This window comes from Passer montanus, unplaced genomic scaffold, assembly GCF_014805655.1.
Source record: "Passer montanus isolate IOZ18808 unplaced genomic scaffold, ASM1480565v1 scaffold105, whole genome shotgun sequence".
Classification (NCBI taxonomy): Eukaryota; Metazoa; Chordata; class Aves; order Passeriformes; family Passeridae; genus Passer; species Passer montanus.
Window position 1 is genome coordinate 1,157,391 of NW_024357059.1, and position 72,089 is coordinate 1,229,479.

The 72,089-nt window shown below is 36.0% G+C and overlaps 1 protein-coding gene across 1 annotated transcript; it reads left to right on the top strand.

Moving 5' to 3' along the window:
- Positions 1-29,422: 29,422 nt before the first annotated feature.
- ALDH1A1 (aldehyde dehydrogenase 1 family member A1) lies at positions 29,423-60,341 on the top strand. The gene is made up of 14 exons (XM_039719446.1): positions 29,423-29,526; positions 29,826-29,940; positions 37,058-37,162; positions 40,948-41,088; positions 43,810-43,939; positions 45,023-45,084; positions 47,096-47,224; positions 49,914-50,027; positions 51,634-51,736; positions 52,284-52,468; positions 53,954-54,118; positions 55,938-56,095; positions 57,615-57,689; positions 59,743-60,341. Exons 2-14 carry the CDS (start codon positions 29,851-29,853, stop codon positions 59,813-59,815), a joined length of 1,530 nt encoding a protein of 509 aa, XP_039575380.1. The 5' UTR covers positions 29,423-29,526; positions 29,826-29,850; the 3' UTR covers positions 59,816-60,341.
- Positions 60,342-72,089: the final 11,748 nt, after the last annotated feature.

Genomic DNA, 72,089 nt, shown 5'->3' on the forward strand with positions numbered 1-72,089 from the left:
AATATGCTTTGTACTGTAGCTGGGGAGAACTGCCCTACCTGGAGGCTCTGGCAGAAAGCACCCCAGGGAACACTCAAGGTTGACTTCTAGGCTTTTGGAATTGGGCATACAGACGATCTGAAGTCCTCTATATTCAAACTGAAAAGGAGGTACCAGCAGCTTATGAAAGTGTCTGAGCCACTTCAGAGGTGATGGGTACTGAGGCACAACTCCTCCTGGCACCCTGGTTATCCATGTTGAATTGGATGTTCAAAGGGAGCATCTCCTCCAGACATTATGCAACAGATGCTACATGGAGTAAGTAGGTCACACTGACAACATAACGAGCTTGCACAGGAAACTCCAGCTCTCCTGGAATCTTAGAAGTATATCATGGACTGGCCAGAAGGCAAAGATTTTGGAATGTCACCAGAGAAGCATGCCGAAGGGGCCCCACTGTATAATAAATTACCTGAAAGTGAGAAGCAATATGCCTTTTATACTGATGGATCCTGCCATCTTGTGGGGAAGTATTGGAGATGGAAAGCAGCTGTGTGTAGGAGTCCTCTATGACAAGTCACAGAAACTGCTGAGGAGAAGGTGAATTGAGTCAGTTTGCATAGGTGAAACCAATCCAGCTGACCTCAGACATTGCTGAACGAGAGAAAGGGACAATAAATACTTTCTACTGATTCATGGATGGTGGTAAACACCCTGTGGGGGTGGCTGCAGAAAAGGAAGCAGAATAACTGGTAGCATAGTAGTAAATCTGTCTGGGCTGCTGCATTGTGGCAAGACATCGCTGCCAGTTGGAGAACATGGCTGTGAAGGTAGATTGCAGAGATGCTCATGTAACCAAGGGTCAGGCCACAGAAGAACATTGGAACAACCAGCAGGAGCATCAGACTGCTAGGATTGAAGTGGCTCGGCTGGATTTGGACTGACAAATGAGTGTGAGTTATTCCAGCCTGGTGGGTCCACGACACCTTTGGACATCAAGGAGGAGATCCAACAGGGGTGATACAGGGGTGAACCTAACCATGGATACTATCTCTCAGTTATCCATGATCATGAAATGTGCTGCTGTCAAGCAGGGCTGAGTGGGTAAATCCTCTTTGGTATGGAGGACAATGGCTGAAACGTAAGTATAGGAAGGCCTGGCAGACTATGTCACCCCTAAACCCATGTCGGCAAGCACTATGTGCTTGTGGTGATGGAAGCAAGCACTGGATGGCTGGAAACATACCCTGTGTCCCATGCCACCACCCAGAACAGTCTCCTAGGCTTTGAAAAGCAAGTCTTATGGCAACATGGTACTCCAGAAAGAATTAAACCAGAAAATGAAACTAGTTTCTGAAACCAGCTCATAGACATTTAGGCCAAAGAATATGGTATTGAGTGAGTACATCACCTTCCCTGTCATGGACCAGCCTCTGGAAAGATCAAATTATGTAATAGACTGTTAAAGACTACGCTGAGAGCAATGTCTGAGAATTCAAACATTGGGATACAATGTTGTATCCTTTCAAACATTTGGATACACAAGCAGCAAAGACCACATAGTCCATCAACACCAGAGGCTCTGCCAATCAGGCTGGCCTGGCCCAATCAAAATTTTCATGGACTGTGGAAAGAGATAAAAAGTACACATTAAAAACATGCTGGGGAAAACTATCTGCATTATTCCTGCCTCAGGCAAAGGCAAACCCATCTGTGGGACGGTGCTTTTGCTCGAGCACTGGGGCGCAGCTTTGTGAGTAATACAGGAAAATGGAGAAGTCCAGGGTGTGCTCCAAGGCAATTTGATTTTGGGTGAGAATAGCCAATGAATTAAACTTAATTGTGTTAATAACTACATCACTGTGTATTACCATTTCTCTGATGACTACATGTGCATCACCTCCCTGAGCACATCATGGTATCACTCTTAACCACAAGCCTTCTCAAGGTCTGAGCCTGGAGGTCTGAGCCTGACTCCCTTCTGATCATAGCAATGACGAATAAACTCAAATCAACTTTGATAAAGTTAGTTTTCAGCTCTTAGAGGGGTTTTAGAGATGGAATCCATGGAGAAATTTCAGTACTCCAGAAAACTAAAAGTCAGAACTCCAGTCAGGATTATATTTTTCTTTTGCCCTACTAAAAGAACAACAAAAGAAAAGTCGTTATTAAGCCAGTGTAGTGCTGTGGGAAGAGTTCTCTATCAGGGATTTAATCTCAGGCTAAATTCCAGCCCCTGAATTAGAAAAGTAACTCTAATACTTCCAAGGTCAGGGCATACTTCTTCCTGTGTATTCAAACAGCCCCATGTCAACTGTGACTCTTTTAGTCCTTACTCCGCATCTTTAAATATTACTATACTACTGAGAATGAAAGCTGGAAGTGTTAGTAAGTGATTTCTACTTAATTCTGCAGTCATCTTGATAAAAGAGGCACAGTATGCTCTATCACCCAGCCTTCATTGAGATCTGCTCTAACACATCCTCTGTGGATGCATTCCAAGTTGTTTTCCTCTAACTAGATAAAAAATATCTAGTCATATTGCAATTATTCCTCACTTCAGTGCAATATAGATCACTGAAATTAATAATTTCTTGCTCTTACATTCTGCTTACACTGAGCCACTGTGAAAGAAAGTATAGAAATTCCTTATAGCCCTTCTTAGTGTCATTCCTAGACAGCAGAAATCATCCAGCAGTCATTTTTTCCCCCGCTTTGAAATCATCCATCCAAAGTCACCGATCACTCCATTTTGGCAATATTCACAGAACAGACCTGAAGGCTGCATGGCTGCGCATTAAATAGTAGTAGATACTTAACTTTGCCTTTTGAATACAGATTGTCTGAAATCTCTGGCAATGTCTTCAAAAGCCTGTGTTGCAGGAGTCTTAGTTTTTATTGACTTCTACGTATCTCATTATCTTAGTTTCTTATTTACTTTGCTCTGCCACAGATCTCATCAAAGGTTTCTGATTTTCTGCAGTGTTAGACTTTTTGTTACTGAATCCACCACTATGCTTAGTAAAATGGGTAATACAGTGTTGTTATTAATTTATATTCAATTTTTAATTTTAAATTATTCGATAATAGTATTATCAGGTAATTTAAGACAAATAAAATATAAACATACTTTAAAGCTTTATACTGAGTTTGAGTCTGGAAATGTAACTCCTTGTGAGCAGAATTTAGCGTAAAACTCTATAGTTGCTATCTGTATAACAAAAAGCAGACACAGAACATGGTCCAGAAAAACTACTAAATCACTAACAGTCTATGAACAGGAAATTGTTTTATGAGATGAATAAGAAACTTCCAGAACTGATGAAATAAAACCTTGGCAGATAATGAACAAAGTTAATTCTTATTTATATTTCACCTGAGCTTAAATTGCAGTTAAATTCATCACAAAACCACTACATTAGTATCACTTCATTCATCTATTGTTGATGTAAAGGTCTGGCTGACAGCATGATTCCCAGATATCATTGCTAAATATAGGCAGTGTTTAAGTTACATATCAACACAAAGAAGTAGTTTTATAGTTTGTGATGTGGTTGTAGAGGCTTGAAAAGGACTCTAGACATTTCTCATACAGATGTGATAAAGACAAGCCCTGTAAACGGTTATGAATAACAAAATAAACCTGTTCAGATGACATTTCAATGTAAAACTGACAGTAAAATTGACAGTTTACAGAAAAGATAGAAAGCATTTTCAGTAGCTGCCACCTAGTTATTTCTGTTCTGAACTTCTAGAAAAGAGGTCCAACAGCTCAGAAATACTTTAATGTTCCTAAAAGGGTTGAGCAAATTGAAGTTAATGAAAATTCTGCAATCAAGCTTCTTTTTCTGGAGCATGATTGATCTGCTGCCCATGAATTCAGAATCCAGACTGAATGCAGAGTGAATCCAGACTTTTTATTGGTTCTCCCTTCAATGCCTCTTTCATGGTTTCTCCTGCCATGGCTCCATGCAAAAGATCTCATCATAATGAAAACCTGGCAGTTTAAAACAGAATTAATAGAATTTCTCAGATGAAAAACTGTTGCTACTATGGAACAAAAAAACAAATAATGGTTATCTTGTCTTGGATTGAGAAGTCACTTCAAATACCTTCTCAAAAATGTTGTTGCTAACTATTAAACATAAAACTGAACTGCAAGATATTTCTCAAACAACAGCAGAAAACCCCCCAAATAACTGATTATTAAATCTCAGGAATCTGCAACAGTTTTGCCAATGTAGCTTGAAAGATACAACCAGAACTGCTTTCCTTACCAGAAAGCCTAACAACTTAATTTTGATTACACGTACTATAAATGTAAATCATTTCACTGTTAGTCATAATTTGCTAAGTATGGATGGAAATTAAATGAGAATTGAGCCCTAAATTGCTATGTTTTCCATTATTCCAAAAGAGATTGTATACAAAGAATGCCTTAACAAATCCTAACCACATGCACAACATTTAAAATATTGAAAGTACATTATGAAAAGTAATGAATTGGCAGAACAAGACTATTTGCCGCTGCAGCCTTTTGAGCAACTTGAGTTACCTCAGGTTTAAGGGATTTCAGCTGTGAAAGTTAGATTTTGAAATCAACAGATTCTTATCAATGGAAATAGCAAACGAGTAAGAAGGGAAAGGCATGTATTTTTACAAAATATTTCATAGTAGTCTGTAGGTAATTTTATTAATTGTATTAATTTAATTAACTGTATTAATTTAATTAACTGTATTAATTTATCAGGTTGTCAGGAACAAAATTGTTTCTATAAAATATAGGCTGCAAGGTAATTCACTTCAACAATTCATTTATCTATATGGCAGTTTACTATTGCCACTTGAAAGAGAACATGATGCAAGAAGTGATGAGGATTAAGCATGTATACCAAAATTCTTCCACTCATGCATTAACAAATTAATATAATGAAATGTATATCATACTTAAAGTACTATTTTTTCAATTATGAAGAAAATCATGTTAAAATTCTAATAATAAAGCAATCATGTCAGCTGAGTACACGGTGTTAAAATATCTTTGGGACTCAGTCAATATTAAATCAGTACACCAGTCTCCTGAGAACAGCAAAACTTCTTTGACTACAAAAGTTATTTTAATATAAAAAATAGCTGACTTTAGTAGTCACACTCAAGTAACATTTTACTGAGAAAGCAGCCATCTTTGAAAAAATATAAAATGCAGGAAAGCATGAGTTCATAAAGTAATAAAACTCCACCTAAAAGAATGACTAAAGAATCAGCTAAATTAAATTCCTTTGATCAGTAAAATCTCTTCTTCAAATTTATTGCAGGTGGTCATCCACAGAAGGAAACATTTCATTCAGACACATTGCTGAAAAGACAAACAAGAATAAAAAGGCAGCTCTAGGAAAAAAAAATTTAAAAAGTAGGGGGGCATGCTTGTATGAAGAAATGATAAATAAAGCTTCTTGTGAAAAGATCTTTACACAGCTTGGTTAGCTCCATTCAACTAAACTTACCATGACAAGGTGCAAATCCATCTCCTCACAGTTAACTATTCATAACATACAATAAAAATGTCAGAAACAACAAACTCCAAGATTGTAAGGTTTCTTTAAAACTGTAATTAACACAAACATTTCCCGGATGAAGGACAGATTGCTCTCCTGAGAGATTCTGGTCATCCCATTCTGGAAATCCTAGTTCATCACTTGTGGCAGAGCCAGCCTGTTGGTTCTCACACTACCACAATCTGAATAGTGATGGGGTCTGGGAACTTTGTTCTCTCTTCCATCAATATCTGACACTTCATAAAGCTCCAGCATTTTCCTGACCTTTACAACTACAAGACCACAAATTGTAAGAAGTAACACAATGACTAAAGCATTTCCCATAAAATTGTCTGCTGTACTAATTTTCCAGCAGCTGTCAAAGACTCATCCATTGCATTTGGTTTGGAGTAAAGTTCTCTAACTGATTTTTTTTACAAAAACATGACCATGAGTTTTGGAGACAGGTGTTTGTTGCTTGGCAAAATTTTAGCAGTGTGGTCCCTAGAATTTTCCTGGACAACTGATTCTCAGAGCCAGATATAGAAGGTTTCTATAGCAAATTGAATATTAAAGCATTTTTGTCTTACTGTGAAAATCTGAATTACAGTTAACGTGCAGCATGTGTTAAATACCTGTACTATTTCTCAGGCATTTGCTGCTTACTTTAATTTCCAATAGATATCAAGTTAAATGAAACTGTACTTTGTACACTGCATGAATGTGACACACCGAGGTGTATCAGACATATAGTTCACTTCAAGAGGCTGTTTTGTCCTGAAAAAAGTTCAGTAAAAGTAGTAGAAAAAGTAGTATTATTAGACAATTTTTGCATTTCCTCTGAACTAACATGCATTGTCTTTCTCTGGTGGACATACCAGTGCCTGAAATTTAACCCATGATAAGTGATCCAGGTGAAGATTCAGTCATGCCAGACATGATTTAGGGGATGGACTTGTCTGAATTCTCTAAGCTCCTGTTAGCTTGACTTGGCAACTGTTAGGACATTCTACAGCAGAACAAAGACAAAATCTGATGGACAAGAGCCAAAACCCCCTTATCCTCTACTGATCTGCAAGTGATTGAATGAAAAAATGATGACTAATATGGCAATTTCTCCATATTATAACATGTGGCTTCCCCTCTGAAGAGTGCATTACTATCTACCAAAAGATATTCAGCTTTTGTGCGCACAATGTTTCACCATATTTATGCTCCTCAGGAATCCACACTAGAGCTAGTGGAGACACAATAGGTTTTGAAATATTTGCCAGTGGTTGAAACACATCCAAACACTAAAAAACCACAGCTGAAATGTAAGTCACCTCTGGTTGTACAGATCTGACATTGTTTCACTGCTGAAGTAGTTTAGCAGTGATGTGACTAAATTCAGTGAGTTGTGCTGATGTAAATTTGGTGTGACATTAGCTTCAGGCAAAAGTCTACATTGAGTGTTGATTATTATTTTAGACCATTCAGTAACCCAAGGCCAGAAAAAGAAAGATGTAGAAAGGGTTTATACAAAATAAACAGATTAAAATTTCGTGCAAATGCTGCATCATTCAGGTAATTGCTGCATGTATGAGCAACTATGATACTCACAGTCCAGTCAGCTGCTGACACAATTTAAGCAGGATGTACAGAATTGCTAAGAGTGGATGCTAAGGCTGCTGACTGTTCTTGCGTGTTCCCATCTGTCTGGGCACTAATGTCCGTGCTTGACAACCTCATGTCACAAATTATGTTAGCAAAAGAGCAGGTTTTTATATAAGTTTGATAAAGTGCCATTTTAACAGAGCTCAGTGGTAAGGTTCACTCTATCACTTACGGATGAATCCTACATAAGGAAGTCAGACTACAATCAATGTAGAGTGATTTATGTAGAGACTGTAAGAGGGTTAAAGTACAAAGAATGTGGATACAAGAAGTTAAGGGTTCAGAAGGGTTCAAAAAGTTCAAAAGGGTATAGTAGCATTTAATCATTGACTAATTTATCATCTACACACTTATTCAAAAAGATATGCTACAATTATAACAGTGGCTTAATTCAAATTCAGCATAACATTCATGCCATAACCAACTCTCACACATGTGCACAGGCAAAGAGTTGTCTACATCTACACCTGTATGTTTAAAGGAACCCATCAAAAATTACCCTTGAGTTCAGTCAAATGCTCACATCAAACCCCCTAGCTTCTCTTAATGAGCTCTGTGCACCTCGAGGAGCATGTGTGTGTTGGGGCAGTATCAGCTGAGGCCTCACAATCAGCGACAGTCTTTTAAGTATTGTCCACTGGAGAGCTGGCAGGCTCCAAGAGCCATCCCACTGGGATGGAGGTACTGGCACACGTGTCATGCCTCAGGAGAGTTCAGAGGGCTGCTTCCAGAGGGGAGCTTGGACTGCTGGTCATGGGGTTGTGAGCCAATTTGCTTTAGTTATGTCGTTTTCCATTCTGGACAAAACTCAAGCTGGTAACTACTGGACTTTTTCCCACACAGTCCAGTAAAGATGGTACCATTCCATCCAGGCTACAATATATTTTTTCAAAAGATCTCGTAACATTGGTATCATTTCACTTGGGTTACAATAAAATAGGAGTATCAGGAAACTAACTTTGCTAAAGGAACTGCTTTAGGAAGTTCCTACTAGCACCCTCTGATAGAACACAAAATAGCAGAATAGAATACCTTGTGATCCAATAATTATTACAAAATTGAAGATTTCATGCTATCTTTATTTTTTAAAAAAAGCATAGATTTGTTATCTGCATGGCCTCAGCATTTGTAAATCACGACATTGAAGAGGGTATACTTCACATACTGATTCTTTTTCATGTTCTCTGAAGTCTCAGAGAGGTGCATACTGATACACACTCACTGAGCTCCAGCCTGTACAATTTGCAGAACACTTTTCCTGGTAAAATGTGGAATTCAATGTGCATGTGGTTGATGATAAATCCACATATCTATGGGATATTTTTTACCATGCAGTAAGGTATGTTGAAGGCATTTTCCTATTACAATGGGGGTTTATAGATTTCCAGATAAACTTTTAATATGATTTAGTTTTTTTAAAGCAAAATTTTTTTTCTGAAGTTATTTGCTCAAGAAGTTTACGATAACTATAATGCAGAAAACATTAATTGCTTGACTTTGCACATCTCCTCAAAACAAATGTTGATTGAATAACTTGAAGATAATTACAGAAATTAAAAAATAATTGTTTGATATGAATGAGAGAAATGAAAAATTCCATATTATTCAGTGGAACTTAATTTTTAATGAAAAACTGCTGTAGGTGCGTAATAAATTAACATTTTAATCTGGTGTAACTTCATTGATTCCAACACTTATCAGCAACCTGAATGTAGTTTTTCATTACTTACACTGTAAGTAATGAAAATGTAAGAGGGTTTATACACTGGTGTAGTCTAGTGAGACAGGAGTGTCTGCACTAGCTTTGTGTAAATATGTAGTGTGATGTGTGTATGCAACAAGTTTAATAGCAGTTCTCTACAGAGCTTTGCCTATTTGTTCTAGGACTTCAGCAAAATTGTCCTCACTTTTCCCTTTTCTCCTGTTTTTCTCATGAATGTAATTTTTCAGCTGGCACAAAATATTCATCTGGATATGCAAAAGTCTCTTTGAAAAAGGGGGAAAAGTATGTTGCATATAAATAAAACCTTACAAAGGGAAGGCCTTGTAAAGTCATGGCCCAGGCCTGCTATTTCAGCTAAGCAGAAAAGGCCTATGGGAAAGTGACTCTGCTGAATTAGAAGTAGAAAAACAAGTTATATAACCATCACCTGTTCATATCAAGGTTCATGGTGGTTGGTTGAATAATGTTTGTCATCATTTAAAAATATGTAATTGATAAAGGGCTGACTGCTTAAAAAGGCCTCGCTTTAACAGTTAAGCAGCTCTCCTTTGCATCTGCCTGAGGACTCTATGTCTCCACAAACCCTCACTCATCTCACAATTGTGCAATGTACAAAACCCATTTCAGAAAAATAAGGTAATTTGCAACTTTGTAGATGCGTCTTTCTCATTTACCTATGTGTGCACACAAGTGTGCTATACAGAATGATCTGCCAATTAAATCTGGCAAAAACACAGATCAACTATTTTGTTTTCTTTGTGTGTTCTTAATAGGTATTTGGAACCAGAGATTTCTAACCTGTGTATTTTTAGAGCAAAAAGAGACAGGATGGTGTCATGTGTGCAGAAATGTTATGTTCTAAATAATCATGACTAAAAATGGTAAAAGAGTTGCCTTTTTGGCATCCTGCACTAAGTGGTTTTGTGCTTTGTGCTGACTACAATCAGACTAAAAAAAAGACTGTATCTTAACCATAATATGGCTTCTGTAAAATACCACTCCCAAGTGTGAGATTACATGATGAAATGCAGCAGCCTAAACCTATCCAGTGTCACAATTTATTCTTCTACTTTTGAAATGCCATTGTGAGATGGAAGTCACAGAAGCACAGAAGGGATTCCACTGAGTAGGAATGGTCCTACAACGATCACCAACTCCTGGCCCTGCACAGAATGCTCCAAGAGTCATACTACGAGCCTGAGAGCATCATCCAAATGATTCTTGCACTCTGTCACGCTTGGTGCTGTGAGCATTTCCCTGGGGAGCCAGTCCCAGTGCCCAACCACCCCCTGGGTAAAGAACCTTTTTTTTTTTAGTATCCAACCTAAACCTCAGGTCCTGTCAGTGGTCACCAAACAGAAGAGATCATGAGACATGGCTGGCCCTCTTGGATGCCAGGGCACTGCCAGCTCACAAGAAACTTTCCTGCTGACCAGGACCCCCAGGCTCTTTCTGCAGCACTGCTCTCCAGCATCTCATTCCCCAGTTTGTTTAACACATCCAGGGTTGTCCCATCCCAGGTACTGAATCTGGCACCTTCCCTTGTTGTACTTCATATGATTGGTGACTGTCCAGCTCTCTAATTGTGAGGTCTCTCTGCAGGGCCTCTTTGCCTTTGAGGGACTCAACAGCTCATCCCAATTTTGTATCATCTATGAACTTGCTCAGTATCCCTCTCACTCCTGATTTCAAGTCATTTATGGAGATATTGAAGAGCACAGAGCCAAGAATGGAGCCCTGTGGAACTCCACTGGTGACAGGTCACCAGTCTGATGTCACCCCATTCACTATCACCCTCATGCCTGACCTGTGAGCCAGTTGCTCACCCATGCCATAATGTGTTTATCCAGCTGTGTGCTGCACATTTTGTCCAGAAGGACACTGGGAGAGACACTATTGAAAGCTTTTCTGAAATCTAGAAAGAGTGCATCCACTAACTTCCCTTGATCAGCTGGGTGGGTTACCTTGCCATAAAAGGATCACAGTTTGATAAGCAGGACTTTCCTCTTATGAAGCCGTGCTGGCTGTGACCAATGACTATGTTGTGTTTTAGTTGTTTTCCAGTACCTTCCAGAATAATGTTCTCCATAACTTCATTTAGCACAGTTAGTGAGACTAAAAGACCTGTAGCTTCCAGCGTTATTTTTTTTGCTGGTTTTGAAAAATAGGATGACATTAGCCAGCTTCCAGTCAACTGGGCTCTCTTTGGGTCAAATCTACCTTACTCAAAACAAAAGTATTGGCTATGCATTACTATTGGCTTTGCATTACTAAGATAAATAAACTGTAGTATATATGGGGTTTTTTCTATTTAGTATTCATTCACAGAATATTCTGAGTTGGAAGGGACCCACAAGGATCATCTCAGCATTGTTAGCACCATGCTCTAACTGAGTTAATCTGTTCTCTCACAATTTCCTTTTTTTCCCCAGGAAATTACAATAGCAGAGAATGCAAAACACAATTGTTCTACACCTACACATGTATTCCTTCACATCTCTGTTGGTTAGCTTTTAAACCTACTAGCAGTAGGTCTTGGTGGGAACTGTTTAAAGGTAACCAGAATTTTCCTTCCATTACTTTTAATTTTGAAACTACAATTCACAGTCTCTTTTTTTTTTTTTCTTTCTTTGTTAAACAGCTAGTGTTAGATGCAGGTTGAAATAGAACATCTCTCATCATGCTGCACCAGCTTCTCCTGAAAGATTTCAAGCGGGATATATTTGTAGGTAAGTAAATTCTATGGCCCATGTGGACCTGGACATATACCAAAAAAATATTCCCACAGCTACACTAGCTATGACATATATTCTTATGATTATTGTGGCCATACTTGTTCACCAATGCAGTATGTTAAATTCTATGGATGTCCAAGGTCACTTAGTGATTGCAAAGACACAGGTGCTCATACATCTGTGGCACAGATATCAGGATCTTATATTATTTGCCTATGTTGCAGAATACATTACGAAAGCTATTTTTTTGTACCTCTCTTATGCAGGACATATTCTGCTCCAAAGGAAAAGAAACAGAAACTGGGGGGGAGGGGGGGGGGGAACAACAAAAAAAAAAACCCACCAAAACCCAAAAAGTCAGGGAAAAAAAACCTATCTTGTTAATGAGATGAAAATGTTGGAATTTTAAAAGTTACTTTTCCCTATGTGAAAATAATATGCCAAAATTTTCCTTGGGGAAAAAAAATCAATCTAAGAAAACGTTTGTGCAAAGTTCTGTCCTCCACTGGCTGCATTTGTAATTGAATTTGCATTTGTGCTCAGTCTAAAACAAGGTGCTGTAGGTCCCCTTTCCCATCCTCCCCACCCAGCTCCTTTTCCTCGAGCCCAAGCCCAGGCTGTGTCCCAGCACCCTGCACTCACGCCATCACTCCCCTCCTGTACTGAGGATGTCCAGGGTGGTTAGGATTTGTCAGGTCACACCTCAGCCTGTCAGGATTTGGCGGCGTGTCCTTTGCCCTGCTGCAGCCCATTGCTTCATTTCATCTGCACAGAGCCTGGCAACAGCCTGGCCTCCTTACATGCAAACAACCACGGCCAGCCAAAAGGAGCTGGCTATTTTCATCCTGCTTACCTGTCATCATGGTTTTTGCTAAACTGTTCAGTGCTATTACTAACCCCAGTCTGGGCCGTGGTAAAGAAGCACACATGCCTGTGCACATGTGTGTGCAGGCGCATGCAGGCATAGGGCCCAGCAAAAGCTTCTGGCTCTGGGCTGAGAGTGGTGGGGACTAAGCTACATCCCCAGCCCTTGCCTCTCCCTCTCCTTTGTGCCTTTCCTCTCCCCGCAGCTCACTGCCTGCTTAAACTTTTCCTCACTCAGCTCCACGCTGCTTTCAGCCTCTCTCACTTCTTTCCCAGTTTTTCCCTAATTTTGTTAAAGCGAAAGGTTGACTCATTCTATGTCTTCCACTCCCTTGGTCTGACAACCTGTTTTCTTCATGGCAGTTCTTTCTTTTAACCTGATCACCAACAACTCCCCTCACCAGCCTGCCCCTCCTCTCTGTCATGATCTGGCCTCCCATTCTACCTCTCCTCTCACATTGCTTTCTGTCCCTCTTCTCTCCTGCCCAGCCTGAATCAATGGAACAAGGACATCCATGGAAGAGGTGAGATCTCACTTCAGACAGTCCCACAGCCTCAGCTGCAACCACAGCAAACACACTCCGGAAGTCCTCTGCCTCCTGCAGGCTCCCATCCAAACCTCGGCTACTGGAGAAAGGCGACCTCAGGCACAGAAACGTGGCAGCTTTGGCCAGAGTCTTCTTTTGGACCTGGGGCAAAAAATATACCCTTCTAAACATGATGTTTCACACAGTATATGCACACCTGAAAATTGACTTTTATTTGCTTTATCTTCAAACTGACTTAATTAGGGGCTGTGCTATCAAGTCAAACAACTAACTTACTGGTAATAGGGGAGTCAGAGCAGAACCAGGACAGCAGTGAGTGGTGAAGTAGTTTCTGAAAAGAAGCAATAATCTAACATTAGTGCGATATTGTATTGCTTATGTTTCTTTGGTGTTTTTGCAAGACATCTTTGCCTCTCAGAAATAAAAGGCAAATAAAAGGCAAATCTGTTCTCAGGCAATTTGTCTCCCCTACTTTTCAGCATTAATGGTATTTGCATCTCCTTCACCTTCTTTTTCTTTTACTTTCTCTATCCCTTTCAAGTTGTAATTCAATCTCTTCCAACACATGATCTCTTTTCTTTTTTTGGCACTCCCTCCACCCACTCTCTCATTAGTTTGAGTTAATTAGGAATAGTAGGCAGCCCTCAATCTGTTATGTGTTAAAACAGAATAATCCAAAACAGAGGCACAGACACAACTACGTGATTTCATTGTCTAAGGGAGACAGAAAACCAGTGGGGATTCTCTTATCTAGACTAACATCTTCCCAATGGTTAACCTAACTGGCTTTAAAATGTTCCGCAATTGCAGATCTGGGAAAACAATCTTTCCCTGTTTCCTTTTCTTTTTTTTTTCTTTTCTTTTTTTTTTTTTTTTTTTTTTTTTTTTTCATTTCTCACAATGCGAGAATGAGTGAATTGGATTGACATGGAGGTGATAGAGGAAGAGAAATAGTCTACATGTCAAAATGACAATTTATATTACATGGTTAACAGAATGAGTGGTACGTGCAATGGCTGTGGGTATTTTCATCTGCTGTGTTGTACAATAAGGTCCTTTTTTTTCCCCGAAGTGTATCATCAAGATCACTCCCAATTCAATGTCGACTGTTTGCTTGAAGGATCTCTTTCTAACAGTAATATCATTTGATAAATGTCTAACTGAAACAAGTATCTAAGTATTCACTTGTTTCTATTAGTGAACTGTGTATATATAAAGGTCATGCCTGGTATTTTTCCTGTAGTGCTGATCACAGACCTTAGGGCAGAGTGTGCTGTGGAAGTGAATTATAACACATCTACGAAATCAAGTCCTGATTCTGAAGGTAAGGCCTTACATTTTTTGACTGACTACATACAGTGTTCTTTGGATAAAATGCCTGCTTAGGAAACACAGGTATAGCTGTGCAACTAATACAAAAATTTATGCCTGCATTAAACATAAATGTGAGTGCTTTTGAGTGTTTATGAGGCTGTTTATATATGTATATTTAAATGCATAAATATGTAAAGTTTTAATTTTCAAAGACTGTTGTGTAAGTTTCATGAACTGTAGACAGCCACATTTATAATAATTGTTAAATTAAATTTCTAATTTGGTATGCATGTGTCTGCATGCGTATGAAGTTGTGCGGCAGTAATTTGTGCCAATAGTTTACCCGTTAATTAGCAATGATAATGCAATAAAGCTTTAAAGTTACACAACTTTCAATGATCTTTTTTGAAATCTGATATCCAGGATATAGAATGAAAAATCTATTGGAAAAAAGGAAACAGAGACATTGTAAGTACTACCATCAAATGTCATTATCTGTGTTAAGAAAAAATAATTTTCTTTCTGCCAAAAACATCTCTTTATGACAGAGAAGACATCAGACTAATGAGACAAAAAAGGAATGCTTAATGAATTACAAAATATAATGTTGATTATCAGAACATACCAGAGTGCTACAGCACTGGAGAAGATAATATCCCCTCAAAAAGACATCCTTGGAGGTTTTACTGGGTTGTAGGGGGCAAGAAGTTTCTGGCTGGATGTAGACAGCATGAGATCAAACATCTCCATACGGAGATCCAAGAAGTTGCAAATTTAGATCCAAGAAGTAGCAAGTTGCAAGAAGTTAAGGAGATTTTTACAATTTATTATTAATATGCTCTTTGTTTAATTATTGCCCTAGCTATTGGTACAGTTGTGTGAAAACTGCATTAAATCCAGCAAGGAGATAGATTTGGCCTTTATGCTGTTCCTCCGTTTGATTTTTTCTTTCTATAGTAATGTAAAAAATGTGATTGTTTTGGGTCTACTTTACACCACAGAGGAAAAATTGGTTTATTTTACCAATAGAATTAAAAGAATTTACATTAACACCTCCATTTCAGTACAGGCAGTTAATACTATTTAACTTTTACAATCCTTATGTGTTTTAGATTACAACTCTTATGTAACAGTGGCATAAGAAACAGGCATAAACATGTACTTTAATGAACATTCAGGACTTTAAAAATCTCTATGCTGGATGACATTAATAATTTTATGCAGTGATTACATTAATAACTTTATGAAGTACTGTCATCTGAAACTATATCACTTCCAGTGCTACACAGAAGACATAAAACTTGTATGAACTCATATAAATCCATTTATTAGTCAGAAAGAAAATATTAGGAGGGAAAAGAAAAACTAAGTTAATCTAAAATCTATCAAAAAGGTATCCAGAAAGTAAAAAGTTTTAGAAAGGGTGGAAACAATTTCCACTTTATCACACATACAATAAACATACCAGTAATTCTTCAAGAGTAAAGATTTTTCAAGAGTAAAGGTCTCTTCACATGCTCAGATTAGAACCATGGTTTCTATCATCTCTTGTAGCTTTCCTCACATCAAACCACTAGGCTTGCCCCTGAAATTGTCCCATGCCTAAAACAGCATGATTTTCTGTACAATGCACATAAACTCCTGTCTTCCATCAACATATAAACTGGTATGGCAAGAGTAGGAGGAAGATAGTGCTGTGGTGTAAGTTTGCATTTTAGTATGTAATAAACCAGGGTGGGCATTTGTCACAAGCTGAGAGGAATGACTAGAAGATTGTTACGTAACACAAAGCAGAATCTGCAGTCCTGAGCGTTCTCAATTCACTGCTCTCTCTGAAGACCTGTTCAGACACAGCTTCAACAGCAAGCTCAGCTTGAGCCATGCTCAGTATGACACTTTGTGAAAGCTTCAGAATGCAGGGTATGATAACAAACAGCTGCAGAACCAAGCAAAAAGTAACTCCTGTGCACAGGTAACGCAGAGGTGTCTGTGTCCTGTAGGTATTAGTAGCACATAGCGATTCGTACAAAAACATAAAGCCAACTGTTTTATAAATTATCCTTTAAGAAACACTGCTCCTAGTGGATCAACAACTTTGATACTAAAAACTGCTCTAAATCAGTTAGGCATGATGGTAGTTTATCTTGTGCAGCTAATGCTTATGCTTGCATTGCAGTTGATTTAGACTTACTCGTGAGACACATAGAGGTAGATTCACAGAAAAAAATATACTTATAGGATGCAGTGGTATTTTGACACTTGAAACAATGACATTTTTGTTTTTGATAAAGTGCTTAAATACACCTCAGAATTTAGTGCTTAAATACACCTCAGACTAAGTATTATTTTAAAATTCATAGCTTATATGTTTAGACAAATTGCGAAAAAACACATAAAAGCAGATATTTCTAGCTAAACAAAGAAGAAATCCAGAAAAACAGAAGCTTATAATGTTTGAGCTGAAGCAATAGAATTTGTGAACTCAAATCATTTGTTTAGGATATATAGAAAAATGCTAACTATGATGAGCCAGATTCATCTTGAGCACAGGTGCATGCAGAATATTAAGGAAATTGGTAATTTCCTCAGGAGCCAGAGGTTCAGTAGGAAATTTTGATGATTAATAAGCATTAATCTGTTAATAGGAATGCTGGAAAAAGATTTAGTGATAGTGAGTACAGCTTACTGTATACAGAAAAGTTTGCATCTTCATATAGCTGCATAAAAATCTATAAAAAATCTTTTTCATCTTTTATCCAGAGATATTTGAATGCTTTTATACTTTAATAATGGAGATAGATAACTGAAATTGTTGGGATTAAGTGCGCATATTCTTACTGTAGTGGAGTTCAGTATCCAAATAGCCTTTCAGTTTTTGAACCCTGACCATCCCTTTCTACAAACACTTCATTTTTAAACCACTACATGGCATTACACAGACTGCAGGCTTCTGCAAGCGTTCACCATCAAACAAAGCACTTTCTATCATTAATATTCATTCTCAATTCTCCATATTGGCTGGACAGCTACAGGCAGAAACCTGTTTGACAAAACATCTTTACATGAGACTCAGGTCAGTATCTTTTCTTAGTTACTAATGTATTACTTCAGCCTTAATTTGAGTCAATGAATTTAATTGATTTTCTTTTAAAAATTCCATTAGCATTAATATTTATTCCCAAATTAAAGCAAAATTAGTAGTAAATGCAATTTAGAGCCCTGAGAAGTAATACCTTTTTAGATCAAAGGAAGCAGCTTTTCCTATTTTATGGTCAGGTCTGGAGAAAAATGGAAAAGAAATCAGACAACTTTTATTTGGATGTATTTGTGAAGTTATGACATTTTTGTGTGTTTGAAATTTTAAAACTTTTTTGAAAACAAATTGCCATGACTAATTTTAAGAAATATTCTTTGTGGTATTTTTATAAACTGAACAATGAAATATTGTACAAAAGATAGCCTTCAGAATATGTTGTCAGTGTATATTAGTTAACTAATTCCGTACTTCAGTTCATTATGGAATTAGGGATTGGATAGGAAAAACGGCGATGGATTTGAAATGCCTTATTGAAACTTTACCCTTATTCACTCTTACAGTTGTCACAGACGTATCATGGCAAGAGAGCTAATTTTTTATCCTCATAAAAAACAGTGTATTTGATGTTGTCTTGTTTTTAAATGCTTTATTTTACAACTGTAGCTACACTAAAACAAGACAGACTTTATAGGCCAATAGAATAAAGTGTTCCTATTAGTTTCCTTTACATGCTATCACAAAGAGAAAAGATAGGAAAAATAAATCATGATAAAAATATTGTCAAAGCAACTTTTCCACTTTGTCTTTCAGAACATTTTAAACTGATTGTCTTTCCATCCAAAAACTGCTGTCTATGATTAAATAGTTGTGATTGTATTAAGTGAACTGAAAATGCAATTCCTTGAGCACTGAACATTTCTGAACTGTGAGTACTAAAAATATTGATAAATTTACTTCCATCCTGTGACAATTTAACAGTACTTTTTGACTTTATATGAACTTACATGACTTTTCTAGCTAGATAAACATGCTCCAGTTTTAAAATTTTTCTGGCTCTTCATTGCAAACTACAGCACTTGAATCTCATGTAATTTCTCCTCAGTGAACATCTATTCTGTAGTTTTTCTCAGAACACTTCTGAGTAGTGCTTTCAGAAAAACTACTGGGTAGAAATTTTCTTCTCTTGTCACAGAGGTATGACAGTATTATTTTCCATCATTAAGTGTCCTTGGCAATGAAGGACACTTTGAAAAAGAGTCTATAGAGAGGTTTGAGTTTCTAAGAACTTACAATCTTGGAAAATATTAGACAGCTGTTACACTGATACTACATAATTATTGCAAGTTTGTAATTTATTTTTTTTTTATTTCTCACAATAAATCAGCTATGGGATTTTGCTGAAAGAGTTGCTATTGATGAAAAAATAAAAAAGGAAAGGTAATCTTGTGAAAAACAGACAAGAAAGGGTAAGGATTCATAGACAGTAGACTCCAAACTGATACTACAGTTTCATCAGCACAGTTACCTGTGAGAGAAGAACAAAATAGAACATATTCTAGTGTACCTAGTATGTAGTTGTCAGCTTTACTGCTTACACTTCTTGTGTACTGTAGTGATTTAAAAGAAGACACAGGGAAAGCAGGTTTATCAAGGAATGGTGAATAAAAAGTAAGGTAAGAAGGTAAGAAGTTTCAGTGTTAGAGAAGAGATTGAGTGTCCTTGTATGCCCCCAGCTACTGTGATTAACTGACTAGAGCACAGTGGAAGACAAGTTGTTCTGCCAAAAAAAAACTTGGATTCTGCCTGGAAAAGTGGAACTGCAGCTCGAGCTCTAGCTTCCAGCAGTTGAAAACTGGACAATTGCTTTGGGAACATTTCTCTTCAAAAGGCACATCACAGAGATATGGATGTTTATCCATTGCAAGGAGACATAAATTGTATGCTTGTGCTCTCACTAAGGTAGCAAAAGGAGGATTTAGCCATCATTAATCTAAAATAGGAAAATATTCAGAGTGCAAACTACAAAACAAAAGTTTCCTATTGAGATCTTTCCTAACGAGTTTGCTTACATTCACTCAGGTTGTTTAAGTAGATTGATGCATCCAATTCTCTCTTATTTTAATTCATATTTTAGTCCACAGTAGCTAAATCTTCAACTCATCAAAACTTTATTTCGATCAGTGTTCTAAGCTTTAGCTTGCATGCAGTTTGGCAATCTCTTTTTCCCCTACTGCTTCTTCCTTCAATCTCTCTTGTTTTTTACCTCCTGTTTAAGTAAAACTTTTCCTACTTACCTATGCCAAATTAATATAAAGTTTCCAGGGAAATTTTGAGAAAATATCAGAATTTTACTTAGTTTTGATATGACATTTTAAATCTTTCTTGACAATGATAAAAGGAGTAATAAAGGAGTAGTTTTATGCAAACCTTATCCTGAGCAAAACAACTGTGAATTTATGTTGGTTATGAAAGATTAAATACTGTCTTCCACTGCCTGCAAAATTTCTGTGTCAGTGGAGTCTGGCAAGATAAGCAAACAAGAAAGACAAGTAATAGTTTAAGTTTTCTAACCATATTTATAACTTCAGCTATATGCTCGTTTTTCATTAAAAATCTGTAAGGCATAAATAGTAACTCTGCTTTTGACCACTGTCTCCTGCACTTCATTTATTTTTACCTCTGCTTTCTCCAGCATGATGTGCTGATCATCCAAGTAAATTTCAGTTTATTGCTATCATTATCACCCCAGAGTATAACTATCATCCAGGAAATTCATAATTCAAAGAACTTTTTCAGTACTTAGTATAATTATTGTGCATAAACCCTAGAATTTTCACTACAAAAGCAATATGCCAGAGAATGTGTATTTGGCAGGCTTCAGCAACATATTGAAAATGCACAAAAATTTTATCAACATAATTATTTATCTCAGGAATAAGAAACCTTGACGTTCTGGGTTCTCATAAGTTTCCTTACACAAATTAAAAGAAACAAAGACATTTTCAATTTTTCTACTGTCTTGTAATTTGTACAGTTAAATTAACATACAAATAATTATAACTTCATTTTAAAAATACATATAGAACTCCTCAGAGGTTTACTTTAAAGGCTTGAACCTGTATTTTTTCTTGGGACACTCTGGCAGCAGGTGATCTTACACAAAAATCATCTAAAAAAGAGGTTTACTTATGTTCTTAATTACATCAATTACCAGGACTGCATCCACAGATGATCTGAGCATTAGTGTAATGTTACAAAATATCAAACAACAGGAAAAGAACTGTGCAGCTGTAGGGTTTCATGTGTTTTTGGAAAGAGAAGCAGAAAACATGGCATAATTCTTGAACAAAAAATCCCCCGATGTTACTCTTGTTTTGTTACAAACTCTGTAACAATCAGAAAATATTTGTATTTTTTCCCTCAGAATAACAATAAGTTATTTAAATACTCTAACATTTTATTGGACTACAATGTTACTATTTCAATTATTCTTACTCCTTTGAGAAGGAATTTTACTTCTTTTTAGAAGTGAAATGTATTTATTGAATCAGTCCCAAAAAGTGAATCTTGTTCTATCTATCTGCAGTAAAAAACAAATACACACAAGGGTGGCACATCCACAAAATATACTTCTAATTTGAGATGAAAAGAGAATAATGTCACACACCACATACAGGAGTATGGTTTCACAGTAAGTTTGGTTTCTTCTGAGGTTTACTGTTGCTGGGTTTGCATTTGTAATTCTGCTGGCTAACACATTTTTGTAGAAAAGCTAAAAGATTAGTTCCCAAAGTTTATCTTATTAACCTGATTTTCTGTAGTACATTGTTATCACCTATTTTCCATCCTGAAATGCATTCAAGACATCTTACAGAAACTACTGGTACACTGCAAATTTCTCACAACTCATATTCCTTTTTAAATGCAATTATTTAATTAGATGACTACCAGGACTTAAATCTGCTCCTTCAGAAGATTTGTAAGACAATAGGAAAGCTCTTGACAGGATTCAGTGGATGCTGGACTGATCACATAATCTTTTCAAAAATCCTAGTCAACTGCTTTAGTTGTTAATTCTCATTCGCCAGCGATGCTAATGAGTAGCATACATACAATAGTACAATATTTCTACCAACAAACACATGAGAATTGGGTTTTAACCATTTGGACATTAGGAAGAAGTTCCTCACAGAAAGGACAATTGGGCATTGAAATGGGCTGCCCAGGGAGGTGGTGGAGTCACCGTCCTTGGAGACATTTATGAAAAACCTGGATGTGGTACTCAGTGCCTTGGTCTAGTTGACAAGGTGGTCACAGGTTGGGCTTGATTAGCTCCAAATCTTGATCTTTTGCAAAATAGCTGATTCAGTGATTCTGTGATTCTGTAATCATGACAAAATAGAGAGAAAAAATAACAAGGTAATGTAGCCAACTCACTACGTCTAAAGTTGAAATTAAGGCTTTAACTACAGAACAAGAGATAAAAAAAAATCTTGCCAATTACCTTAAAAGGAGAGTAAACTCAATCATCTGGAAAACAGAAAGTCTTCATAATGTGCTGCAAAAGTTTTATTCTACATTGGATTTTGAATTCTGAGTCCTAGCTCGCCGGACCAGAGATGCACAGATTTACAACCAGGTTAAAGTTCACTTTTCATTAGAATCAGCAATCTCTGACAGCATCCACAGAAACCTCCCTGAAATTTGCAAACAAAGGCAAGTCTTGCTTCAGATTATTTGTTTGTTTGTTTAAGTTAAACTAGAAAGTTGGGAAACAGAGGAGTTGGAAATCCATCAAAATCCTCCATTGACATGACAATACAAGGAAAGTACTTGAATGTCACAGTCAATTTGGAAATGCTGTGTGATTAGTCACTGTGCCAAGCTTTTTATTCCTAATAAGTCACTTTCCTACTGCAAATATGGTTCTTTCTTAGCAGTTCCAATTACACTTCAAGAGTTACAAAGGGGAATTTTGACCTCAAGGTTATTTACCTGATGCATGGTTTCTAGCCAGCTCTGTAGGAACCTCCTGAAAATAATAGTATAAATAACAAATAGCAAGTTAGAGTGGGGAGTTGGAAGACAGGATGACAAAAATGAATAATCGTGGACTTCTTATTAGTTTTATATCAGTTCAGTCGCAATTTCAGCAATTTCAGTAGTCATTCTCTTGCTACCTGCTATTAATTGCAAGTTCCAAATTCTACTCTAGCAGTTAACTACCATGATGTAGGGAAAAGGTACTCATCTTGAGTAAAAAGATTTGGATATTTTTCATTGCAGAGAACTCAGAACCTAATGCATCCTATATCAAAACACACAGAAATAAGCCTTTCAAAAGTACTGTAGTAATGATGATGTTGATAATTAATATAAGATAATAACATGAATATAATAAATTTATGTAAAGAAATTAAGGAATATTTATTCAGATAATTTCTAAATACCAAAGAAGGAGGTAGACGTTAAATGTACCTCTGATTATTTTTAATTTTAGCTGTACAGAGACTTCTTTTAGATTCTCTTCAGAACACTAAAATTAGAAGGAAAGAGGGTTGTTTTCACTTGTGAGTCTTTCATAGCTGAAGAACACAATTACTACACAGAGGCTTAAAAAGCACACATAGCAATTATGTAAAATCACTTGAGGCTGTCTAAAACTTGGCTTTGAAACAAAGGTTCATGGAGGAAATGCTGAAAATTACTTGGCAGTAATTGTTCCTAACAATGTAGGTTAATAACTAGTGTTGGGTCTGGTTCTGATCTAACCCTGACCGGTTTATTCAACTGATTTACATCAAATTATTAATGAAGTTCACTGATAAGAGCTTTTATTGTGACCTGTGGCATAAAATCCTTCTCTTTATTTGTAATCAATTGTTTGAGAAACCTTCAAACTATTACATCGCTTATTACTTGCTCCCTCATTTGAACTGTGTACCAAAAAAAGTTTTAAAAATTAGTTTCATTTCTAACAGGAAAACCAGGAATAAATTTGTTCTGGTTCACAAAAAAGATACTCTAAATATAAATCATTCTATGCTGCCAAGACTGGACTTATAGTCTACAATAAAATTGTATTCATTTATTAACTAATGCATTGTTCTGATAATACTGTTTTGTTACGGGTTCTCATTTTCTCAGTCCAGATATTCCATCCAGTATTGCAAAAAGGACACAAATATTTACCATGATCATAAAGTTAGAAAAGTAATTGACATGTATTAATTAAAGTTGTCCTGTTGACGTGAAAACTCATTTAGCCCAATTGAAAAAACCATACTTTTTTCATATGATAACTTATTAATTGACTCTTTCTATGACTTTAATGGCAAATATTCTCAGGACTGAATAAGAAGTAGGAATTAGGCAAGTATGGAAAATTCTATTGAACTGATATGAGTAAAACAGAGTTGCTTATATTCCATATTTTAGGGCAAATGAAAAGACAGACTTTTTCAAGACAGTTATGGTTTTTTTACAAGTCTTATCCCAGTTTTGTGAGAATTTTCTTCTTTCTTTAGAAATAGATACATTTTTGTTGCATCAGGCTATACTGAATACTTTTAATTTGTTTCTGCTTGATTGTCTTTTCCCCAGAAACTCTTACAAAAGTAAAAGTACCTTTTACTTTTGTATGAGTTTTTTTTATGATAAACTGAAAAAAAAAGAAAAAAACAATTACAAGTAATTTCAATTTCAAAATGAAAAATATACATTCCACCAAATATTCCTGCAAGTTTTAACAAATGCTGTAATGATGAAATAGATAGTCATTTAATTTACTTCCTGTGACCGAAATGAGTTCTATAGATAAATGATTTTTTTAATGGTGTAATAATTCCTGCATCACTACTCACTCTCTCATTGTGTACCATAATATATCCAGTTCCTTTTATTTTAGTTTTATGTTTTTATAATCACATTTTAGTCATTATTTTATGTGTCAATTGTCCTATATACAAAAATAAAACATCTGTTTCCAAAAATCAATATACATTATGATTAATGCTATCAAAAAATATAGACTACAATGAGCAGATGTCCGACTAGCAGAAAGAGAAAAAAATAATTCTAAAAATGTATTTGGCATCATAGAATGATAGAATGATTTGGATTGGAAGGAACCTTAAGTATCATCTAATTCCAACCCCCATGCCATGGGCAGGGACACTTTCCCCTAGACCAGGTTTCTCAGAGTCTTATCCAGCCTTGAACACTTCCAGAGATGGGAACTGTTGATATTCTTACCCCAACACCCACAAGTCCTTCTCCTTAGGGCTGCTCCCAATCTATTCTTTGCCAACACAATTTTTGTGCTTTGAATTGCCCTAACCCAGATGCAGGACTGCTGAAGTTTATGAGGCTCTCACAGGTCCACCTCTCAAGCCTGTTCAAGTCCCTCTGGATGGCATCCCTTCACTCCAACTTTTATGATGAAATGCAGCAGCCTAAACCTATTCAGTGTCACAATTTATTCTTCTACTTTTGAAATGTCATTGTGAGATGAAAATCACAGAAGCACAGAAGGGATTCCACTGCGTTGGAAGGGACCCACAAGGATTATCAAGTCCAGTTTCTGGCTCTGCACACCATGAGCCTGAGAGTGTTTTCAAGTTATTCTCAAACTCAGGAAGAATTGATGCTGGGAGCATTTCCCTGGGGAGCCTGTTCCAATGTCCTATCATCCTCTGGGTGATAAACCTTTTCCTTATATCCAACCTAAACTTCCCCTGACTCAGCTTCATGTAATTTCCTTGAATCCTGTCACTTGTCACGAGAATGAAGAGAATGGAGAATTATATTCCAAGACTTATCTTCGTACATTGTTATTGTCCATGTTGCAAAACGAAAGATTTTTCATTAACAGAGTTCACATTTCAACTCAAGTAGATAGATATGCATGTGTCTACTGCCTCATTCCATGAGTATATATATTACAGAAATTTTATAATGACTGCTGAAATTTTATATGAACTGCTACTTGTTCTCAGAGATATTGGTAATTACATTAAAGGAACACTTGGATTTTCAGAAATGCAGGATAGCCAGTGTCCTGCAAAAAGGCAAAGGAATTTGCTCTGTAGCCTTAAAAATCTTGTCATTTTTACTTTAGTACTTTGCAATTAGAGTTAGGAGAACTTGCACATTCTATCAGGATTTGGACTCTCCATTTAGATGGGAAAAAAAGCTTGAATTTCCCACCAGTTCTGCCTCATTTCTGATATGTCCACCTTTCCACATGACACTAAACAGTGGCCACTGTTTCTGTTCTATTGCCATTAATGCAATGCCATAAGGAAGATTACCAAAGAGCATTGAGAATTTCAGAACAAGAATCCAGTGATTTTGCAAATCTTGGGGATTTCCACTTTCAAAACATATATTGGTGCTTTTGATCCTTAGATCTTCCACTTCTAACTTAATGCTCATTTCTGTCAGTATCAATGGGGGATCTGCTCAAATCCCTGAATAATTCCCTTTCTGAACTCCCTGTATATTCTGAATTCAGAAGAAATATTTCAGATAATCAAGATTTTTAGTAACAGTAATATTTTCTCAACAGAGATTTTTCTTTTTTTTTTTAATTGTGAGGTTTTATAAACTCTAGGCATGTACTTCAGCATTCAATACTCAGTCTGAATTCAGCAGAGATGATGCAATACAACTCCTGAGTGCAGCAGCGTATCCTGTGCAACCCCTATTCCAGAGAACTTTGGACAGTACTGTAAAAGTCACCATGGAAGATTATTTATCTCCAGTGTTTTAAATTATAGCAATTTTGTAGAGCTTACTTAGATTTTTATGTTCCCTTTTGGAAGACATTTTGTAATTTAGGTTCATTGGCTCATTGGATGAGAGAGATATTTAGTTTGAAAAGTTTCCAGAGCTGTGACAAAACACAAAGGTAGAGAGCATCTACTCTCTGTTTACTTCCAATAAAACCCCTTGCACTCCAATGTCCTCTGACATTATAGGTGGTTAAAGATAAATACATGCAATCTTATCTGATCTATGAACCTTTGAGCATGTCTAGAACAAAATAATTAGATTTCTTTAAGGTCAAATATATGAAGGACAAGGGTTTTTTCTATAGAAACCTATGGACCAGACTTTCTTACTGCTCTGATTACAATTTCAGCTTTATACAAAGATTTAGTCAATTATCCCCTATTGCTGGAGAATGGAGGCACTTGAACTGTGCAAATGTAGAAGGCAATATAGCAGTCATTTAAAAAAAAAAAAAAAAAAAAGGGAAAAAAAGGGGAAAAAAAAGGAAAATAAAGATTGATTAGAAAAAAACATAAGCTTGTGCCTACTTATGGGGGGCAAAATCCCAAGAATGTACGGCCTTTAGAAAAACCAAAGCAATTTCTGGATAAATTAAATTCCTGAAATAATCTATTCTACAATATAAAGTAAATATTTCTCTATGAAATGCTAGAAGGACATAGAACAAAATCATGGCTTTCAGACAGTATTAGTTCAGCGTCCAGCAATATAAAAAATGCCAAGTGAAATCAAAAATTGCTCCTGGACTGATATCTCAGGGCAGGTAAGAAAGGCCAGGGCATTACAGATGGAGCTAGCACTGTGCTTAGGGGCAGGCATCCACTCACAGGTCACATCTGGCTTGCTCTTGTGATACGCTGGTTTCATTAGTTGGATTTTCAGGTAGCCTTCATCTGTGCAGTTCTGGTTATTAAATTAAATATTATATAATGAATATGGCCTCAATATAGGCCTAATAGTTTGCACACCTAGACCACCATGAACTCAGTGAAAATGTTACAACATTGTTGATGTCCCACTGTATGGTCTTATATGAGGAGAACTTGTAATTTGCTATGCTGCATTTGGTTATTAATTTTTTTGTCCAATCTTTGAGAAGAGACACATAGAAAAACTACTTCCAGCTTTTTTCCAGCATAAAACTTTCACTTAACTTCCTGACACAGAGTGACCCAGGTCAGACCTAAAGTTCATGCAGCCATTGGTCTCATATTTTACCACAGACAATGTCATTCAGCAAGGCATATCACAGTTTAATCGCAACTTACATTGTGGACCTCTACTCTTGTTACTCTCTGAAATTGTTGTATTAAAGAGGGGACGTTAGTAGTTTTGAACTGGAATAAATGTTATGCTTTGAAATATAGAAAGCTCTATCACAAAATCTGAACATACATCACATACTTTGCCAGGGTTTGGAGTCTCTAGGGATCCTTCCTTTGGCAGTGAAAAGATAACAAGTTACAAGCAAATTATTGACCAATAAAGGAAAGAATTAGGTAGAATATAACATTTCCAAGAAAACATTAGCAACAAAACTATGTAAACTTCAATAGCTGTATTATCCAATTGTTGTATAATTCACTACTTGAAATAATAGTACAGTCCTATAAATAGTTATAATTCTTGAATTGCATATTGTTATTTAAGTGAAATTTGAAAGAATTGTGACTCAGGATGTGAAAAAAAGGTCCTAGAATGAAAATAGCAGAAAGCTAGAATAAACAGGAAGATGGTACATGTGGAAAATAAACTACTTTCAGCTCTAGTCTAAAAGCATTCCTAGACTGAAAGTAAATAGGAAAGTGAAAGTGATTCATGAAATCCAAGGGTGAAAGAGAAAAAAAAAAGAGAAAAGGGTTAGGGTGAGGGTTAGTGTTAGGGTTAGAGTATATCTTAAGTTTAAAGTATGTCTTAAATGAATAAATGGTGTGGAAAACAAAACAGTGATTGAGAAAACAAAACAGCATTTTTGGGAAAATTTAAACTTGTCATCCAGCATCTTTAAAGCCTGCCTACAGAGATTTCAGGACGTCCTTTATAGATATTCAAAGATATTTGTTATAATTTTCCTAAGGAATTATAATAATTAACTTCTAGTTAAAATGTGTTTCTTTTAAAATTGGGCATACAATAGTACCTAAATGAGAATTCATTTAAAACACTTTCATCTGTGAGAAAGATCTTTGCTTTACCTGAAACCAGAGAAATCCACTGATCTCTGTTTTGCATTTCCAGTTAGGCAAATCTGAGCTATTTGCAGAGGTGTTAACTAGAGACAAACTATTTGTGGTTAATGGAGAAATTAATGGCAGGAAGACTGCTAGAGTAGACTTCAGTATGTAAGTCTGTAAAAAAAATTCTGCACAAGAATAGGACTTCAAAGTCGTATTCCAAATAAAAATAAACAAACCCTATTTAGACATTCTGTTTTCTGCATGAGACAAGAGACTCAAAGACATTCTCTAAGGCAGGCAAACAATGTAACCCAAAATGTTAAAGTCTGAAAATGCTCTTCCAAAATATGAATTACATGAAATAACTGAGAGCTGTGAATTCTCCAAGCATTTATGTAATCTTAATGAAAGCAAAAAGATAATTTTATTCTATTTCTATGGCGTGGATCCATTGTGTATTAGTCAGAATCCTAGCATATAAAAACAGGTTCTGTTTTTATGTGAGACCACTGATCAGAAAAGGCAGGACTTGATGAAAAAAGGAGTTTCTTGTACCTTATAAGATGATTTTCCTGTGCAAGATATATATTTTTCTTTGAATAATCAGAAGAGAAGAGTGGCTTCCATCCAGAGTAGAAAAGTCTAGTTTATTTATCAAGTTGTTTTGGACTCAGATATTTCAAAGGGCACTGTGTTAAAAACTTTGTCCTCAAATTTGTGGTGTTGTCTAGAAGAGGAAAAAAAAAAACAAAAACAAACAAACAAAAAAAAACCAAAAAAAAAACCACCCAAGTTTATATAATGATTTACTCAAGGAGAGTTTTTTTCTGGATTGGTAATTTTTTCCACCTTCACATTTTTGAAAAATGCATGAAGGATTTTTTATCACCCTAGTATTTGCTTATCTCTATGATCTACAAAACAAACATTATTATATTACTTCTAATGTACTCTGAACATATTAAAATGTAACCTAAGGTGGCTTGTTTTTAATGAATGCTTTCTAGCTCTGGTAATTATTCTCATCAACCTCCTAGTAAGAAGGGCTTGGTTTGTTTTCAGAGCTGCCAAGTCTCTCTTTACCTTCCGACCTACCTTCAAGTACATGAAGGATTTCCCTTAGAATCTGGATACCTGCCTGCTGAGAGAGAGCAATTTTACAGGTAAGATGAGGAGGTCTTAAGCTCTACTCTCGAGTAAGGAATTCACAGTGTCTGCTTAGGCAGATTGTTTCAGCATCATGTGCTTCATCAAGGTCTCAGCTCACTGAAAAGGCTGTTGCTTTTGGTCATAAAAATAGGTAGTGTCATTTTCTATTTGCGATGAATTCTTTCATCCAATCATATTGCTGTATGCAAATATACCATGGCTGGTTCAGATAAAAAGCACAAATAAAGCCAAGAGCTCAGTCAGGGCAAAAATCACTGCATTCCCTTTACACCTTATTTCACCTGTGTTTCAGGTCCTCAAACTTCTCAGCTGAAATCATGAAGAAACAAGGCTCAGATGGCAATCCTGCTCCAGTTATGCCAGTGCTGCCAGAACCATTAAAAGATCTGAAAATTAAGTACACCAAGGTTAGTAGCACTTGATTTTCCTGATCTTTCTTATGCATTCACTTCAGACAGTAGGATGTGTTCATTTTAACCTTATATGAACTATGGAAGACACTCTAAATAAGTGCTTAAAATGTTTATTCTGTCTGAATTCTGATTTTACACATATTAACAAGTGATATTCAGTTAAGCTTTTAACCTAATTTAAAGCACCCATATGTGCATGCATGATAGAATTGTTCCACATTCCACTTGGTGTGGGTGTTATATTTCTCCTGAAACAAATTTTCATCAGTGATAAGTTTACCAAAAAGTATAATTGGAACAAAGAAGGAAATGTTTCTACTATATTATTTTTCAGAACAGTGAATTAAAACAGCAAATTAAAATGCTAGCATATTACACTGTGTTATAATCATATTCAAATAATTATACCCGATAAGCTTACATGCTAAGGGATGTGTGAAAACAAAACTAAAATAAAATTAATTCTGGTCACATATTTACATTAGAGAAAATGAATCTGGTTTTGAATCTGTTTTTCAAGTAAACAAGTAGCTAATAAAGTAGATATAGTTACCAATCTAACAATGCAATATTACCATAAACTCCTTGAAATAGAAAATTCTTTCCATATAGAGTTAGAAATATATAGATAAAAAAGGTCTGAATCCAGACTTGTGTTTCCAGGTTTAAAAGACTCTTTGCTGGTTTTATAACATTGTATTGCAGCACACAGATATCTGCTAGAGCTTTGGAGAAGTGGTGATAGAAACTTTGTCCTCCAAAACATTCAGGTTTCAATTGATCAGAGAGGACCTCTTAACTCTCGCAATTCTTGGTTACTGTTCTTTTATTTTTCTTGATACCATAACAAGGGAAATAATTTTATTTTCTAGCATCACTGTTTAGTTTCTTTTCCTAAAGTAGGTATTAATCTAAATTAGTTCTTTTAAATTCCATGCTATCCTTTTTTTCTTATGGAAAAAACCAGGTTCCGCTACATTTCTTTCTTGAATAAATCACATAGGATCTTACTTTGTAAATATTTAACAGGAAAGATACGTAGTTCTGCCATGTAGTAGCCTGCTACTGCTATTCCTGTCTCAAAAAAAAATTACAGTTTGATTTTTTAGTTTCTAAAGGAAAACAACAATATGCAATAAAACTAACATGCAAAAAACAACAAGTGATGTAACTGAATATGCAATACACAAATTCCTGTAAATATTTCCATTCTTTTGAAATATTTCATTATTAAGAATCTATTCTGTTAGTACAAAAAAGCAACCAAAGGACAGCCAGCATTGTTGAAAAGTCTAATTTGTACTGTGCAATAAATATTTTTTTTGCCTTGACAATAGGTACTGTTTCCTTAAAAGCTGCATATAAATTCTAACTGTGTAGAAAAGCAATGCCCTTGTTTACAAAATCTAGCACACGTCTTTGGAAGCTTGATTTTTGCAATGTTTTCCTCCTCTCTTCAAATATCACATAGGACTGTTTGAAAGTCCCAGCAGTGTACTGTGGAAGTTGGGAAAACAGAAATGTCACCCCATACGCAGCACTCATACCCTAATTTAATAAGACCTTTGCTCTCTTGTGTACCCATCCCATGCCTCTCCTGTCTCATGTAAGATGGAACATGGAATGTGGGTGACTAGTAACACTGGAAGGATCAAGATGAGGGAAGCACTAATTGCTGGTGATGTATTAAACTGTCTGTCTAAATTAGCTAGAACTAGATCCTTCATCTTCATAACCTCTGATTCATTTTTTCTATCAGTCATCAACAAAAGGATCTGCAGAGAGAACTGCAGATGTTCCAAGGACTCTGTTTATTTAGCAGTCTCTCTATTTTATTTTCTATGTTTGGTATCATTTATGGCTTTTCACTAAGTTCACTTAACTAAATGATCTATAGATAGGTATAGATATATTTCAGAGTAAGCCTTTTACATATGGTATAACACTTAACACTCCTCATGAAATTTGACTTTCAGACATGAACTCAAATGTATTTTAAACACTGAAATTGGCTTGGATTTTGAACCATAAAGTAATCTTGAGCTGGTTTCATATACGAACCTCCTTTAAAGATATCTCCATTAACCCAATGACTTTTGGTAGCTAGCTAAAAATGTGTTAGTAAATATTTTACTTAGTCAACACTGAGGAATTAGACAATGATTACTTGACAAATGCTTTCTGTCATGATGCTTTCACATACACTAAACCCTGTAGTACTCCTTTAATCAGAGAAACTAAGATTAGTTAATTATTAGGTTGTCAAATTGCATGATGGGAAGAAAAGGGCTCAACATTCTATTGCTCAGCTATATGTGTAATATCAGGAAGTGTGGAAGGATAAGACACTTTGAGTAAAGAAAAATTATAGTTGAACATTAAAATGCTGCAGCCACTAGCTTCAAAAACAAAAGTCAGGGATAAAAGCTCAAAAACGTAATTGGACTATCTGGGGAAAGGTAATGAGCTAGAAAGTTACTATATAAACTTATTCTTTGTTAGAGCAGCTCACTTTGTGTACACAGAGTCACTAAGTGGAAAATCAAAAAAAGTTACATAACATTTAATAGAAAGAGTATGTTCTCTGATTATTAGTCCATTGCAGCAGTAAAATGTAATTCCTGCATAAATAATAACATATTGCAAGAGAGAGAAAGAAAGTTACATGGAATATTAGCCAAATATAAAATTCTTGTAAGGACAAACTTGAAGGGGAGAAAAAAAAGAGATTTCACACCAGCATCTATATTGACATATTTCTTTAAAGCTTAAATTTTCATTCTTTGTTAGTACCTTAAGACATGCCACATATTTTAATTTTTTTGCTCAAAGAATACAGTGAGATTCCATGACATAATTTGAGACTAGTAAATTAGAAATTCTGGCGCTTGAAATGAGACTTGTCTTGGGCACAAAACTTTAAGGCTTAGATGTATCTGTAAAATTTACTGCCGAGTAAATTTTTAATGAGTTACTGTACTCAAGAATACCTAAGTGACAGTCACAATCTATATAAGGAGGAGTGAACAGGTACAACAGTTACTCAGCACTGTGCACCACCTCACACGAGTGATGCTGAACTGCCTCCAGCACATGTCCAGCCTCTACCCTGGTGTCTCCTTATTGTTTCTGGCCTGTAAAAACGTGCTCTTTGTGAAATTCCCTGCTTCACAGTCCACACAAAAAAGCTTGAGACCAGTCAGATGAGCAAGGGCTCAAATCTGGTGATTACTTTTATCTCTGGAACAGGATTGTCAAGAAAAGTTTTGTTATAGTCAGGGGCAGATTTAAGGTGGGAAGAGGCTTTGCTTTTTCTTATACTTTAAGTTTGGAAGAGTTTCTGATATCTAAACAGAAGATAGCTTAGACCTTTATTTCCATGTTTAAAAAGCTATGCTTAACAGCTAAGTTAGTGAAGGTCTACTTTTTAGTTAGTTCCATTACCTTTCTTGACTACATCTCTGTATGAATTATAATGTAAATCATTATTAGTGAATTATATAGAACTTTCTCCTGAACAAACAGTGAGTTTATAGGAAGACTCTGAATATGGGATCAATGCAACAGCAGAAATTTTCTTTTTAAGCTGTACTTCTAAGCTATTTTGCAGAGGGACTGAAGCCTGCAACCTTGTACAGACTGCATAGCAAAAAGTTATGATTCATAAGATGACACCTTATGTAAAGACCCTAAAATTTCTTTCAGTAAAGCCATGGTGTTGTTTTTCATAAGCAAAGTTGTACAGAGTAAAATGCTTTCTTCCTTCATGCAGCACAGACACAAATATGTCACTTCCCATCTAGCAGATACTCCAAAATTAATTTAAAATTCTTTCAAAATACTCCAGAACTGAAGGAAAAGAAACCACTGGGATGACCAAAAAATAAAACAAAACAAAACAAAAGAATAGGCAAAGTTTAGATCTTGTGTCTCCACTCTCTGCTCAGGTCACCTGAGTGGTGAAATCAACTGTGTAAACAAGGACAGAAATACTGTAGCCTTACAGGTAACTTCAACACCAATGGATGGTATTAGATCATTTGAACTGAAATCAATAATTTCAGAAGTGCAAGATTTAATTGCCCTATGACATTGAGGAATAAAGACATCAGAGGGTTTTTGAATTATGGTGCCTGTGTTTTATTTAAAATACTAAGCTCCAACAGTGTACAGTCTCATCTACTGGAAATCTGTATTTCCACTTCTACTGCAAAAAAATCTGAACAGTCATTACTCTTTGGGTTGTTGAAATAAACAAAAATCTTCTTTCCTAAAATTCCAGTGAAGTAAGAGTTACAAAACATCTGTAACAATATTTATAAATCTTTGCAAAATAAATTTGTAGCCCTAAACCTGGTGGGCCATAGACAGTCACCACAGACAATCCAGTGCACAGCTCTTCCCACAGAGGGGTAAGTCCTTTGCATTTATGTCTGAAGAACTATCAGTAGATTTCTGACTCACTGACAAAACACTCTAACCTTTGCAAGGTGATCCCAAGCATTGTTTCCCTCAGCAGGTCAAGGTTGTTGCTAGAGGCTGTTCTTAGCCGGTACTTCAGTGTTGCCTGGATTTAGACCTCCACATCCTGTTTGTCAAAAACACTCCACAGCATTTTATGAGCATGGCTGCATGCACATTAATGAGTACAGCTGCCCTGAAATGTGTTAATACAGCTCACATGAGAGTTTTGATTTTTTCCCTCTCCCATCTTTCTTACCCCCATTTTGCAAGGCCGCTTTCTAGCTTATGAAAGACATATGGGTAGTTTGATTTATACAACTCTGATACAATATTGCATATATATATATATATATAATATAATGAAGTTATGTTTTAAACAGGAATGGTTTTAGAAACATTAATAAGAAATATATTCTAAACTAATATTATGGGTGATATTGATTGGTGCAATAAATGTAGTATTTAAATTAGCACTTTAAGTATTTCCAAAAATGGTATGTTTTTCTATTATTCCTTTCACAGACAGATATGAATTTGGCATACTGTAACATCATAGCAGTGTTATGTTAATATTTACCTTTTACTTTGCCTCTTTTCTTGGCAATGGCTTTTGTAATTTTAACCATTTAACTGCTGTCTCTGTCCTTTCACCACAACTGAAATTTTGTGTGGGTATACTTATAACTTGCTTCATCACCAATCAGAAATTTCTATGGACTTAGATATTTTTTCACAGACAGCTTTTGTTAAATCAGGAGTTTTCTAGTCCATCCTGATGGTCAGAGGTAGAAATGACACTATATAAATTGCCCTCATAATAACAAGCAGAAAAATACAGAACTACATTAATATAATACAGGAATATATTAATATATTAACAGATTATTGCCATATCCATTTATGGATCTTAATTTTATCAATTTTGATGGTTATTAAACAAACTATTTACCAATTATTAACAACTACTCAGCCAGTTTTAATACTATGCAGAAAATTTATTCTCTGAAACCTGTCACATTTTAGTAACATATGTGGTTGTGGTAGAAGGATTTGTTTCTCAAGTAGCTGTGGCAAAAAGCATTTATCCTACAGTTCTGGCATCTTGATACTGTTCTGCCATGTCTTTAGTCAACCATCATCTACTTTGCCTACACCAAAGTATTTTCTGGTTTTCTATTTCAAAGTTCCTGTTACTGTAAGCATCAAGCCTAAGTTCTTTGTCCTAATGGAGAGTGCTAGCTGATCTCACTGCTAGACTCCAGTAACTAACTGTGAGGCAAGATGCCTTGACTCTAGAGAGAAGCACAATTTGAGCTCAAAATACCTGGTACAGTGAGTCAGAGCCTGACCTGTCTTTGCAGGTGAGTACATTCGAGATCTCACATGCACACCTAGAATGCAATGGCACGGAAGCCACTGAGAAGGGAGGGCACCAGCCCACCAGCATCAGGAGGGTCGGCTCAAGGTACTGGTAGGACAGCTTAGCATGGCACACCCATTTCAGCACTGACTTGAACCCAGAGATCACAGAGGATCAGGTAGAGAAGGACAGGTGCTGTTAACTTTGGACTGTATACTTTATCATGCCCACTCCAAGTGTACACAACACTTATTAGCAACTTATCCTCCTCTTTTTAACAGCTGTGCATTTATCAGGTCTTTTCAATTGGCATTTCCTTTCTGCTTCAAGGTTAACCTACAGTTTAAAAAGATATTAAACCACTTTGCTAATTTTACCAACAATGCCTCAGAGATGGCAGGCTCTAAAGTTGTATAAATGTTGCGCACCCACAGGTAAGACTCAGGCTCTGTTTTGCTTTTGTGAACAGAGATAAGTACCTCAAATTTCAACCAGAGGTCCTTTTGTATGTCCTAAGCACACAAAACCATCTGGGTGCAATTCTGTGCAATGTGCTCTAATATAACCCTACCTGAGCAGGGAAATTGGACCTTATGACCCCACTGTGGTTCCTTCCAGCCTTATCCATTCCATGATTCTTTAACTTATTCAATTGACTATGGCAGGGTTATTTCAGTCTCAGCTTCAATTTCAAAATACCCTGCTATTGCTCTTATTTTTTTGGGGGTATGGTTTGGTTTGTTCTTTGTTGGGATTTTTTTTTTTTTTTGGCAGGAGAGACTGAAGATAAATAAAAGCAAAGCTAATTAAAACAGTGATATCCAGGATATTCTTAATTCAATATACTATACTTATTAAATCCAAGGACTGGTTTACTTCTGTCAGGCCATATAACAGAAAGGGCCTCCATTGTTACCAGCCCTGTGGGTGCAGGAAACTCAGGTAGGTTTCCATAGGTCATTTAGGACTGAGCCTCCCTTCTACTTCACAGAAAGGAAGGACTACTTTAGAACAGCATACTTTTATGATATTAACAGTGAAAAATGCAATGTAGAGAAAGTTTTCCTCTCCAAGGGAAGTGAATTTTTAAAAACTTGTCCTGGTTAAGTGTGTATGTGATTACTCATCTCTTCAGAATAATGTAGTAACAGCTCTCCAGTTTTAGTTCAGACATCTATGAATCTGGCAGCTCTCAGCTATGAAAGGTAGGTTTATTCACTACAACATATAAGAGACAACAGCTACATATGTGTTACTAATATTGTTGCACTGTTTCTTTCCCTGCAGATATTTATAAATAATGAATGGCATGATTCAGTCAGTGGTAAAAAATTTGCAGTCTTTAACCCCGCAACTGAAGAGAAAATCTGTGAGGTTGAAGAAGGCGACAAGGTAGAGTTTTCTTTCTTGCTCTTAACTGTAACTTTAATTTCAGTGTATCTTAAAAGTAGGAAGGCAAGCAGCCATTTGTGTAATGTAGAACCACCTTAGATGGACTTACTTCATCCTGTATACCTTCTTTCACAAACTCTTTTTTAATAAACCATAACATTTTTTGTAAAGAGGCACTGAAAAATAGATTTACCTTAGGCTCATATGAGAAAAGTTCTGAAAAAATATTTTTTGCTGATTTGTTTTACTAATATTATTGGTTCTTTTTCTTATCTGTGATAATTGACATCTGAAAAAATAGGTGGTATTTTATTTTATTTTTCTGTTATGTTTTCTTCATTAAAAATTAATATAATCTTGTTCATGACACATTGATAAATGCCCTTTCCTTATAGAAAATACAAAAAGGACAAATACCTATAATTTCCCACAAATTCTGTGAAGATGATCACTACCATGACTGTTTTTAGTAGTCTCACTGCCCCCTACAAATATTATGTTTTGTGAAAAACATATTGAGACATAGTCCTAAAAATTACTTTCAAGCTGAATGTGGGCTATGAAATACTCACTAATTCCACAAAACTGACCTCCTTAAAGTATGTTGAACCAGTGAAGCAGATGTTCATATTGTGCAATATGAATATATTGTTCAAAACTCTGAAGAAACGTATGTTTTAAAAAAAATTTATGAGATTCTGTTGTGGAAAGTTTTATAGTTGAAATGTAAAGAAGGTAGTAGTTTTCCTTAAATAAGACAGACAGTGTGCTTAACAGCATTTAAAGTACTGGCCAAAGAAAGAGTTTTTTAATATATTCTGAAGAAGTAAATACAAGAAATTAAGGTTTTATATCCATGTTACTAGGTGACTGTAACTGGAAATAAAGCTGGTTTTATAATTACTGGTTTGGTTCTTGCACATATATATTTATTTTTCTACATTTCTACTTCAAAGTTAATCTTGCATCCAAAAGTGAATGTTTTTCACATTTCTCACAAAATTATATATTCATTTTAGTCAAGAAATATGCCTCTCTAGAATGTTTTGTATAAGAAGTGTTTTTTAAGCTTAACATCAAAATGTTAAACAACTTTTTATCCAGTAGAACTAATGTTAAAATTGTAAGTTTGTGTTATAAGTTCACCAAAAATGATAGCGAATATAATAAGCACGTAGTTTTTCAGAATGTTTTAATTTACTGTACAGAAGTTCACACATAAATAAAATTCTGCAGATGATCAGAATAATCTGAAGATGAGAAGTACATCTGTATTGAGAATAACACTCAGAATTATCTTCTCATTAAATCTTTCTCACTCTGGTCTGTAATCTCATCTAATAATCTTTGTCTTTAATGTTGTCTAGTACTTGAGCAATAGTGACCACAAATTACTAAGAAGGTCATAATGATATCACATTTTAAACATTTTCTTAGAGAAACACGGATGAGAAAGTCTGACTTTTAATTATTTCACCTGGAAATAAATAATTTTTAAAAATCTAAACACCTGAAGTTTTTCAAAAGTTTTTATTATCTTTAATACCAGTTGTCTATAAGTAAACATGATAATTTATCATCCCTAAATTAAATAACTCATAACCTGCAACTGTTCAGTTATCATTCAAAATTTTTGTAGATTTCTTTCCTTACAAGCTCTCTAACAATTCATTAAATAAAAGAGATACTACTATTCAAAACACAGGTTTGCTTCCTCTTCAATAATTTTTCAAACTAATGTGTAATGACAACTGCTATTTACTAAATTGTCTTGTGAATTGTGCAGATCTAGTAAATTACACAGCCATTATGAACCTAATATGCAAGAGGCTAGACTTCAGATAATGAGCCAAGAGATTTTAGGAATTTAATTTGTGCATACAATAGGGTTGACAAAGGACTGTCCATTGCCTTGCAGTGGTATTTTAAAAAACAAGAGGAGATTACAAAGAACAGACATATATGTGGGTGGGAACTGTTTTCTTCCAGTTTGATGGCTCTTTCAAGATTCCTAATCCTAAAGGCCTCTAGTAATAACAAAGCAGCTCACCAAATGGTCAGCTTATGTAAACTAAATGTACTTCTGTAAAAAATCTAAACTGGCTCAGAAAGGAGTTTTTATACTTATAGTGTAGATTTATGCAATGAAATTACATTTCATACAGTTGAAGAACAATCTTTTTTAGTTACTTTTCATTCACAGCCCTCTATTATTCTTATATTATTTTTCTCTGTTTTAATTGTTTCTGCATTTCTAGCATAAGGAACACCAGACAAGGTAACTTTAATTTACGTCATTCATATTCATATAATATTTTCCTCTTCTCCTTTTCCAGTTAAGGCCAAGCCACAGCCCTTGAGTCCTACTGCAAATATGTAGAAAATTAATGATAGGGGTCACATATAGTGATGAGGCTTTTGACAACATGCTGAAAGATTCTGAACAAAATCAACTTTTAGTTGGTATATTTCAGCTACCTGGTGCAGGTGACTGGTCAGTATTACCCTACAGTAATGGCTGTGCTATTCACATAGTTCCTTCCTATCTTTTCCAAAATTTTCTGGAAAAACTTTTGGAAGTTCTGTGGCCTTCTGCCTCACAGGTCTGTGCTGGGCTTTCCAAGCCACTAACACACCCCACTCACAGCTTAAAATTTCGCTGATCACCACAAATATCAGTTAAAGATTCAAGATCTAGTTCATGTTTAAAACAATTGACTACAGTGTTGACTTAGCTGAATTTGCTGACTTAGTCAACCTTGACAATGATTTCCATGGAGGAGATATTAGCAATCAGCAGGACACAAAAATGTTTGAAAGATATCCTTCAAACACTGCGTGCAAATTTCTCTAGGAATTGTAGCCTATATAGAAACTCCTTTTTATTCCTTTTTTTCCTCAAAATTTTTTTGTTTCTGACAAAAAATCTGGAATAAACCTCTTTTCTATGTCACTATTTTAATTGGTAAATTTTACAAGAATTTTGAAATACAGAAGAATTCCAAGTACAAAAAGCCTTTTTCCAAGAAATTGTAATTGTTTTTTCTTAAATCCTGGAACACCCTTTACACAGAATAGTGTCATTGTAGATTTTTCTTCTGTACTGGAAACCAAATGATAAGTAAAAAAATACACAATAAAAAAACCATCAATGGACCAACAAATTAGCTCTATGTGCAAAGACAATGCTTAGACTTCAAAATACCTAGGCTTAGCTTGTTAAACCTGGCTTATTTTTAAAGTCATTTTATCCATAAATGTTTTTTAAAACTTTCAAAAATAAATTTATTGATTTATCATCCTTTATAATAAATTTGTCTTCATTTTATAAAACATCCTAAGGAATAGGCTTTTCTAACCTGGTCTTCATTGCCCTGTAAGACACTTTCAGATTATAAGTAATTAAGCATTTACTTTACAGACTCAGGCATCTCTTTATAAATAAAAGAGATTTTATCATTAATGTAAGTGCTTGGTGTATAAGAAGGGTTTAAAAATCTAAATTTTTAAAATAGAGTTCTTTTATGTATTTTTATTTTGGAAACTTTGAGAACCCATCTGTTTCTCATAGAATTTCACATTCCTGATATGGCAACAGAAATGTTTGAAAGAAAATAGCCCATATATTTAACATTACTGGTACTAATTTTGATATGATTGCAGTTTTTTCCTCTTACTTCAACTTTATGTCAAAACTTTTGCTAAATTTTACACATTGAACAGCAAAAAAAGGCTTATGACAGAACCAATTATTGATCACGTAAGTGTTTTTGTTTTCCCCACAGGCGGATGTAGACAAGGCAGTTAAAGCAGCTAGAAAAGCTTTTGAGCTCGGATCAACCTGGCGTACAATGGATGCTTCAGAGCGAGGAAGACTCTTGAACAAACTAGCTGATTTGGTCGAAAGAGATCGTCTGATTTTAGCTGTGAGTATGATATGTGAACAAAACGACAAGGAGAAAAGTCCTGATTTTTACAGAAAGATACAAGAGTTTAACATGCCTACTCTTCGTAAAGCTGGCAGTCTCAATACTTGCTTTTCTCTCTGTAGCAAATGGACTTCTTTAAACTGGCTTGCACTCTGCTCTATTAACACCCTATATTCACAAAGTACTGGAGTATTTGATTAGCTTTAAAGTGATATTTAAACTGCCTACAACCACAGTAATTTGAATCACTGATTCTAAAGGGCACACTGACATTGATCCCATGGTTAATGCTTGTCTAAACCAAAGTCTGAATCAAGGCCTAAACTCAAAGTCTGCCTCCATGCTTATAGATGATACAAGTCAGACCTGGAAAATTTGAATTTCATTACTCTATCTTTTCTTATCACTAGTCCTTCATTAACTCCAGCTTGCAACTAGTAATGCATGATAAAGCTTAAGGAGAACCAAAGGCAGTGATGGAATATTTTATAAATAATGATGAGTGCTGGGGAATGATGCCCTCTCCTTACAAACCACTGTGAATTGGCTATTTTATCACACTTAACAGAAGACACATAACTTGTAATGCTCTCACCTACAGATTGTGCACTAAGGCAAGCAGTGACGTATGAAATAGAAATACACCTCAATTTGATAAAGGCTAGGATACTTTCCTACTTGTTTTAAACTCCATTTATGGTACTATCATTAAGGTGACTACTCTGCTATTTGAAGCACATTCTGGAATAAAAATTTAGGTGGGATAACTGCTTATGCTAAAGACGAATCCTGGTTTTCTGCCAACAGCAAAAAAATTTAGAGAAGGAGGAGAATACAACATTCAGGATGATCAGTCAGACTGAACTAGTTACAGTTTGAACTATTTAGCCATTAGCCACAAAGCACACTGTAGATGAGCTCATCATATTTAAGCCTTCAGATATGTAATATCTGCAAAGCATCTGTTGTCCATTATATAGTAGAATTTCTCAGGAAACTTACGTCCTTTAAAATTCTAGATTTGAGTTGAGAGAGACAAAATTTAAAGAGAGCTATATTCTAAATAGAGAAGTATGCCCTCTTGTCTATTAAATAATTGGATGAGCTGGCATTTCTTTCTTCATTGTACAGTCTAAGGCATTACAAATGCAAAGAGGATGGAGATACAAACTTTTTCCCACAGGAAAGATGGAACATTGAATTAGTTTTTGTTTACATTTGCCACTTTCATAATATAAAAGAATTGCCTTTCTCTTGCACCCCTCCCAAGTCTCTATTTTATTGACTTTAGTTATATTTCCTACAACCTAATTGTCTTATTGATTATTTCCCTTTTTAGAAAAGGTATGTATGAGTAAAGTGCTTTCCAGATTTTGATGAAGCAAGATTTTCTCCACTCAGTTTATCCTACCTGCCAAACTAGTACTATAGAGTAACGCATATTACCACAGACTAGAGATCAAAATAGATGTCCAAACCTTATTGCAAAGTCATTTTTCTGTGTTCATGCATTTGACCAGGATGAAAATTATTCCATTTCAGTGCTTTATCTGTTGATAAGATGTTTCAGAGGCTCAGCAGACCTATAGATAGACAACTGAAAGAGTAAGTCAAAGCAAGGTACTGGAAGGGCCACTTAGAATTCAGTTTCTTGTGATGTTGAAGAGATGTAGAGATTTCATAAGTTTAAGGCCAGGAAAGAATTTTCTCCCATTTCTAAACAGAATGAAAACAGTGCCACATATATTGCCTGGAATGGCAAAGGCATATCTCATTTAATCAGTTCCTTGTTGCTAAGAGCCATCAAGCATTGTCTTCTCTGTTCTGTTCTCATCCCAAGTATAGTATCTGAAATGTGTCCAGTTAACTAAAAATGTGGACTTCACAGGGGAGTTGTTGATGAAAAACTGCTCTTGGATGATCAGTCTGTTGATCCAGCTGGAAGTGCTAAAGAATGCCAATCTGATTACATCTTGAAATTTTAGTTTAGATCTCATACTATAGTTTAGGCTCTTCCTGCTGAACAGGTTTGTTCCTAGACTGGAAAGTCTTCAATCTCTCTGTTTTGGAAATCTTGAGAAAAATATTCTTGCAGCGTCAAAAATATGTTGACATTATTTAAGAACTGTTCGTGATCTTTATATCCCAATAGTAAGGGGCATGGAAATTAATCCAAACCACATCCCTTAGATTTGGCTGGAAAGAACCCTATTTAGAGACTCTCTTCTGTGTAAATATTTATTTTTCATAATGAATTTTTCTCACTTAAGAATTCTAGATGGCTCAGCTCTTTCCTTTGCACATCAAACACTTCAGGTGTATTTAGGGTATTTTTTACAAGACTTGAGTCCTACTCATATTTTATTTGCACTGTCTCCTTCCTAATCTCTTGATCTGTGCTTGCAGACTATTTAACATAAGTAGAACTGTGCAACTGATTCATATGGAAGAGATGCTTTTGAGTAAATCTTACCACTACAAATGTATTGTGATCATGCTATCTGCATAGCTAAATACAAATAAACCACCATGAAAATTTCTCACTTTGAAAGTGCTACATTGTTTTTCAAAATGTGTTCTTCAAAATGGAGTTAATCTAAGTGTTTGTTCAAAAGCTGAAATCCTCAAAGTGAACTTCCGAAAACTAAATTACAAAACACAAGCAAAAGAACCATTATCAGTATTTGATATTAACTGTTTAATTACTGTTGTGTGCAGACAATGGAAACCATTGATGGTGGGAAGCTCTTTTCCACGGCCTATCTAATGGATTTGGGTGCCTGTATCAAAACTTTACGCTACTGTGCAGGCTGGGCTGATAAAATCCATGGGCGTACTGTTCCAATGGGTGAGTAGTTCCAAGATAACAAAGCTACAGAACTGAGGCCGACACAAGCTGTAAATAACTGACTTTTGTCCAAAAGTTGTGCAATACAGAAAATACCTCCAGTGGAAAATATTTTTGAAAGTTTATAGAAAATTTTTATCTTTTTTTAATATAGGTTATTAAAGACTTGTAATAGTTCTCAGTTTAAACATTTAGTGTGCATCTTCATATTTCTTGTTCTATATACTACTAACAAGTATTGTTTATGGACCAAAAAATTTAACCTGTGTGTGCATCTAAGAAATGCAGTAGTCTACTTTTGCATAGCAATGTATAGTTTATACAAGGCTACAATTGTGAGACCTGGGTGTCTACCTATTTAAGCAAAGATTAGCCCAAAGCAATAATATTTACTTCAGTGATTGGACATTGTATTAGGAAAAGTACTACCAGATAGGAATGAGGAAGCAGCACTTGCTAAAATATCATTCCATCCCCTTTCCCATTAAGCAGCTCTATGAAAACATTGTCTCTCTAGCTACCTTCTCTCAGCAAGACAAAGAAAAGAATGGTAATAAAGAAGGAATTAAGGAAAAGGTAATAAAGAAGGAATTAAGGAAAACTAGAATGATAAATACTTCCAACATTTTTGCCTCCTGTAGACCTCTATACTAGGTTTAATGGAACACACATTTATGTGAATCAAAGAGAGTTTTATATTTAATGGATTTGATTTAAGCTAAGATCTAATATTAAAAAATGTCTGATATGTACCTAGGATTTAAGAGAAGATTTTGGAAAAAAAAAAGGTGATAAAAAAGAAATGAGGAATGCTTATTGGTGCGCTGTGCATAGCATATTGAGAAGCAGGGTTGTCACTGCAAAAAGACAGTCAGACTGAAAAAATCAAAACTTGGAGCTATGAAGTAGACATTGAATCCAGATGTACTTCATGGCTTTTTGCATAGTTAAGATTTTGAAAATATCATTTATAAGTAAACTTGTATCCAGATAAGTTTGGTACCTTACGTTGTCATCTTTGTGATTTAACTCTTTCTCATAAATGCTTTGTCTGAATGCCTAATTTATTTCTTTTTCCCATAGATGGAAACTTTTTTACATTTACTAGACATGAGCCTATTGGGGTGTGTGGCCAAATTATTCCTGTAAGTTGGAACCATTTATGTAACCATTTATGTAAATACAAATGTTCCTTGTTACAAATGGAAATGCATTTGAAATTTTGCCTATGCAAGTGCATTTGTGAAACATTACTAACCGGAAATTTTCAGGTCCTCAAAGACAGAGACTATCCTGAGTTCTGTAATTCTGATTCATCAGTGTGCAATGAGTCACTTTGGTCCAACCTTGTCCCTCTCCTCCCTGTATATGGAGAGAAAATACATCTCAAAAGTTTGACATATGAAATAATTTAAAAGATGGAATTGTGGGGTTTTTTTGAAACTGAAAGGATTGGAAACAAACATGTAGGAGAGTGTAATATTTACAATCTATTATGTTTAAGCCTATAAGCCTATAAACAATAAGCTCTTTAAGACCTAGAATATCTGTTATGCTCTGTACAGCATTCAGACAGTTGGATTTTTGTTTATGGCTAAGACTCATTCACCATGAAGGTGGTACAAGTTACAACACAAAGAATGTGTCCAATAAAGCTCCTGTTTGGCACATCTGAATTCCCAGTTTTGAACTTGCTTTTTTCAGCTAAAGTTTCAAAAGGCCTATCTCAGTCTGATCATTCAAAACACTTGAGGATCTCAAGTTCTAAATTTATTTGTGAAGTCTATGTAGTTTTGGTGGGTGTCTGTGAAGACAGTTGTATGCACTAGGCTCTCCTAATCCACCCACCACCTTGCACAAGGTAGTTATGAGCAGCTTCATCTGATCTGCTTGACAACTCAACAGATTCTGAAAAAGTCATCTTGTCTATAAGGTCTGCTCAGACATGTGGATCCTGCTTATGTTCCCAGCATCTTTAAGTTGGTCTTGAAAATTTGCTGTATCTTTAGACTACGGCATTGATTTGGAGAACATTGCTTGAATATGTTTGCATCCAGTCTTTAGGAGAGCTTGGAAAACTGCTGGTTTAGATCCTCTGGTAGGTCAGATACAAGATATTTCAAGTTAAACACTCAGTCAAGCTATGATAAAGAGCTAGAAACACTAGATGTGGACATTTAAAATATAATTATCTCCTGGAAGTACAAGCAGCAGTTAGTACAAACACTGACTTCCCTTGTAAAATGTTAAGTATTTCTGAGTATATCTTCATTTTCCCTCCATTGAAATATGAACAAACAAACTGGAGTTTTCTATATAAACCAAAACTATAAGAACTATGCGTATGTTGCAACCTACTTTTGACAGCTCACCATTTCCACTTCCTTTCACTTATGCAGTTCCACTTTAACAATGAATATGCAGTAATCCCTCACTTTATATTATTTATGCTCCCATTATTTCTGGGGCTAGGGTGAATGGAGACAAGGAGAGAAAATAAGAAGTGTTGCATGCATATTCCTCCTAGCCTTTCTGACCTAATAGGTAACTCTTAACTGCTTTTTTCCCCATTTCAAAAAGGTGTATGTTGAGCTGAGGCTCATGGCCTCAATGCCACCCATACTATAGTAAATATTCTCAAAGGGGCAAAGCTGTTTTCCCCTGGTCATGTCATCCCTCATACTGCACAATATGGGATCCAAAGCATTCAGCTGCTCTTCAGTCTGCCTGAACTGCTCACAACAGACAGCTGCCATTGAAACCTCCAGAGGAGAGGGCAGGGGCAGCATTATGTGTTATTACCTTCTCTCCCTTCAAAAGCTGAATTGATGATGGATGTGAGCATTCAAGATAGCAAAACTCCTAATTGCACCACTAATCCAACAACTGCCTATAATACTTTGTTAAAAGAGTACACTCGTTGTCTCTTGAGCCTGTAACTAAAACCTTGGATCCCCTGGGCTTACACGTACACAAAAATCCCCAGTTTGTACTACATGGCTTGCCAATTGTTTTTTTCAAAACATCTTCTTTCTGAAAGGAGTTCAACAAAAAGTTCAACCACCCAGCTGAAAATTTGCAGTATTATAATAGAAAAAGCTAAGGTATTTTGGTGATGTATTAGAAATAGGATACACTTTCTCATCTGTCTTTCAGTGGAACTTCCCATTGGTTATGTTCATATGGAAGATTGCCCCTGCCCTTTGTTGTGGAAACACCGTGGTTGTCAAACCAGCAGAACAAACTCCACTCAGTGCCCTTTACATGGGATCCTTAATTAAAGAGGTAAGTCACCAACAACAGGGTTATTTGCCCCTCTCAGAACTGTAAGAGTATACTGCAGCTGAAACACTACAAAGGTAACATAAGACAGGCTCATTGCATGCCTAGTCTTGCACTGTGGAACTTACCTTGCTGTAAACCAGTGAAGCCAAACTAGGGCAAAAACAGGCATATCTTTCAGCCTACACACACAGAAAAAATCCCACAACATCAATTGATTAAACTCCATTCTTTAGTAAATATTTTTGTATTACAAAAGCGCAATACTTGGAGGTGGGTGGCTGCCACTATAGGACATGAAACAACACGACGTGGATTCACTGTTGTTCTAAGGTAAAACAAAAGACTTTTTATTTTTTGACTTTAACATTTATAGATTTCTGAAAGTGACAGTGGATTGGAGGGTATAAGTGCCACCTCTCCAGTGATACTAGACAAACCAACAGTCCATCAAATTTCTCTTCTTCCATAAAGAATGCAAAACAATAAGTTATTTACATAAAGTCTGTGAGAAAGTTCGTTACAAGGATGTAAACATCAGAAGGCTTAGAAAAACTTAAAGATCCGGGCAACAGGTAGCAATGACTTTATTAGCACAGTTATCACATAAAAGAACTTGTTTGTACAGCTCCTTTTTTTTTAATAGGAACAAAGTCTTCATCCACCTAAGTTTATTATTAACAGGGAACTGTAAAATCAAGCTGGTAACTGCTGCCAAACCTGTGAATTGTCTTCACACAGAAACTGTGAGAAGACACTTTTTGCTTCTGAAAAGGGGGTGTGCCAGTTTCTTCAGAAAGCTAGTGTCTCCAAAGCTAACTGTTGTGCCCAGTCCAGCAAACACCCAAAGAGAACAGTAAAACAGTTTTTCTTTGTTCCCAATAAAATCAACAAATACAACCTAAGATGTTCAAAGGTTGACACAGATGTCAATAATCACCAGTTCAGCAACCTTGCAGAGTTTTAGGGGAAATGACTTGGCACATTTTATAATTCTGCTTTAAAACAGTGATTCAGCACAGCACACTGACTGGTTGTGTTAATATTACACAGAAACTAAATTATTATAAGAATGGAGCCATGTCCTGTTATTCTTGCATCACATAGTAAATGCTATTAGATAATAATGGGGAGGAGGAATAGTTTTAAAAATATTAGAGAAACCTTCTCTATATAAGTATCTGAAAGTGTATTTCTCTGAAAAAAGTAACTTTACAGGGAAAGTAACTCAATTCTGTTATGATCTAATGAGATATCTATTGTGATATTCTGATTTCTTGAAAGGAAAACTCAGCAGTGGGAATGTGACAAATATCCAGAACATAAAAATTACATTGGAGGACAAATCCCTGCCAGTGATCACTTTAATAGCTGCTTTAGACTTGTGAAAACATTTGAAGGACTAATTTAACTTTCTAGTTCCCAAATGCCCACTTTAAGAAAAAATGTAATAACTTCTGGTAACCTTCATTATCTTGCTTAATGGCACTCACAAGGCTCCCTTACTAAGATATGGAGAATCCTCGAGTTCCTAAAACAAACATGGAAATTAAATGCTCAAAGGGAGATGTCTCTACACAAATTAAGTAAGAAAGACAATGCTAAGCAAATTGAAAGAACCTCATTGTCTCATCAATTTCAGGGTAAATATTTATCTGGAAAATTAAATGAGCATAACAAGCATTGACAGACTGTATCTGAGCAAGAAACTGTAAGGAATAAAAGTTCCTTGAACAAAAGTAACAACCTGGTATCCAAAACACAGGACATAAGTTTTAGGAGCTCCAACTCACCACCTGAAATTCACCGTTTTCCAAAAAAAAACATGGAGCTTTAGCATGTATTTCCAAAGTCCTGTTTAGTGCTATAAAGAGACTTATTGAAGTGATAATGCAGGATATGAATCTGTTTGATATTTTAATTCTGTGTTCCTCAAGTGTCATTAGGATTGTGCAGCTGCTTCATAAACCAACAAAATTCCATCTACTCTTTGCATATCTTTGGAGTTTTCCTGACAAGCTGCTGGAATAAAATAGCTTATTTTGCTGTGAATGCAACATATCTAATACAGGATTTATGGGAAACAATGCATTTGTTTTGAACCATAGGAAAATCTTATTTGCATAAAAAATGTGCAAGATATTCTAGCTATGCCTATCTCAGCCTGCTTGTTCATGCTTGGTAGCTAATCTTCCCCTTTTCTGCTGTAAACTCTCATGTTGCCCACTGTACTTTCAACCTACATCCAGAGTTCCATCATTTTTCTTAACAGAATTTCAGTAGCAGATCAGTAATTAAATTCCATCTAGCATGGATATCAATGTGCAGAAGTCAGCAAGCACATATGTTGATTCAAACAGCTTTAAGGAAGCAGATATGACAGTAAGCAATATTTCTTTATACATCTGAGTGAGAAAATTTTAAAAGATATTTCTTCAGAAATGGCGCTGACAAAGAATGAAAGTAATATATTCTTTGGGGAAAAAAATATAGAGTCCAATAACCTAAAATACAGGTAACAGAAAGAGGGTGTAAATCATGTGAGAATGAAACCTTGTGGGGCTCTAGGGCTGAGAATAAAAATATAGCTAAGAAAAGGTGGCTGGAGATCCAAAAAAGGAAGACCATGCAACACATGTTCTTATAGTTATTATCCTTCCCCAGATTTACAGGATTCTTTCTTCCAATTCAGGCAGGATTTCCACCTGGAGTAGTGAATATTGTGCCAGGCTTTGGACCCACCGCTGGAGCAGCAATTTCTCACCATATGGATATAGATAAAGTAGCTTTCACAGGCTCTACAGAGGTACTGTAATGAATACAAGAAAATATAAGCAGGAAATGTGCCCCTCTGATTCCCAGCAATGATTTAATGTCTAACTTTTTCTGTATAATTATTTTAACTCTCTTCTTTCTTAAGGCTGCTGGTTTGTTAAACAAAGTTTGTTTAATGATTTGTTGGTTATTATTAACTTTAAACATATTTAAACAATGTTTGTATTGCTGGAAAACCCTTTAAAAAAAGGCAGTCCATGAGATGCAGTAGACCCCAGTATACCAAGGGTATTTTAAGTCTTACTCCTTTAAACCAAAACTTTTTCATAACATTCTTTTTTTTAAGAAGTTCAGTTATCTTTGAGTTTAATAACAACAGGATGACAGGAAGGTATCTAGGAAACCTCATTCTTCAGTCTGCACACGTTTAGGTGAGGTGACAGATTTTTGGTATTTCTAAGTGATACTTAGTACCATCTGGGTGGTCTTAAAAGAGTGTTTGAATATGTATCTGTTTAAAAGGAAGATCACTGTTAATTTTCCCTAACCTTCACTCTGAAGAACTGTGAGTGCCGTAATTGAATATTTCTCATTGCAGGCTATATATAGGATTAAGGATTAGCTATTTCTTTGATACAGTTCATTATATTGACTGTCTAAATGCACGCTAAAGGGAAAAGCTGCCATCTGGTTTCTTAACTTCTTGGATATAGACTCCAAAGATAAATATCATTGCTTCATGTCAGGGATCAGTACACACTGAGTGCAAGAGCTATGTTTCCTCTCAGAAACTTTCAGCTCTACAGTAATGGGAAATGACAACAAGCCAAAACCATGACATCTGAGAAATACCCCACAGATGTTCCCAATAGACAGAGATAACTATAGTTCCCAGTGCCCAGTGATCTTCCAAAGGCAGATGGACCAGAGGCTGTATTCTAGAGTTTGGTGACTGTTCTCTTCTAGCAGTGCAACTCATCAATGAGAAATGATGGCAGGAAGGCTGACAGAGGGAGAAAATTTGCCTGATGGTTGCTACACACAGGCAGTTAAGAGACCAAAGCCACAAGAGCTACAAGCAGATTTTTCCTTCACAGCTTTTCCAGGGCAATTCATAATAAGTAGTTCCTTCAATCATGTCATCAGTAGAAAAAAGCAGGGTAAGTGTTCTTACCTGCTCAAGGTAAGCTTGCAGTGTTAATTTTCTCCTCTTCATTCATCCAAGAGAGAACTTGAAACAAGAAAGAGTGTTCATGCAGCCAGTGTAGATTGTCTCACAAACTGTGCATTAAAGAGCCTTCTCATGCGTAAAACAAAGGAATTTTAACCTAATGGGAGTAACAGGTGAAGCAGCAACCTTTGCCTGCTTTAGATTAGAGAAACCACAAAAGCACCATGTATCTTTGGCAGTTAACATTACAGGGGAAACTCTTCTATAGAAAACATTTCCAGTTCATAGGGCACAAGCCCCCTGTACCCTGACTCTTCTCAGTTGTTTTATTTTAACTTATTTTTCATTTTATTACTGGGATAGTAGAAAACTCTTAACTGATTTTCACTTTTGAGGAAATCAGAAAAGTATTATAGAAATCATTATGAACTTTTTCACATTAAGCTGTCCTCTTCCTACCTTTTAGGTTGGCAAACTGATTAAAGAAGCAGCAGGGAAGAGCAATCTGAAGAGAGTTACCTTGGAACTTGGAGGAAAAAGTCCTAATATTATATTTGCAGATGCAGATTGTTAGTAATACTTTTATTATATAAACTACTACTATTGCAAATCCAACACACTTTTTCCTTTCTTTGTCAACAAATTATTTTAACCTTTTCAAAAAAGAAGTAATTCTTAATGTTTTCTCGTCATGCCATAATTTTAAGTTAAATTGCCACCAAAATCAATTGCTCCTGAATAGATTTGGAGCTCTGAAACCCTGTTCACTCTAAATGTAATTAATGATTATCCTAATGAAACATGAATGAGGAATGAAAAGATAGAAGGAGCTTAAACAGGTTTATTAACTTTCTGTCTGAATACTTTTCTCAATACTCCTGACAGGGCAAATAATGTTAAATCTACGTTTTCCATAGAGTATTTGAATGTGTGTTCAGCTAGGTGTACCATGATGTTCTTGAGAAGGGTAGTTTGAACATAAGTAAATGGGTTTTATATGTGTTTTAAAGGGCCATAAAAATAAAAAGTGCTAGAATGGGAAATTAGATGGGTGACAAATGTTTATGATGTGACGATTCAGGTTCATGATCTGATGAACTCTGCATTTCTTTGCAGTGGATGCTGCTGTGGAATTTGCCCATATTGGTCTGTTCTATCACCAGGGACAATGTTGTATAGCAGGATCTAGGATTTTTGTGGAAGAGCCTATTTATGATGAGTTTGTTCGCCGGAGCATTGAAAGAGCAAAGAAGTATACTCTTGGGGATCCTTTGAAACCTGGAGTACAGCAAGGCCCTCAAGTGAGTAATATTACATGTTTTCAGCCTAATTCTGTCATGACATCACAATTTAATGTCTTTCTAAACCTATCATTGCAGCAGTTTCAAGGCTAAGTACAGTTTTGTAGAGGTTAGTCTGGAGTACAAAGAGGAAGAAATCAGAGTGATTGTTGCTTGTGCCAGTATCATAGGCCTAAGGTCTCTTTCTCTTTTTATTATTGAAGGGGAACAATTATAAAAAATTGAGATGCTTTGAGAAAGCTCCAATACCATATCTGTAAAAGTGCAAGTACAAGCACCTATGTCACGTTAGAGCTTGCTAATTTTCATTCAGATAGTGCAACTATAAGTGACTAGCTTGAAGAAATAAAAGCTTCAATATCTTCTCCAGTTTTTCAAGGCACTAGACTTTTATTATGCTGCTCTCAGTTTTAGAATATTACACAATTAAAATGCAAGAATTTGGTCTTTTTTCTCCTTTTGTTAAAAGACCATATTAACATCTTTCCCATTAAGTGAATGTTAAAATGCAGCATTAAAAAGTATTGCTATCACAATGCTGTGAAATCAACACTGTTACAACAGTTCTCATCTAGTTTTATTCCCACATCAGATTATACTGCAGGACATGGAATAAAAGCATGAAAAAGAAGTGCTGTAGTAGAGACAAAGAAAACGTAGGAGACAAAACCACTCCCATGCGTTTGATAGAGTAACATATTCTTTATTGGTTATCACAGTCATTTTGAGTAATAAAAGAGACCCAGTAAATTGAAAAAAATGCACTCCAAGCCACAAAAGATTAGGGAAATTAAAAAATCTTATTTTGATATCCTGGAATATATTTTGGTACAAGAAAATAAATTCAGCAGAATAAATTTAAAAGTCAAAGGGTAGGAAGATTCAAAAAAGTAAACTCCATTTGTCTGGTGTACAGCTGATATAAAATTAACAGAAATGATTTTTCATATTATTGAGGCTTTACTGAGTTTGAATTTCATGCTAACAATTTAAATGAGAGATGTAAATACACTCTTACTAAAAATTTAAACTTGTGAGAAAAGCAATAATAATAATATTTGAATGAGCATATTGAGTCTTTTCTCCTCCAATCTCATAATTTGCCTTGTTTGACTTGTTTTTATCCTTAGCAACTTTTAGCTGAAGCTTAACTTTTTTACAGATTAGAAAATTTACTCCTTTTAGAACTAGTATGATCCCATTTAATGGAAAATTGTAATAATGGTTGTAGCTGCATTTCCTTTATGGTAGTTATGTTAAATACCTCTCTTTGTAATCAGATTCCTTGTTATGATTTCTAGAGTAATTCTTTCTAGAAACAAAAAATTATAGCCTGCATCAGATCTATTCACTGTGGTGTATTGCTGCAGAGAAAAAGCCATATTTTTCTTCAGCTCATAGGGACACAGGTTTAGGTTAATAAGCTAGAGGACCAGCTGTTATCAGTGTGTGTTGCTTTCATTCCTGAAATATCTTTTCATTTAGATTGATAAGGAGCAGTATAAAAAAATCCTGGAGCTAATTGAGAGTGGGAAGAAAGAAGGAGCCAAACTGGAATGTGGAGGAGGTCCATGGGGAGACAAGGGTTACTTCATCCAGCCCACAGTTTTTTCTAACGTTACAGATGATATGCGCATCGCGAAAGAAGAGGTAAATTAATTTTCAGCAGTCTCTTCTCTCACTGGAAGTCATCTGTTTAAATATCTGTACAAAACAATCATTTAGAAGGTCAAGTGACTGCATGAAAATTCTCCCATTAAACCTGTTATTCCATCCTAGCGGTGTTTAAAGTGCTTTCATTGTTTTCTGGTGCCCATTTCACCAAATTGCTCAAGGAGGGAGAGGAGTATGAGGCTGCCCTGCCAGCAAAGGCTCTTGCAGTAGATAAATGCTGAAGTTTGTATTCTTTGCATTGCTTCATACTGTCCATGTCTCACATATTAAAGTCATAGTGACCTGTAAACCTTGGAGGCACAACTTGTGAATGTTTTACACTGCCTGAGGAGCCATTTGGTGCTTGTACGCACTAGGCAGATGCTTTGCAATGTGAGAAACTAGTTGGATTGTGCTTCCAGAGGCATTTTGTTTGTAGCATTTAATTTTGCCCCTGTGGGATTACTTAACTTAGATCAGTTTGCAGATGTGTCTACACTTCATTGAAGAATCTGCTACTGTCCCAACTAAGATGACAATGCTAGGACACCAGTGACTGTCTGGAAGGAACCAGAGACATTTGGGAGTGTTGAGCTGCTGTTGAGCTGCCATCTGAGCTAGTTCTCTACATAAGACTCAAAGTCAAGTCATGACCTGTTCACTGTGGTTTTTTTACATTTATCTTAATTAATACCTGCTGCAATTGGGCTGCAATTGGTGTCCATTATACTACTTCATATTAGAAAGGTAATGCAGTCTCCTAAACATACTTACTACATCCAGCAAGAACCAACAGCCTGAGTTAAAATGAACACCACAGCGTTTAGAATTAATTGTGACAGGAAGAGGTTTGTAAAACATGATAGACCTCTTCCAGACAGAATTTGCATTGTTTCCACCATACTTGACCTATGAGTCAACTAGGAAACAGTATAGTTACAGGTTTTTTGCAGTTCTGTTAGTTACGCTTTGGTCAGCAGTACGAGAACTGCTCCTCACATTATTTTAAGTGTAATGGACAAAGAAGCTACAAGTAGCCAAGACAGTGTAATTAATATTAATGTTTAAAATCTGTCTGAGTTTTGAAGCTCACAGCTTGAACACTGGAGGAATGTCCAGTGCTTTTCTGATCTACAGAAATCAATCCTTAGAACTCTAGCTAGAAACAACACTAAAAACTCAGTCAAATAGAAAGCTCACAGTCTGTGGACATAGAATTAGTTAGATGTTGTAATGCCTCCCTCAGCTTACATAGTCTTGGTGTTCTGTGATAGGGATGGGCACCTCTGGCTGAGAACTCTGAACAATGGTAGCAGGAAAGCTGAACTGAAGGACTATTTTCTTACCTGACACCCACATGGAAAGCAGAATTACTTGTTTCACTTGGAGTACATTCTCAGTTGAGCAGCTACTTGCAGGGATAAAATTCTAATAGTAAATTTAGGTGAATGAAAAATTGAATGTCTTTCTTGACTTTAAAAATAGAGCTTTAATAGAGCTCCAGAACCAGTATAGATAGTTAGCACATTGTGACACCATGTTAACTACCTTTATGATGGGTGCTTTTTGATCATTGTTTATTTGTTTTCATTGTTCATTTATTGTTTTATGATTTATTTACAATAGGTAATCTTGACTTCCTTCATATAGCAAAAGTCATTATGCAAATTTATGGTATTTTTTAGAACTTTATTCATTCTGGCTGAATGAATTCAGGAATAAGGACATCTGACACAAGTAAACTTAAAATATATCAATTACTTCAAACAGTAAATTATTCTAGTTCACTTCATATGTTTACGTGTGTTTGATACAGATATTTGGACCTGTTCAACAAATCATGAAGTTTAAAACCATAGATGAAGTTATAAAGAGGGCAAATAATACCACCTATGGCTTAGCAGCAGCAGTTTTTACCAAAGACATTGACAAAGCGTTGACATTTGCAGCTGCCCTTCAGGCTGGAACAGTATGGTAAGTAAAGTTTTTCTTACTTCTTACTTTAGATCTGCAGGTGTCAATGGAACTAATTGTAAGACATATTCACAGTATTTTAGGTGGTCTTTTTTGATATGAAGTCTTCTTTATAGAGGTAGATCATTGTCTCTTCTGTTTATCTTTCCCACATGTTTCCCCATTTCATGTGTTTTCTAAATAATTACTTCTTGTTAGTCATCATTCCATTTTCCAATAAACTTAGTAAAAAATAAGGAAATTTACTTGCTAAAAAGAAAAGGAAACAAAATAAAATGCTATGAGAGTGCCCTTTACTTCAGGATCTGGGGATAGCCCAATAGATAATTAATGAGATAAGTTTTGATATTGTGTAAAGAAGTTAATCATCTGAAGTACAGTGACCATTAGCTTGGGCAGAGCCTTTCCCATTTCTGTAATGGGAAAGATTGATGAAATGTGATTGAACAAAAAAAGTATATACAAGCTGTGAGAACAACTACAAGGCCAATTTCCAGCAGTAGAAAAGAAGAGGCAACCTATATGGAGCTGGAAAAGAAAAAGGTATAAAATGAAAGAGTGAAAGCTTGGAGGCATAGCAGGGTCTAATGACAATCACTGACAAAGACCTGCATTTCCTTACAGTTATTTCAATGCCTCAGAAAGAGAACAACAAATTTTACTTGAATGCAAAATCTGTGTCCAATTTACATTTTATCTGGAAGTACTCACAACCAGCACAAATTCCTGCCCATGTCCTGTGATCTAAGAACATATGCTTTCCAAAAATAATTTAACAGTCTTGCCTTCAGAATTGGTACTCTTTATGTGGAAGAAAGTTTAGAATAGAAGTGGAATATTTGGGATTTGCTCTTACATGATTGGTGGTCTAGGAATCCTTAGCTATGAACAGAATCTCTTTTGTTGAAACCAGTATACTGGCAAGGAGGATAGAACATAAGATATGAAAATAGAAAATATTTGATTTGACAAGGTTTTAAGACAAAAAGAGTTTCTTAGCTAGGAAATGGGATGCACATTCTGCCAAAATTCTTCATACCTACAAATTTTCCTGTGAAATTCCTTTCTTACTCATTATTGTGTCTTTGTTCTCAACCACAGTACAAAATAAGGTTTAACTGAATAGAATCAAACAAAATTTCCTAAGTATATAGTGGAGCTATCCTGCATTTATCTATTGGAAGGGTACATAAACTCTTCTGCAGAAGACTTATCTGTGGATAACCTTTTGTGAGAGAGCTTATGTACAAATTAGAAATTTTATTGCAATGATCAGAGAAAGATATGACTGTCTCTTAGGTTGAAGACCCATGCTGAGTTTTAGTACTCTGATAACTGTAGTTGTTTCTGATGCTTCATTTATCTGAACTTCAAACTACATATATTTTTGCAAATATATACTTAGATGTTGTTTGTGACTATGAACATAGGCTTTTTAGAGGTGACAGAAAACATCTGATTTTTCAGAAGTGAAAAAAATTGTTTTGCACTGTCAAAAGTAATTTTTCTGTTCTTTCAGGGTTAATTGCTATAGTGCATTGTCTGCTCAATGTCCCTTTGGAGGTTTTAAGATGTCAGGAAATGGACGAGAAATGTAAGTGAATTTTTTTAAAGCTGTAGATTCACAGGAAATTCAAAATGAAATTCCATACCCTGACTTAAAATATGCATAACTAGGATGACCAGTTTGAGATTTTGGCAAATAAGTCTCTAGAGTGCTTAGAGGCATCATATTGTCAGAGGCAATGTTAACCAGCAATTCCTGTACAAAATAAATAAGAAAATTTCTTAGAGGCACACTTTTTCAATAGGACTAATTTGCAGTATATTGTGGTTGCAATATATGGTAAGCAAAACTGACCATTGGGCTTATGGTTTACAGTTTTTGCATATATAGAGAAACTCCCATTTTCATGAAGATTAACCTGGTGGGTTGTGAAATCCCCTTTAAATGCTAGGTTTTGAAAACACAAGACTCCAAAATCCTTGATTGAAGCAAGATTTTTCTGTTAAAAGTTTGTGAAACTAACGTTTTTACAGTATGTGCTAGCCAGACCAAAAGTTTTGATGAAAATAACCCTCTGTAGTCTTTGGACCTTTGTTTTTCCCAGAATAGAAGCAGAGTGGCATAAAATATTATAAACTAATCAATTTTTTTCAAACTTCTGAGCTTTAATCCAGTTTCAACTTGAATAATATCCAGTCTTACTTGTATTCTTTGTTAAAAATGTCATATGTACAAGAACAAACTATTTTTAAAGCAATGAGAAAAAATTAGTACATGTAAGCCTCTTTTTTTATTAAGATAAATACATAACACTTCTAATGAATAATGGAAGTGATCAAAAAAGATATGCATAGGTGAGGCACTTCAGAGTTTCTCTTTATGTAGTTTCTTCAGAGATAGAAGCTAGTGTTTTCATACTTGCTCATCACTGGGCACAATCTGCTTCTGATGGCAAAGCTCCCACTGACTTCAAAGAAAACAGTCAAGCCAATGTTGAGAGCTTTAGAAAACTGGAAATTGAAACCCTTTAATAATTTAGACCATTTTTATCAAACACAGCTTTGCCTTTGTTGGGTACGGGTGCCAATAATTGGGAGATAATCAATTCTGAATTACAGTATTTTTCAGAAATATTTTTTGGATTTATTTGCTGGAAATAACAGACTATCAAAAATTTTCTCTACAACAGTACATTTTGAAGAAATTAATCTTTCATGCTAACAAATTTTTCAGGTTCAAAGTCACAATTATCAGACCAATAAAAATATTCCCACTATAGGATAAGGAAAAAATCATCACCAGATGGATGTCTGTCATGAGAAATTTGTAAATATGTGACAAGCATTTTTAGGAGAAGTGGAAATATGTGTGCAAAACCTACACAGAAAAAATTAGAATGTGGTTGTGTTAAGCCACTGACATCCTTGGTCTCAAAATAAAATTATCCATATAATTCTTGGAGTCATAATGCCATTAAGAATTAAACTACTAAATGTCATATACTAAAAAAATTCCTCCCCAAAAGTGAAGGGAATCAGTAAACATTTTCACTCAACACAAGTGTCCTGAGGACTGATTTCTGTCTTTCTTATATATCTATCTAATAAGACAGCAGTGAGATCTGTGTAACATTATACTGTAGCAAACCCTTGTTCAACAGAGCAATCAGTTATGTCTAAATAGTTTGACTACATCAGATATGAAATAGTCAGGAATAAAAACAGGCTTCATCCCATGACTGAAACCATACAGGTGAAACATGCCCATAACATGTCAAAGATTGCAACTCCTTTTCACTATCTCAGTTTTCATCATGGAATAATTTTGTCCCCCATTTACTTGAGATGATGCTCCTATTTTTTTACACTGGAGAAGGCTCTTGATATCAGAAGAAGTGCTTTACAAACACCACTCACTGAAGTAATGCTACTCTCTCTGCAATTTTTCTCAGGAGACCGTTGATGTAGCTTTTCAAAAGGTTTCCAGCAGCAGTCTAGCTGCACAGCTGTCTTTCAAATATGTCCAGTGTACTTGTAATGTATCTGGCTAATTGCACACAACCACTGAAAATCCCATCCAAAAAAATAATTCATATAAAAAGCATTAGCATAAATGCTACTCTTCATTCTCTTTTACCTAGGGGAGAATATGGACTTCATGAATACACAGAAGTTAAGACTGTCACCATCAAAATTCCTCAAAAGAACTCGTAATGCTGTTTGAGGTGCAGAAATTAACATCTTCAATGTTAATTGACAGGCTATCTGAATTCTCAATTGTTTTGTTGTCCAAGTGATGCATTAACTTTTCTGCTTTCTGACTGTATAAGAGGTACCCTCTTACATTAACAATATAAGGAATAGCATAGAAAAAACTTAATGTGATTAATTATGAAGAGAAGTCTTTAATGTCTGGTTCACAGCTAACTCATTTTAAAACTCAAATCGTGAAAGATCTACTCTTGTCTGCAGTTGCAGTTCACTGTAGTGTTATGAAAATTTTCCTTTTTCAGTATATTCTGCAAGTACAGTTTGAATTTATGTGCTCTTGTCAGTGTTAGATGTCAAGTTCTCCTTGCATTTGCTTTGTGGCCTTAACAAAAACACTGAAGAGTAGTTAGCAGGTGTTTCTATGTTTCTCTAGATAAATTTCTCAGACTATTAAAGTTGTTCATCATGCTACATGAATGAATGTATGTATATGTTAAAAAATATTAAAATTCACCTACGAAACCCAGTACTTCTCCCTTCATTAGTCTTTTCTATTATACCAGTTTACCATTGGGCAAAATGTATCAGAGGCACCAGTGGCGTGTTCAGGTAGAAATAAATAGAAATGTTCATGTAGAAATAAACTACATCTGCTATATGGAGGCTAAAGACCCCAATATTTTGCCAGTATTAAAACTGGGAAAACATGAACACAGAGAACAGTAAGCAATTTGCAAAGAGCCAGCACTTGGCTTTGCAGTGGTAAGTGCATAACAAATCTAACAGACATATGGGCAAGAAACAGTGAGAGAAAGAAGAGGAGGCGAGGGAAGGCAATCTCCTTTGTGATGTATACCTGACACATTTTTCCTGTACTCACATACTTTCATGTAACTAGCCTGTTCTTTTCTTTCCTCCTCTAATCCATCATCTTTTATCATCCTGCTTCCTCATCTGTTCTTTATAGCTGCTTATTCTCATAAGGACCCTCTTTGAGCACCTGCGTCCCAGGTGATCACAAGCTCAGCTCTGGCGTTTCACACCCACGATGGCCTCATCTCCAGCAGCCGCCAGATGAGCACTGGGACGGTGCTCTACAGGCAACCAGTACACAGCCGGCCTCTGACAGGCTCACGTTTTCTCAGGACTGAATCCAGAGCCACAAGTCAACTTTTCTTACACAGATTCAGCCTTAACAAACAACCTTGTATATTGTACAAGCCCTGCCCTTTAATAAAAAAGAACTAGTGCAACAAAAGTTTTTAAGCAGCAAGTATAGAGAATTTGCACAGTATTAAAAGGAAAGAGGGTTTTGTTCATTTGGATACACTGGTCACTTTTTAATTATTTTTATTTTTAATAAGATAGTTGAAACAAAACACAGATGAGACTTCCGCCCTATGACTCTTCTTAGAATGCCTTTTTCCATGAAGAACTGGACATAAAACTTACGGTATTTCTCTCCATAGCCTCTATATTATCTATTTTTGGAAGGTATCCATTCCAAATCCCATATTCATGCCTCTAAAGTAACTTCATAAGACACAGTTTTCAAACAAATTAAATTCCAGTCCCATATATGAAACAAGTAAAAGGAAGAAAGAACCAAATGTAATAGAGTACTGTGAAATAATTGCCAGAGATTTTTCAGCAGGGGATAGTACGCAGAAGAAAGAACAGAAATAAAAATAAATTACAAATCAAATAAAAAACATCTTAAAAAATAAGAAAACAATGGCAAAATTATCTGAAAATCTTTAAAAGTTGCAATGGACACAGTATTAGTGAAAACATAGATACAGTGAAGGATTTAATATTTTTAAAGAAATTAAAAGCCACTTGTAGAGTTGGTGGGTCTTTAAAAATCTCTACCATCTAAATTCTGCTTTTGCATTTAAAATTATAAATCTCAAAGAAGGATAAATAAGTTAAATTACATTAAGCTTATCTCTGCATTTTCTCTTGGATCAGGAGGGTAATTCTGAAATTATATTCCTTATCTTCCTGATTTAATTTCTTTACCTGGAAGAAGGATACAAGGGAGCAAAACGGGGTTCCTTTTTGGCGACTTAGTGTGGTCCAACCACTGTAAGCACTCAGGTCTTAGAAGCAGACTAGGGCTTGTCGCAGCGTCCTTTGGCAGCAAATCCAGTCTTACCACGGTGCCTGTGACTGCAAGCCCAAGCAAAGAATGACTTTGGAATATAACACAAGGAAAGGTAAAACACAGCATAATACAGGTCTACAGGAGAAGGACAAACTGGACCCTTGTATGCATATATTTTTTTTTTTCTCCTTAGAATGTCTAAAATATTTTAATAGTGTTTCCAACAATATTGTAAACATGTATTTTAGTTCCCATTTTACAGTCTTGACAGATAAAAGAAAGCTGACAATGGTGTCTTTCTGTCAATTTTATTTTTTCAATGTGATCAAATGTGACTTCATAGTAGTGACTTGAAGTTGCCATATTTCAAATGCCTTGAGTAAGAGAAGTGCTTTCATGTGTATATTATGTATACGGGAAAGAGAGAGGGAGAAAGGGAGAGAGGCAAAGACTGACATTCAGCTGAGGTTTAACACTCAAAGTTTTCATCAGAGTCAAATAAAGATTTAGATTTATCTGAAGACACACTGTAGTTGTTCCCAAGAGATGGCTATGTAAAGAGATACATCCTTTGGCATCTAGTAAGCTGAAGGAATTCAATATGTGTGTCATTCCCTTAAAGAGTTGAAATATTTTTGAAGGAAGCAAATATAGTCCAGTCCAAGCACATTTGTTCACAGTGTATGATGATGCCCAAGCCAGAAAAAAAAAAAAAATAGAATATGGTCCCATTTGTTCCTCAACTGCCAGTTTACTGACTCAAAGGTCAGGGGTGGATTTCATTCAGAAGGGCACTCACCACTAGTACTAATCACACTGTTAATAGAAGAAATGCCCTTTCAAAATTAGGCATGTTTGTTACCATGTTCATAGTATTAAAGTCTCCATCTGATGGTGAAATATCTTTGCTATGTCTTTGAATTATATACGTACATGGGCATATGACTTGTGATCTGAACAGGAATAAATAAGGACTTAAACTCTGCAAATATTACACAGGGGATTGAGGAGGCCCTTTCTTTCTGGGATTGAATCATTATCATGTTACTCCCTTTATGTGCCAAAGCAGCACCATTGAAATTTAGTGGAATGAAACATGAGAAGAGCACTAGTTGATCTCCAGATAAATATTCATTATAATGTTAGTGAAGTTGCAGCCAGTATTTCACAGAGGATGAAATTTAACAAGAGAAATGAGCGTGTCATTTCAAGGCCCCTGAAAACTGACTGCTAGTGTTAGCAGCAGTTATTACACTTTTATTTTATTTTTGAAACCATGATATTTTTTCCTATAGTTCTTGAAGGCAATGGCTGTCTAGGTAAATAATGTAGAGCAACATTCCAGCAGATTTAAGTGTGACTATTTCTTTTCCTAGTGAACTCTTTTTCTATTCGCTTAACACTAATAAAGGTACACCTTTTATATTCATGGAAATATGACCAAGGACATGATTTTGCAATATTTTTGGAAAGTTATTTGTTTCAAGCAATTTCATACCATATACAGCAAGTTCTAGAAACCTGGACTCCTTAGGGCCATTTTCTTGCCAACAGTAAGGTGATCCCTGCCCCCTTCCCTGCCTCCAACACACTAATTTTTTTAAGAGAGCTTTAGAATGGCAGTAGAAGGATAGAGGGACCCTTAGGCTACTTCAGTCAAAATAGTGAATTTGTAAGGAATTCTCATTCTGTTTCAAGAAAGAAAATTATTGATAATCCTTTACTACCAGATATGCTGGCCTTAAAACAGACAAGAAAAGATATGGAAAATATATTCAGAGCAAGAAAGGCATCTGGCTTGGATAAAAAGTGAAAATTCCCTGATGAAATAGGTTTTAGGGAGGAATTTGAAATATGTGAACTTGGCAGCCAAAAGGTTTTTTGGGGAGAAGGGTAGGCCATGTGGGACACAAAAGATAAAGTGCAGAAAAGACAAGTGCAAGAAAAGGAAGGGAGCAGTAAAAGAAGCATAAGGAGTCCAGTGAGGAATGAAAGCAAAGGATCACCCTGAGATTCTGAAAGATCTCACTGTAAGATCTCATTCTAATTTTGAAATATTTTACATTAACTTTAATAAATGAAGTGTTCTTCACCTCTATCACGATGCTTCCTGTCAGACTATTTTTGAACCACCCAACCCCTCTGCTCTCCCTCTTTTCATGCAAGCCATGACACAGTTCTCTTGATGTTAGTGTTGTTTTCCACATACTTCCCCACTGAAAATTGACATTTAGATAAGTCTTTATTATGGAAAGTCCACTATAAAATAAAGTAGTAAAAAGAGGTCTCTGAAAATTTGGAAATAATAGTTCCCTGTCAACTTAGTAGGAGGTCTGAAGGACTGAATTATAACTTCTGTTATGCTGAGAGAGAAACAGTGGCTTGATGAATATAGCACTCTGCAAACAAAAGTAGAAAATCTGGAAGCACAACATAAACCAAGTCAGTCAGTTTAATGTTGCATGAAAAATAGGGCAGGATAATGACCCAATAAATAGAACTGTGTATTATTGGTTTGACTGTTGAAAATCCAACTTGTGGGGCAATCCTCAAAGAGCAGCAACAGAGATATTACCTACACAGTGTGTGAGTTGGTCCTGGAGGGAACAGGCTAGAGAATACCCACACAGCCATGCCACAGACAAAAACCACTGGGCCTCAAGAAATAAGAAGCCACAATTTATGATATCCAGGCAGCTTATGGTGAGGAGCAAAGGACTTTCAAAGGGCTCTGGGACCAATTGGGATTGGCCATGCAGAACAACAACCCGTGATTGGCCAGAAGGCTTCTAGAACATTCTATGAGAGACTATATATATGTGTTTCAGCCACAATTTGGGGTCTCTTGAAGCAGCCTCTTTAAGTTTTGTTTTACACCCTTGTTTGTGCCCTTTTATTTATTTAATACAATAAATAGCATGTCAGAGAGATCACTGGCAGTTGGACATGGGCTGCAACAACACAGTGCTATAAACTGGCCATGCGAGAGGAAGAGACCATAGCCGCTTTTACACATCACTAGCAGGCAAAGAAGAGAGATTTGGCAGAAGAATTATCCAAAACACCATAAAGTTGTCCTTGACAGAAGCTGAATAGAATAGCCAACTCTCACAAGCAAAATTATTAGTATTAAGAATTTTTTTAAAGGGAGAAAGTTAGAACAGATAGCAGCAATGAGATGGTTTGTTTTCTTATTTTAGTTTATATTCTCATATTACTTATAGTTCTATGTGAGGCATAAGATTATGACTAAATAATAGCTTGACAATTACAAATGATCAATACACCCAATCCAAGATGGTTCTGGACATGAAGAGTGATTTAACACACTCTGACAAGCTTTCAAGTTATTAAACATAGTACTGCACCTGGCCACCTTCCTCTCACTGACAGAACAGAAATATCCCTTACTTTTGCACATTCTTTATGACTACCATTTCATATACGGCTAAAAGGCTTTGATAATACAGCATGGTCCGTACAGCACAAACCCTGCTGCATCAAACAAAGCAGTGCCTTCGATCCTCAAACCTTGCCAAATGTTACAAACCATCGAGGCCTTACTTATGGCCTTCTTGCATGTTGGTGACCCTTCTGTTTTGGATTCTACACTCATTCTGAATACAGGCTCCTTATAATATGTAATGCTCTCTGCTTATGACTAAGAAATACACTGTGATGACAGCAAAAATGAGACTTTGAGAAATTTGAGAAATATTTGAGAGAGAAATATCTGACAAGAAAAAAAGTGAACCAAGTGAGAGCAAACAACACTGTCCTCAATTACCTATATTCAGGAACAAGAAAGAGGTTTTGGGACTGTGAGACAAAAGAATGAAAGTGTCATGTGAACCTTCTATTTGGAGCATAAATCTGTCCCATGCACAGACATGTTATCACCTACTTTAGAACTCATACTGTGGACAGGCATGGTGTATTGCTAAGCATTGTGTGTTAAAGAGCTGACTCTTAACTCTTAAAGGATCTTAGCCCACTGTGTTGATGGCAGTCTTTTAAAGGCAAAAGTTCCTGTGAATGAACAATCATGGTCAAAGTAAGAGTAAGGGAGTAGAGGAGGGAAGTATTCACAGCTCACAAAAACAAATTCCATGTAAGGAAAAAAACCCCTAAATTTGGAGACCAAATTTGCTAGTCTCCCCTTAATATGATTGAGAAATTAAATTTTGGAGTTATTTACATGGAAATTAGCAATTATGGAAGGATTCCCTTCTCCTGAGCTAATGACACCTTGCAGTGTGATAGTTCATGTTTCATGTTTTATATTTTTGCTGATTTTGTGATGCAAGGGTAAAGCTTCGTTTTGTTTCTCTCTAGAACTCAGCAAGCAAACAGAAGAAGACAAGTGAACTCAATGATCTTAGAGGTATTTTCCAACATTAATGATTTTATTCTAAAAAAAAAAAAAAAAGATGCCATTAACCTTAAAGAGAGGTACAGCACTATGAGAAATTATCCTATGAGCCTAACCTTACACTCGGCAAGGCAGGATATATGTTTTTCTCACAACAGGTTTCTTCAGTCTTCACTGTGTAATGGCACTACTCTTCAGAGAGGTCTACATTACCTTAACAAAATAATATCTAAAGGAAATATGTTCGTGCACTGTATGCACTTGTTAGGAATATAAGTAGTAATTTGTGGTGATAAATAGTGTATAAAAATATATATGTGAACTGGGGAGAGAAAAGTGGCGGGGGGGGGAATCCCTTCTTTCCCTTTAGGTTAAGAAATCCAACAGGATGATGAGATCACAAAGCCGCAGCAGACTGATACAAAATAGATCATGTCTGACAATATGTCTTTATCTCAAAAACCACCTAGACTGTGTCCTTTTCTGTATATGATATACCAGCTACCACTAAGACAGCTTTTCTAAAGTCCTCAGCATTTTATCTTTCACTTTTCCCTGCCTCTGAGAATATATAGGCCTTATAGCTAACATCCAGTGGCTTTTTTAATGCTAGAAATTGGGCTGTTTAAGTACATGACTTTATGGACATCAGAAGACCACCTTTTAAAATTTTTTTCCAAATGAATAAATTTTTATGAGATTTGTTTGTTGCACATGGTATTTATTTGTCTTTTTTTCCTGTTTATACTTTACTGACAGAAGAACCTGTATTTAAGCATCAATCCTGTGCAACCCAAATATCAGCTCCTACGTAGGTAATTTTAATATGGAGTACATTTACAAGAACCGAATATGGCAAAATTTTATTTCACAGCAAGAAATTATAAAAATAAAAAACTTTGACAGACCAGACATATAGGAAAAAGGAGATATATGCCTTCCCTGTCTCACCAAACATGCCTGCCCAGGTCAAGGTCACACTGGTTTCATTGCCTCTTTCTTTGCCTACTTCCCTAGCAAATACCCAGCTTCCTGTGAGAAGAGTCGGGTAAATCAGTCTGATGCAGATTTTTGTGGAGGTTTATGGCACCAATGCAGCTATAAAGCATCTGAAGAGATTCACTGCTCATAAGGAGTTCCTTAATTTCATTTGAGGACCTGTATGGGAGAAGCCAGTTGTGTATTAAAGTGATTGACTCCTAGAGTCCAAAACTTTCCATCACCACCAAATCCAGCAAAGTCTGATATTTTTCACTGTTAAATCAAATATTCAGAATTGTCCAATCTGATGCTGCTTTGTGAATAACAGAGACCACTTCTGAACACTCTATACCCACCACAAAATGTTCAGTCCCATCTATTGAGATTTTTTAAACAGAGTATTTTTGAGGAATGTCAGCTGTCACTAGCATTAATTTTGATGGCTTCAGATAACCTTGCCATTCAGACAAATATCCATGAATATTGATATGCTCTGTGCAGAAGTTCTTCATTGGAATCTGGTGCTTTACTCTCTCAGGAATCCTTGCACCGCTACTGCTTTAACTTCTGAAAATATGGTTTTGACTGAAAGATGCACTTTAACTCTTTTATACTGAAAGAACATGCGCACCTTTAAAACTAATCTTTGTGTTGAAATGTTCATGGAATAAATTATTTTGAAGATGGAACTAGTAATAGTGGTATTCAGCCAGGAAAATGTAAAAGAAATATGAGGACAGAAAAAAGAGCACATGACTTTAAAGAATCCAGAAACAAGCTAAATATTTAAATGTAAAATTCTTACTGTATAAATAAACCTTTAAATAATTAAACAAAAATAATCTGTTTACTTTTTTTGTCATTGTGCTCTCTGTAAGAAATCTTGTTTCTTTAAAGTACTGATGCACAAAGCTGTGAATATGTCTGACAGTGTACTACAATTTACCTGGTAAAATCCACAATTGCAAGGTCAAATCTCATTCACAATAATCAGATGAAGGCAGAACTACTCAAGGGAAGAAGGTGGACAAGATTTTGTCTCCCAAAAGCTTTACAAACTTAAAAAAAACAAAGTTTGAAAAAGAAATCAGAAAAAGAAAAAGAACATAAAATAAATCAAGAATTCTACTGAGGCAGGAGGATATATGTTTATGTCAAGAGACAAGTTGTGCTGTCAATATGGATTTGATGCAGAAAACCACAGAGGTAGAAATAAAATGTCTTGTATTATTTAACAGGCAGCAAAATATGGTCAATTATGAAATTTTAGCATTTGTAAGAATGCATTTTCAGTTATAAAATTTGAAAGCAAAAGTAAATTAAACATTCCATGCCTGTGATATTTTTAAACCATTACCTAAAAAGTCCAGGTCCTAAGATTTATGGTTTTTCTTATATATCTCCTTAAGAAGTACAACTCCAGGAAGACTGGAGGTAAGCATGTACATATGAAAAATCTAGATTTGAGAAAAAAAATTTATGCTAGCCGTAATAAATAGATTCAGAGAATTCATAGCTAATAATAAACTTAAATGAAAGGCAAGTCCAAAAGGCTGAAATGCCTGCAGACATCAGTAATATAGTCAGTGACACTCCATAGCAACCAAAGGGGAAGAAGCCATTTGTGAACCTATGCAGAAAGGTAGAGCAAATAGTTTCTTTAACTTATGTGGTGTTTTATTATATTTTCTTCTTTCTTGTCAATACTACTTAAATAGATGCAAAAAGGAGCAGTATCATCCACATATAATCTATTAATATGTAAGATGTTGTTCAGGTCAATCAGCTCAATCTTTGATGCAGTTATTAATGTGGATTTCAAGAATTTTTTTACATCTGTGAAACCTGTTTCTGCTGCTATGACATTTGTGACAGATGGGTCTTGTTTCCTCTTTGTGGTAAATACATTCATCCTTTGCCATAATGTAATGGAAACACTTCCTGAAAAACAGCAACAAAAAATGTATAGATGAAGAAAAATAATCTGTCAAAAGAATACCTGCTGAAGGATTTATATAAAGGAACTAGTCCTAGCCTCAAGGACCTGATGGCACAACAATACTTTAACTTGCCTTGTCTGTCAGTGCAATACGAAACACATTAATTGAAATAAGTTCTGCAGAAGAGAGGATTCAATTTTAAACTAGAATTGAAATATTCTTTCTTTCATAATCTGCCTGCAAGAAAATATGTTTATGTCATACATTTTATGTCACAATCCCATATAAATTTTATGCAGAGCTACAGTAAAAACTGGGGGTTTTTTAATTTATTTTTTTACTCTTTGTGGCAATCTCTCCTAGAAGACACCTAGAAGACTGAGAAAATAACATAAATGCTATCTGTGACACATCCTTGCTTTCTGCAAACATTTTCAGGACATACCCAGAGCTCTCAATATCCAAGTAAGCATTTTAAGAACACTGAAAAGAAGTCTGAAAAGCACCAAGATAACAGTTGCAAAACTGATGAACAATAGGCAGCTAAATATAGCACACAGGTAAGCAGCAAGTTTCTTGAATTTTCAGGGAACAGCTCCTATCATCTCTGGGCTCTGGAGTCTATCTCTGGCACAGGTGCTTTCCTTCTAGTGAAAAAGGAAAAAAAGAGAAAGTGCCATCTACAGAGCAGCTTGCTGTAGTGACATTTTCTGGAGAGGCAAAAGACAGTGGGAAAAATCTGGGGTCAGAAATTTGACACTGGAGTCCTGCTCAACAAAATCCATTTGCCACCAGGACCCTAGGACAGAAAAATGGGAACCCTAGCCTGACAGTTCACACTATGGTCTGAAAAGCTTGCAGCTCACAGGATTTCAGCCTAAAACTGAGTTGGTTACTCCTTGTACAGTTTAGGCATGTATTGAGTAGCCTGGCTTTTGGAACTTGAAACAATCAAGTTTTAAACACATCTAGGAATACTCTAGCAGACATATGGGTACCAGAGTAATTTTGCTAGTGGAAAGATGTGTTCACAGAAACTTCAGTTAATTTCAGACAAGCTAGCTGGAAGAGGAAGAATTTACTCTGTTATTCAGAATGTAAGCCATGAACGTGGAAGTTATATGCCTGTTTTGTCGAATTGGGTACTGACCCTCAGTTGAATCTCTCCACTAGGTGGAGCTGACACAGGAAAAGTATCACCAATTCCTTGGCCATCTAACAGAGAGGTCTCGGCTGAGTCACTTTGGATGGCCATGTATTTGTAGACTAACCCTAGCAAGAAAAGCCTAACTAAAAGAGCAGATTCAAATGGCCTTGCTGGAATTTATCCAAAGCTCATCACAGGTGCAGAGATTATACCTTCAATTGAAAAGTAAAATGTGTGATTCTGCTATGTATCTTTGGCACGCTGGAAAAGAGTACAGACACATGATCTTATGTAAGTAGTAAAATATTTCTAGCAAGGATGCTGTGAAAAAAAATTATCCTGATGATGAAAATTAGAGGGATGGAGAACTGGCTGAATGGTAGATGTCAAAGTCTGGTAATCAGTGGCACAGGAAAGAGTTGGAGGCCTGTGACTGTAGGTACCAGTCAATATCCAGTATTGGACCCCAATACCCCCAGTACTGGGGTCCAATACTGGACCCCAATGGGGTACAGTATTGGGCCCCATTGATACTGACAATACTGGACCAGTATTGGGCTCAGTATCAATATCTCCAGTGAAGGACCAGAGGCCTCCTCAGCAAGTTCATTGGTGACTCCAAGCTGGGAAGAGTGGCCGATGCCTAAGTGTTGTGCAGCTCTTCAGAGGGTCCTCAACAGGCAGGAGAGATGGGCAGAGGAACCTTCTGACATTCAGCAATGCAGGATCCTGCACCTGGGGAGAAACCACTCCATGTACGAGGGAGGCCTGGGGGCTCACCTGCCGGCGAGCTGCTCTGTGGAAAAGGACCTGGGGATCCTGGTGGATAAGTTGTCCATGAGCCAGCAGTGTGTCTGTGTGGCAAGAAGGCCAATGGTGTCCTGGGGTGCATCAGGAAGAGCACTGCCAGCAGCTCGAGGGAGGTGATCGTGCCCCTCTGCTCAGCCCTGGTGAGGCACATCTGGAGTGCTGCGTCCACTTCTGGCTCCTCAGCACAACAGGCACATGGAGCTCCTGGAATGGGTCCAGGGCAGGAGTACAAAAATGGTGAAGAGACCAAAGCATCTGTCTTACGAGGAAAGGCTGAGGGAGTTGGGCCTGTTCAGCCTCAAGAAGAGAGAACTGAGAGGGAATCTCATCAGTGTAAGTATCTGCAGGGAGGATGCCAAGAGGATGGAGCCAGGCTGTTCTTGGTGGTGCTGAGCTGTAGGACAAGGGGTAACGGGCAGAAACTGATGCACAGGAAATTCCATCTGAATAGGAAAAACTTCTTTACCACATGGGTGACCACACACTGGAATAGATTGCCCAGAGATGTTGTGGTGTCTCCCTCCACTGGAGGAAGATTATTTAAGAACTGTCTGGACACAATCTTGTGCCATGTGAACTGGAATGACCCTGTTTGAGCAGGGAGATTGGACCAGATGACCCACAGTGGTCCCTTCCAACCTGAACTTTCATGTGATTCAGTGATCCTGTAATTCTGTGATGATGCTGAGTTTTATATTCACACTTTGTTGGAATTTGTTTTCCTGATTTCTTGCTGCAAGATTCCCATACCATTTTAGTTTTCTTGTGACTTACAAAACACAAAACAAACTTACTCCACACAGCATAGTGCACCTATAGCCTAGGTTACTCGGGTTTGTTCTGGTGCAGAAATTGCCTGGAGGGAGTATTGTTTCCTGATGTAAATTTATTTGTTGTAGTCAACTAAGAAACAAAGTGGG

Excerpts from the sequence above, each read along its gene's own strand:
- ALDH1A1 (XM_039719446.1), top strand. The coding sequence starts at position 29,851 with ATGAAGAAACAAGGCTCAGATGGCAATCCTGCTCCAGTTATGCCAGTG. Across the intron at positions 50,028-51,633 it reads CTTTCACAGGCTCTACAGAG|GTTGGCAAACTGATTAAAGA; the intron begins GTACTGTAATGA and ends CCTACCTTTTAG. Across the intron at positions 51,737-52,283 it reads TATATTTGCAGATGCAGATT|TGGATGCTGCTGTGGAATTT; the intron begins GTTAGTAATACT and ends ATTTCTTTGCAG.